The sequence below is a fragment of the Peromyscus leucopus genome, chromosome 18 (genome assembly GCF_004664715.2).
Source record: "Peromyscus leucopus breed LL Stock chromosome 18, UCI_PerLeu_2.1, whole genome shotgun sequence".
NCBI classification, from domain to species: Eukaryota; Metazoa; Chordata; class Mammalia; order Rodentia; family Cricetidae; genus Peromyscus; species Peromyscus leucopus.
In genome coordinates this window covers 1,805,730-1,873,749 of record NC_051078.1, presented here as the reverse complement: position 1 = coordinate 1,873,749, position 68,020 = coordinate 1,805,730, and the positions used below count along the sequence as shown (strand labels likewise).

Here is a 68,020-nt window from a genome sequence, read left to right as displayed (position 1 = left end):
TACACACGCGGCTTTAATAAATGATCTCACTATGTTGCCCTGGCTGGCCTGGAACTCACAGAAATCCCACTGCCTCTGCCTCCCAAATGGTGAGATTAAAGGTATACACCACCAACCCTGGTCTTTTTTTAAAAAATTATATTTTTATGTGTAATGTGTGCATGTGTAGGTCAGAGAATAACCTTGTGAAGTTGGTTCTCTTTCTCCCTTTACATGGAATAGATATATGACATAGTCTCTCTCTCTCTCACACACACACACACACAGTATATGCATGTTGAGCTTGGAGGACAGCTTTCAGGAGTTGGCCCTTCCACCCTGGGCTCCAGGGCTTGAACTCAGGTCATGGGCTTTGCAGCTTCTGCCAAGCTCGGTATAAAGAGTTGTGGGCTTTTTCATTGTTTTGCTAAAGATTTCTTTTTATTATTTCTAATCATGTGCCTGTGTGCGGATGCATGTGTGCAGGTACCTGAGGAGGCCAGAGACGTCAGAGGTCCTGGAGCTAGAGTTGTGATCTACATGACATGGGTGTTGAGAGTTGAACTCAGGACCTCTGGAAGAGCAGTGTATGTTCTTAACCACTGAGCCATCTCTCCAGGTGTCTCTCTCTCTCTCTCTCTCTCTCTCTCTCTCTCTCTCTCTCTCTCTTTGTTTTGAGACAGGTTTTCATATCTCAGACTCAAAGTAGCTATGGCTGGCCTTGAACTCCTGATCCTCCTGCCTCAGCACTTTAAGTGTTGGGATGACAGGCATGTGACGCCATGCCTGATTCCTGATATAGAAATTCTTTTTTTTTTTTTTTTTTTTCCCCGAGACAGGGTTTCTCTGTGTAGTTTTGTGCCTTTCCTGGGACTCACTTGGTAGCCCAGGCTGGCCTCGAACTCACAGAGATCCGCCTGCCTCTGCCTCCCAAGTGCTGGGATCAAAGGCGTGCGCCACCACCGCCTGGCCCTGATATAGAAATTCTAATAAAGAATGTAAATACTGTGGGCTGCAGAGATGACAGGTCAGCGGTTAAGAGCACTGGCTACTCTTGCAGAGGACCCAATGCCAGTATCGTTTTGCATGGGTCCACTGAAGAAAAGGGGTCACTCCAGAATGTAATTTCAGGCTTATCGAAAAGCATCAGAGCCAGCCAGCTTCTGATGAACTGACTGCCCGTTACTTCCCGTTACTTTGCAAAAAGCCTCTTTATCGTTACACAATTTACGCCTTTAGCAAGCAATTTCTGAGCATCAAGACCTCTTATCTGGAGTTGTCTGAAGGAGCCATTTGGTAAACAATTCTCAGCCATGAGACCTCACCGGTTTGCCAGATTCTCTCGTTACTAAGCTTTGCAAAAACTCTGGAATTCCCTCAGGAAGAACTCAGATAAGAATCACGGACTTTAAACAAAAGGTAGTTCAAAGCCTACGAATTCAAGCCAGATGCAATGGCTCTGTGGAATCTCTCGCCACAACCCAGGTTCAGTTCCTAGCTGCGGTGGTTTGAATAGGAATGGCCCGCACAGACTCATATGTGTAAGTGCATGGTCGTTAGGAGTGGTGCTACCTGAGAGGGATCAGAAGGTGTCGACTTGCTGGAGACACTCTAGGCAACACCTTCTGTGGCTGGCCTTCCTGTCCACAAGCTCTCTGCTCCTAAATCTAACCAATTAACTCTGGGATTCACCCCTCACAATCTAGTCTCACGACTCTCTATCTCTTACAGAGGACTCCAATGCCTTCTGTCATCTTGGATTCCATCCCTCCAAACTTCTATCAAAAACACATGATTCACATTCCTTACCTGTCCTCCCTCAATCCATCCACGCTTATCTATCTGCCTCAACGTTCCCCAGATCCTCTACACTCCTGTCCAAAGACTCTCGAAGACCTCCTCTCCTATTCCTCTCACATACAAGAGGGTCCTTTAGCTACTTCTCTCCTCTGCCTACACTTTTTATACAGACGGCGGCTCCTTTCTGTCAGATGGCCACTGTGTTGAAGGATACGCAGTGGTCTCAGACGATGCCAACCTCCTTACCCCCACGCACTACTAATCAACAGAATTAACAGTCCTTGCCAGAACCTTCCAATTTGCCAAAAATACATAATTTATTGACTCAAAATATGCTTTCCATATCTTGCTAACACACCCAGTCATCTGGAAGGAATGAGGATTTCTAAATACAAAAGACAACGTAAGCCGGGAAGTGGTGGTGCTCACCTTTAATCCCAGCACTGGGGAGGCAGGAGCAGCAGGTGGATCTCTATGAGTTGGAGGCCAGCCTGGTCTACAGAGCAAGTTCCAGGACAGCCAAGAAAATACACACAGAGAAACCCTGTCTTGGAAAACCAAAACAAGGGGCTGGAGAGATGGCTCAGTGGTTCAGAGCACTGGCTGCTCTTCCAGAGGTCCTGAGTTCAATTCCCAGCAACCACATGGTGGCTCACAACCATCTGTAATGAGATCTGGCGCCCTCTTCTGGCATGCAGGCAAACATGCAGCCCGAACACTGTATATAAAATAAGTAAATATTTAAAGAAAAACCAAAACAAACAACAACAAAAAGACAACATAATTACTCACTCCTCCTTTATCCATAACTCCTCAAGGCTTCTCTTTTACCCTCTCAGATTGGCTTGGTTCACTGCAAGGCACATCAGACTGACGCCCCCATTCTCACTAAAGGCAATAATGTTGGCATGTCGGCCCATCAGGCTGCCTTTTCATCCTTTAACACTCACCCCGCTCAGCTACAGGCTGCCCTTCTGTATAACCCAGATACCACCACCCCTAACCCTCCCACACAGGACATCATTGCTACTCACATCAAGTATTTCACTCTAATATTCTCTTCTATCCTTTCTCCAAACTCACCTGACTCTCGCCCCAGCAGGTAAAATAAAAATAAATTATATATTTAAAAAGTTTTATGTCCATTGGTGTCTTGCCTGCATGTATGCCTGTGTGAGGGTGTCAGCTCTTGAAGTCACAGACAGTTGTGAATCGCCATGTGGGTGCTGGGAACTGAACCCAGGTCCTCTGGAAGAACAGTCAGTGCTTTTATCTGCTGAGACATCTCCTCTCTAGCCCGCAGATAAAACTTTTTTTTTACAGAACCTAACTCAAGCCTACAATGTATGTCAGTGAACTAACCCCACCTCCATTTATGACCCCCTTACCTTTCCCTCTCACCAAGTTATAAAGGTCTGAAGTCATGACAGCCTAAGACAATGGTACAAGTTATGAAGGTTGAGGATGTAAAAGCTTTGTGAAAGTCTGTAAATGAAAGTTATAAAGGTCTAAGGTCTGAGGGTATAACAGTTTAAATAAGTTGTGAGGGTCTGAGAAAGTGATTTAAGGTACACGAAAAGTTGTTTCAGGTTTCCTTGTCTCCATGCTCTTGTTTGGATTCCCAAACGTTGACTATGACTCAAAGACACAAATCTACTGCCATTTATACAATATGGATTTCAGTATAGATTATAATAGTAATGCTAACATATCTAAAACTTTAAATATTTGTATAACCTTCAGGAAATCAACTTGAATCCATCTGTCACAAGTCAAAAGCCTCATATAAGTACTCCCATCAACCAACAGCCTAAATTTCCTCATCTGTCTATTATTAAAGGTGGGATCTCTCCCCCTTTCCCTGGTCTTGGGACTCTCCTCCCCCAACTACCAAGACCATGGGTCTAAAGGTTTCGAATGTATACCCAAGACAAAAGTCCCCCAACGCCTTAACCCTGCCTTCTGTTCCTAGCCTAGATTTCAAGTCAACTCCAAACCGCTCCAGCGACTCAGCAGCCCTAGGTGTTCCCTTGGAATCTGCACCCTAGACAGCTCCAAAGCAGCTAGCCCCAGATGGTCCAGCCTCACAGACCACTCCAATCTTGCCTGTTCCTCCCTAGCCCCAGATGGTCCAGCCTCACAGACTGCTCCAATCCTGCCTGGTCCTCCCTAGCCCCAGATGGTCCAGCCTCACAGACCGCTCCAATCCTGCCTGGTCCTCCCTAGCCCAGATGGTCCAGCCTCACAGACCGCTCCAATCCTGCCTGGTCCTCCCTAGCCCCAGATGGTCCAGCCTCACAGACCGCTCCAATCCTGCCTGGTCCTCCCTAGCCCCAGATGGTCCAGCCTCACAGACCGCTCCAATCCTGCCTGGTCCTCCCTAGCTCCAGATGGTCCTGCCGAGCCTGGACAGCAGCTGGCACAGCCTGCTCTTCCCAACCTTGACCAAAGTTCCAGCTTCCTTGGTTCCCTAACAAAGATACCCCAATATCAGCAGGAAGTGCTCATACTAACACAGGCTTCCCCCTTTTTCTCCTTAAAAACCCACTCATGGAGAAAGAAAAAAAATCTGCTGCTTGCTGTCTGCCTGTGTCCGATCCAGAGGCGGCCCCTAACCCCGCTTGCCCCTCCAGGGTAATAAATCTTTGTGCTAAGAACTTGGTGTCTTGAGTGTATTCTGAGCTGACTGGGGTGGGGGCAATCCTTATGCATAAAATGATTTTTTTGTTTTTTGAGACAGGGTTTCTCTGTGTAGTCCTGGCTGTCCTGGAACTTTCTCTGTAGGTCAGGATGACCTTGAACTCACAGAGATCCACCTGCCTCTGCCTCCCAAGTGCTGGGAATAAAGGAGTGAGCCACCACTGTGTGTGTTGGGCAGCTTGCAGGGCTTGATTCTCTTTCCACTATGTGGGTTCCTCCGGTTGTCAAGCTTGAGGACAGACACCAAACCACCTCACTGGCCCTGTCTTTTTATTTGTTTATTTATTTTGCATTTCCCCATGACTGGGTCACCAAGATGAATCACTGAGGAATTGCTTCAAGGCTGAGAGGCATGTGGGTTGGTGCTGGTTTGGCACTGCTGATCTGTCCTGGGATCAAACCCATAAAGGCTTGAGCTACCTTTTAAGGGAGAGGAGGGACCACTTGAAAATGGCTCAGTCATTAAGAGCACTTGCTGCTCTTCCAGAGGTTATGAGTTCAATCCCCAGAAACCGCATGGTGGCTCGCAACCATCCATAGTGGAATCTGATGCTCTCTTCAGGAGTGCAGGTATACACCCAAGCGGAGCACTCAGATATATAAAATACATAAATACATCTTAAAAAGAAAAAAGGCCTTAAGGTCAAAGGGGTGCGGAGGGTGGTGATCACATAGCAAAGCTTGGACATCCTTTGGCCAGAGTTTGAGAAAGTCCTCAGTGGTGGGAGACAGGTACTGGTGGCAATGGCTGCTTCCTCTAAGCTAATACCATCTCCTGGCTGTGGGCTAGCACTGGGACCCGGCAGTGGTAGCAGAATTTAAGTCTGACTGTGGGTTTGGTGAGAAACCAGCCTCCTGGTAATTTTGTCACCCGAGATGCAGTAGAAGGCCCTCCAAAGTTGGGAGTTTCAAGAACAAGGAAGGTTTGTACATGAGCTGTAGCTATTTAATTGAATGACTGTCTTTGTACAACTCTTAAGAGCTTTGGTGGCTCCCAACTAAACCAGGCCAAGATGAGATCCCAGTCGGGGCTTGGTAGAATTTTATTTTGTAACGTTACTGTTTGACTTGCATTTTCCTTGGGGGTTTAAGACCATGTAAGTGGCCAAAAAATAAACACGTGTGTTTTGTTCTTGTGACGATCAGATGAAGTCCTCAGGGGTCACTTTTAAGGATTTGGAAGGAGCCCATTGGCTGCTTCAGCTTTTCTTCTACCAGTACTGGGATCTGCTGGAACAGGTCAGGCTCTTCCTGAACATGTGGCTTCCCTGGAGGCAGGGAGGACGTTCCCTCTGTGGTGACCCCCACTCTGCAGAACATATGCTGACGGGTAAGGGTTGAGGATACGGCTCGGTTGGTTTTATGTCAACTTGACACAAGCTAGAGTGATCAGAGAGGAAGAAGCCTCAATTGAGAAAAATCCTGCATAAGATCTGACTGTAAGAGCAGGTGGTGGCGCACACCTTTAATCCCAGCACTCAGGAGGCAGAGGCAGGCGGATCTCTGTGAGTTCGAGGACAGCCTGGTCTACAGAGAGAGTTCCAGGGAAGCCAGGGCTACACAGAGAAACCCTGTCTCAAAAAACAAAAACAAAAAACAAATATCTGGCTATAAGGTTTTTTCTTAATTAGTGATTGGTGTGGGAGGGCTCAGCCCATTGTAAGTGGTGCCATCCCTGGGCTGGTGGGGAAGCAGCCCTCCTCCATGGCCTCTGCATCAGCTCCTGCCTCCAGGTTCCCGCCCTGCTTGAGTTCCTGTCCTGATTTCCTTCAGTGATGGACTGTGACATGGAAACATAAGCCAAACAAACCCTTTCCCCCCCAACTTGCTTTCGGTCATGGTGTTTCATCACAGCAACAGAAACCCAAACTACGACATCTAGCACGCGTAAAGCCCTGGGTTCCATCTCCAGCACCCTATAAAACCAAATATGGTGGCACACACCTGTAATCTCAGCACCCGAGAGGCTAGAGGCAGGAGGATTAGAAATTAAAAGTTATCCCCAGCCACAAAGTAAATTCAAGGACGGCCTAGGTTACCTGAGACCCTGTCTCAAAAAAGATGACAGGTGCCTGTGAACTGCATGACCTTTCTAGAATCATTCATCATCCCCTGGTCCTCTAGGTCCTACTAGACCCAAGACAAGAGCCCAAAGTATTGGCTGGACTGAGTGAGAGAGGATGGTCTGGAAGGGCTTAAAGGAGCTTTAATAAAACAAGCACAGCCAGAAAAAACTACCAGCTTGTGGTGGTTTGAAGAAGCATGGCCCCCATGGGCTCTTGCATTTGAATGCCTAGTCACCAAGGACTGGCACTATTTGAAAAGGATTAAGAGGTGTGGCTTTGTTGGAAGAAGTGTGTCTCTGGGGGGTGGGCTTGAAGGTTTCAAAAGCCCATGCCAAGCCTAGGCATCAGGAGGATGTAGCTCTGAGCTCCCTATCAAGATGATAATGAACTTCTAAAACTGTAAGCAAGCCCCAAGTAAAATGCTTTCTTTTTCTTCTCCTTCTTCATGTTGTTGTTTGTTTCTTTTTTTTTGAGACAGGGTTTCTCTATGTAACAGCCCTGGCTGTCCTGGAACTCACTTTGTAGCCCAGGCTGGCCTCAACCTCACAGAGAGAGATCCGCCTGGCTCTGCCTCCTGAGTGCTGGGATTAAAGGCGTGCACCACCAGACCAGACAAATGCTTTCCCTTGTAAGTGCTGCCTTGGTCATGGTGCCTCTTCACAGCAATAGGAGAGTGACTGAGACAGACAGACAGACAGACAGACACACACACACACACACACACACACACACACACCCCTACAGACCTAATCTCTCCCTAGTAACCAACCCTACTTCCCCTGCAGAAACAGGACTCAACAGCGATACTGCATCAAAGAGAAATCTTAAGCTTCACTTCCCTTTCTCTAGGCTGCCCCATCCTATCGCAGGACTTTCTGAGGCACGGTTCTCTATCTCTTACCCAGGCTCTCCACGTTCCCAGAAGTATACAAGTGGGAAAAGAAGACCCAGGTCGGAAGAGAGACAGGTGATCTGCTTGCCAGAAATACGGCTGCAAAATGAGGAACTTTCTCAGCTGGAGCTCTCTCTACCCACCAGAACTCGCAAAGCAAAGGAAAGGGCTCCTGCTGAAGAGGCAGGCTGAGCTCTGGAGGCGCATTTCTGCCTCTGCCTCTTCCTCATTCATCCACATCCTGAGACCTCTCAGGGCACCATACCACGGGCGGGCCCTTTCCTGTTCGGCTCGTGCTGTTGAGGCCCTCGGAAACCCGGGCTTTCGTCCTCATCGATCGCAGAGACACCTCTACTGCAGACGTCCCTAAAACCCGCAGGACTTTCTGTAAGAAACGTGGCAAGCACCAGCCTCACAAAGTGACCCAGCATGAGAAGGGCAAGGAGTCCCCCCCCCTGCAGGCTCAGGATCAGAGTGGCTGCCCTGGGCAGACAACGCCAGTGTTGCCAGAGAGGGCCAGAACCACAAAGCAGGCTGTGCTCGGGCTTGCATGGGTGGAGCCGGCTGCAGACCCCGGAGGAGGAGGCCGGCCGAGGAACGGGCCAAGCGATCCAGTTCTAGCACTTGTGTTTTCAGAGAGGAAAACGCTGAAGCAATACAAACTTGACCTGTTGGAAAATAGTTATTGTTGCTGGTTTTAAAGAGTTTTAAAAAAGACACCAAGGGTGTACAGACCATCTCCAGGAAGGTTGCCACAGCGGCCACCCAGGAGCCGCAGGTTTAACGGCGGCGCCGGCCTTATCAGCACGCAGGGTGGGGCTCCGTCCGTCCTCGATCTTGCGCCTCCGGCGCCACCTGGTGGCTGCACCGCGTAAGGGCAGCGTCTGATGGACACTTCCTGGACCTGAGGACGCGTGTTATCGTCACCATTGCCTCCCGCGGGAAGCGCGGGGTCCGATGCCGCATTCCATGTCAGCACACTTTGGAAGACCGAAGAGAGACAGGATTTGAGGAGACGTTCTTCTTCGCTCATCTTCAAAAGCTGCTGTCCCTCCTTGGTTGCCGTCAGAGCTTTATTATCGTCTGGAGTCAAGGCTGTCTAATTCAATGCTGGCCCCCATCCTCAGTAATCGCAGAAACCTAGCAGAATATACGTGTATCTTTTGTTTTCAGTTTCTTAAAATTTGTGTTTTTGGGCTGGAGAGATGGCTCAGAGGTTAAGAGCACCGACTGCTCTTCCAGAGGTCCTGAGTTCAATTCCCAGCACCCACATGGTGGCTCACAACCATCTGTAATGAGATCTGGCGCCCTCCTCTGTATACATAATAAATAAATAAATCTTTAAAAAAAAATTTTTTTTTTGTTTTATATAGATGGGTGTTTTACCTGCCTGTACGTCTGTGTGGCACATGAGTGCCTGGTACCTGAGGAGGCCAGGAGAGGGTACAGTTACAGAAGGTTATGAGTAGTGGGGTGGGGTGGGGTGGGGGGGGTGTGTGTGTGTTTGCGTGCTGGGAATCAAACCCAGGTTCTGTGGAAGAGCATCCAGTGCTCTTAACTCAGACTCATCTCTCCCTAGACCCAGTTTTCTTTATTTGATCTAAGGTTTCTTGTAGCCTGGGGTGACTGGGACCTGCTATGTAGTTGAGGCTGTCCTTGAATTCCTGATCCTCCTGCTTCAGCCCTTCCAAGTGCTGGAATCCCAGGTGTGAGCCACCACACTCAACTGTGTTTTCAAACGTGTGTGTGTGTGTGTGTGTGTGTGTGTGTGTGTGTGTGTGTGTAAATGATGAGTGTGGGTGCCGTATATACTATATGTAAAGTGCCTAGCATTGTGGCATTGTGCCTGGGCTCATAGTAAGTACTAAGTGAATGTCGGCTATTATTCTAGAACCCCGTTTACTTCATATTATTTCATTTGCACAACACAGGGCTTCCCTCTGTGTACAGCCAACTTCCCCCATCTTGTATTATTTATTTCAGGATAGGGTCTTACCATGTAGCCTTGGCTGACCTGGAACGCAGAGATCCACCTGCCTCTATTTCCAGGTCCAAGCATAGGACACACTGTTCCCACACTCCTTTTTATTTGACAGGTTGTCCAGGCTAGCCTCCAATTTAGCAATCCTCCTGCCTCAGTAACTAGGATTGTAGGCGTACACTACCATGATCTGCTCAGATATCTGAGACATTGCTTTTTTTTTTTTGTTTTTTTTTTGTTTTTCAAGACAGGGTTTCTCTGTGTAGTTTTGCGCCTTTCCTGGATCTCACTCAGTAGACCAGGCTGGCCTCGAACTCACAGAGATCCACCTGCCTCTGCCTCCCGAGTGCTGGGATTAAAGGCGTGTGCCACCACCGCCAGGCAAGACATTGCCTTTTTATTCACCCTTCTCTTCAGAATTATTTGCTACTTGGTTGGTTTGGCTCTTTTCACCTGCCTCTCTGGTTTGCCAACGATCTTTAAAAACCTCTAACCGGGAAAGAGCTGGCTCAGTGGCAGAGAGAGTGCTTGCTGTCCAGTCAGGAGGAACAGAGTTCCACCCAAGCACCCACCTGAGAAGCTGGGCACCTGCCCAGAGGGACAGAGACAGGAGAACCACTGGGTCTTACTGGTTTATAGCCTACCCAAGAAACACCAGCACCAGGTTCAGGAAAAACTGTCTCAAAAACATAGGCAGAGAATGGTAGAGGAGGCTGAGCAATTCTGGCCTGCGTGATAGAGGACACCGGCCAGCCTCTTCTGGTCTCCATCCTTGTGAATCAGCAAACAGGCATGCACATACACATACAAACAGATCTCTCTCTCTCTCTCTCTCTCTCTCTCTCTGTGTGTGAGTGTGTTACAGGCAGTTATGAACTGCTGATTTGGATGCTGTGTGTGTGTGTGTGTGTGTGTGATGAACTGCTGATTTGGATGGGGTGTGTGTGTGTGTGTGTGTGTTACAGGCAGTTATAAACTGCTGATTTGGATGCTGGGAACCAAACTCAGGTCCTCTGCAAGAGCAGTGTTGCTAAAACTCCTCTGGGGAGACATACACAATATTTATTCCTCATTCTAAAGTTCCAAGAACAAGCCATAATTCCACCAAAGTTCACGGGGAGGTGGGGAGGAACCAGTGAGTTAGGCTTACTTAGAGGGCAGACAGCGGGAAGCTATGAGCAGGAGCAGAGGTGACCTTAAAGCGGCCACACTGGACAGTCTGCACCCAGGAGGGATGATGGCTTCCTCACGGCTGCATAGAGAAGACCCCTTCCCCTCTGCCTCCCACCCATATCCTCTAGCCCCACCCCCACGAGCCAGGAGCCCAAGGCAGTTAGGGCAGAACTGCATACAGCTGGTTGGCAGGGTTGCCTCCCATGAGCCTCCTGCCTCCTCCTTCTAGGAGAGATGGAAACAGTCAACAGGCCCAGCTGTGATCCAGCTGTGATGAGCTTTTGTGTGTAGGCAGGCCCGGCAGAACTCCTAGGCGGCCGAATGTGTTGGAGGACGGTCCTGCACAAAATCTCTCCCTCTTCTTCCGGCGCTTATATTTCTTTCCACCTCTCTCCCACAAGGGTCCCTGAGCCTGGGAGCAGGCGACACACGTTGACGGTTCTAACCAGTGAGGTGCCCACCCGTGTGCCCTTTCTTCATCCTTCTGTCTCCAGAAGGTGGCTGATGGCAAGGCTCACGTGTATGTCCTCTACTACAAACACCTGTGAGGAAAACGGATGAAAAATAGAAATGGGAAATAGGCCGGGCGGTGGTGGCACACCCCTTTAGTCCCAGCACTCGGGAGGCAGAGCCAGGCGGATCTCTGTGAGTTCGAGGCCAGCCTGGGCTACCGAGCGAGTTCCAGGAAAGGCGCAAAGCTACACAGAGAAACCCTGTCTCAAAAAAAAAAAAAAAAAACACTATAAGAAATGGGAAATAATCTGGACGGACACGACCTGTGTTAACAAACGTGGGCAATCACCTGAGCGTCCTTTGACCTGGCGATAGCAGGGCCCCACTAGCGCCTACGGTGTCTCTGGTCAGGTACTTGTCTACTTCCCAGGTCTAGCCAGGCCTTGCCTCCTGGGAAGCGGCCTTACGTTCTGTCCACAGTCAGTGCCCGTGTCCCACTGGCTGCCACACCCACCGTAAAGCACAGGAGCCGCAGCTAGATAGGGTTTTGGACTTAGTCCTCCCCAGCATCCTTGTCGCACCTTCTGGAATTTGTAGGAGCTAGCTGGCAGGAGGGATACTTTCTGCCCGACCCCAGCTCTCGCTCTCCAAGTGACATCCTCAGCAAGAGGTTACCATTGCAACCGACCACCCGGGTCAGTAGCCTTTATGGTTTCAGGGGCCTCTAGGACCTCTGTGGCCAACCACCCAGGGAGATGACCCGCTCTGGGCACTGGGACTCGAGACTAGCAGCCTTATGTCTGCTGGAGCATCCATCTCCACTCTCCCCAGATGCCCCTGTTCAGCCGTTAGCATGTACAGGCCTCGGCTGTTGCAGACTTTTCCTCATCACCTTGGTGAGTATCACTTGGGCCTTCTACAACCATAAAGCTCCCAAGAATTCCACAGCAAACTGGCTTTTGAACGCTTTGAGAATCACTTCCCCACGCTTGACTCATTTAAGAGGCACTCACGTGTTATTGTTTAGGAGGGTTTCTCTATGTAGCCCAGGCCGGCTTCAACTTCAGAGATAAACTTTTAATACCTACTGGGATTAAAAGTGCTGAGGTTAAAAGTGTGTGTCACCAATCGGGCCCAGAAATGATTTCTTACCTGTCCCCAATAACATTCCAGCCACCTCCACAGCCACCTCCGGCCCCCGGCTTTGGTGTGTTCCTCTCAGGGCGCCTCCATACTCGTATGGACACACTCATCAAGCAGGCGTCAGTGGTACCACACAGAATGCCACCAGGGACTCCCCTACAGATGCCCCACTTTCAGGTGGTCCCACCAGTTACACGAGTCGGTTTCCTCCATACCGCCCCTGCCCCTGCCCCCACAAACCCTCTGGGGACAGGCCACCCTGTCAAAATCCCCTCTGTAACCAATCTACCTTCAGACAGCGACACTTCAGCGGTCCGGCTCATGCTTCACACCCCAGATTTTGTTATAGCCTGCCAACGATGGCAAGTGTTGGGAAAATTCCTGCCCTGTGGACATACACAGTGCCTACCCCTAATTCTAAAGTTCCAAAGACTAGGTACAGTTCCACCAAGTTCACCGGGGGAACCAGTGAGTTAGGCTTCCTTACAGAGCAGACAGCGAGAAGCTATGATCAGGAGCAGAGGTGACCTTAAAGCGGCCACACTGGACAGTCTGCACCCAGGAGGGACGATGGCTTCCTCACGGCTGCATAGAGAAGACCCCTTCCCCTCTGCCTCCCACCCATATCCTCTAGCCCCGCCCCCACGAGCCAGGAGCCCAAGGCAGTTAGGGCAGAACTGCATACAGCTGGTTGGCAGGGTTGGCTCCCATGAGCCTCCTGCCTCCTCCTTCTAGGAGAGATGGAAACAGTCAACAGGCCCAGCTGTGATCCAGCTGTGATGAGCTTTTGTGTGCAGGCAGGCCCGGCAGAACTTGCCGATGGTGGTAGTTTGGCTCCTGTACAAAGTAGCAAGCACTCTGTTAGGTCTCAAACTGGGGCAAAGGCTAATTGAGGTGCTATTGGCTTATCAGGGTGACTCCCACCACCAGGCTCCCTCAGTGCCTTCCTGTTACAGAGCCCTCCTGGCTGCCATACCCTGCCACCTGCTCCAAACTCTCCAGCCCAGGTTTGGGCTGCCCTTCTCCCAGCCTCTCTGATTCCTATATAACCAGCCAGTTTGGCTACTCGGGTCTCTGCCTTTTGCCCTCTTGGCCACTCGGTCTGAGGCTCCCGTCTTAGCCCCACTCCCCTCTCTCCTACAAAAACCCCTCAGCAAGGTCCTCAGCCTGCTGAAGCTGCCCCACAGACGGTGTAGGGTCACTACAGCCCCCCATGTGATATTCCAGCAGTCACTCCCTCCTGTACCACCCTGCCCCAGCTTCACACGGTCTCAGGAGGCGCCTGAGCATATAAAGCATGGTGGGGAGACCCCACCCATGAAGCTCTATAGAAATTATCATGCATGTTGAGGGAACACTTGGATACAGCTGTTGGGCATCGCTTCACTCATGGTCCTTAAAGTAAACCTACTGAGCCAGGCGGTGGTGGCGCACGCCTCTAATCCCAGCACTTGGGTGGCAGAGGCAGGCGGATCTCTGTGAGTTCGAGGCCAGCCTGGTCTACAGAGCGAGTTCCAGGACAGCCAGGGCTGCACAGAGAAAACCAAATAAATAAATAACAAACTCATTGGCTTATCAAGCTAGATTCAAATGGCTCATTATGGTGTTGTTTGTACCCTGAGGTGAATAGGGGATTGTTAACCTTTCCCCAGGAAAAATTCACAGTGTGGTTTCTTGTGTTTTTGTTGAGACAGGGTCTCATGTAACCCTGACTGGCTTTGAACCTGTTAAGTAGCCAAGGCTGACCTTGAATGCTTTTGTGTTATTTATTTTATGGATATTTGTGTGTGCTTGAGTACATGTCGTTTGTTTGTTTGTTTGTTTTTGGTTTTTCGAGACAGGGTTTCTTTGTGAAACAGTTCTGGCTGTCCTGGAACTCACTCTGTAGACCAGCCTGGCCTCAAACTCGCGGAGATCTGCCTGCCTCTGCCTCCCGAGTGCTAGGATTAAAGGCGTGCGCCACCACCGCCCAATGAGTATGTGTCTTAGAACCACTTGTTTGCAGAGCCCACAAAAGCCAGAAGAGGGTGTTGGATCCCCTGGAACTGGAGGTACAGACTGCCTACCCTGAGCAGCGGTGTGGGTGCTGGAAATCACACCTGGTCCCCTGGAAGAGCAGCCAGTGCACTTAACCACTGGGCCACCTCTCCAGTTTGTTTTGTTTTGTTTGGGGGGAGGGGAGTACTGGAACTAGGAATGTGAAACACACACACACACACACACACACACACACACACACACACACACAATCTCCTGATGTCTAGGAGCTGGCCTGACAGAGCCGGCCAGGTTTCATCATTGAGCTGACAGGCTCACAGTTTTGGTGTTGAACCAAATACAAAATACTAGCACCAGACTGTCATTCAATGACTGTGATGAAGATAAGAAATAAGAAATAAAACCAATTCACAATTTCACAAAAACAAGTTAGTGTGCAAGCCACAAAGAAACAAACATCTGGGCTGGAGAGACGGCTCAGAGGTTAAGAGCACTGGCTGCTCTTCCAGAGGTCCTGAGTTCAGTTCCCAGCAGCCACATGGTGGCTCACAACCATCTGTAGTGAGATCTGGTCCCCTCTTCTGGCCTGCAGGGATATGTGCAGACAGAACACTGTATACTAATTAAAAAAAAAAAAAAAAACTAGTATAAAAAAAGAAACAAACATCTGCTTCTCAGCTAGAGAGGTCGTTGGCCCACCATCGCAGCTCTTGCATCCCTGCAGCCTGCCCTCGTTTTAGATAAAAATGCCCAATTATAGGATGATCCTTGCCTCCATGATCCTTGCCTCCTTTGACCATACCCAATCCAGAACACTCACTTCCTTAAACCCCCAAACCACTCACTCAAACCCCAAATCGTTTCTCCCCTTTTAAAATTAAAATATATAAGTGTGTGTGTGTGTGGACATGTGTCTGTGTGTGGGTATGTACATGTGGCGTCATGCAGGCACCCTCAGAGTCCAAATGTCGACACTCCCTAGAGACAGGGTTACAGGTGGTTGAGAGCAGCCCAGTGTGGGTACTAGGAATCTCTTAGGTCCTCTGCAAGTCTCTTCCTTCCAAGTGCTGGGACTACAAGTTTGGGCCACCATGCGCCTCCAGTCCTACCACCTTCGTGTGGCATACTCTCATGCTCAATGGCACACTTTCTCTCCCACTGCGATGACTATTAAACCAGCTTGGCCAACTACATGTTGTGTTGCTGGTGATCTGCAGCTGGAATGCATTCACACACCTGGCATCTGCAGTTCTCACAGCACTACTTCTTAGACATCTGGCATAAAGGAAGTGAAGGCAGGATTTGGGAATTCATGACGGTATGTGTAATCATATTCCTAATCATTTATAAGCCATCTTTTCTAATAATCCAAAATTGTGTCAAAAACAAACATTAAGTTTAACAAGATATTTCTAAAATCTGTAAGTAGTATTTGCCCATAAAAAAAAAATTGTAGGTGCTAGATATGGGGGCTCACACCCTTATTTAATCTCAGCACTTGGGAGGGAGAGGCAATTGAATCTCTGAGTTCAAGGCCAGCTTGGTCTACAGGAGACCCAGGACAGCCGGGACCACACAGAGAAACCCGTCTCAACTCCTTCATGCCCCCAAAAAAGGGGTATGGGCTGGAGAGATGGCTAGGTGCTTAAGAGCACTGAGTTCAGTTCCCAGCAACCATATGAAGCCTCACAACCATCTATAATGAGATCTGGTGCCCTCTTCTGGCATGCAGGCGGAACACTGTATATGTACATAACAAATCTTTACAAAAAGGAAGTGTGTGTGTGAGAGAGAGAGAGAGCATGTACAGGCCATACAGGCCATAGTACATGTTTGGAGTTCAGGGTCACTTTATAGGAGCTGGTTCTCTTCTGTGTGGAACTCGGGGCTTGAACTCAGGTCAACGTGGTTGGCAGCAGGTGCCTTTCCCTGCCTCATCTGCCGAGGGTCTCACCATCTCAACGGACCCACATTTTGTCTTCAGTTCTCTCCTTGCCTCACTTCAGCCTCATGAGCAGCTGGGACTACGGGCATGTGCTACAGCATTTCCCAATTTTAAAACACACCTTTTCAAGGACTGGCCATGATCTAGCGCCCCATCTCCAAACCCAGGCGTGACCACTCCAGTGTACCACCAGACAGGCGAGCAATGGAGGAAACACGCACAACCACCTCTTGCTGCACCAGTTTGCTGCCCCTTAGACACCTGAGTTTTTAGCCACAGATGGAGGAGACACTAAAATTTAGGTACCGGGGCCGCTGTTCTCAACGACCCTTGAATGGCTCAAAACCTTCTGGTCTTGTGCAGAGACAGAGAAGTGAGAATCAACACCTTTTCCTGTATTACTTTTTGAGATGAGGCCTCAGGTTGACCTTGAACTCCTGATCCTCTGGCCACCTCCTTCCAAGTGCTAGAATTAGAGGTATGCTAATACCCATCTGCCTTTTCCTAGCATGTCAGAAGCCTGGAAAGCTTAAAGCTCTGGCCATGGAGAAGTGTTGGAGCAGGACAAAAACTGCCATCAACAACTCAGAGAGGCGCCACCACCTGTCCTACGTTTGAATAAGGGAAGTGTCTGTCAACTCCACACCCATATCCCCATTTCTCAGCACACACACCCTCCTTCGTACCTGCCCCCCTAAATGACCCTAAGAGCCCTGGTTACTAAGGTAACCTGGGAACAGCACATGAAGACAGAGACTAGAAACAGATGGGGCTATTTTTAAACTAGACTAGGTGGCTCCATTTCTTTTATCCCACAAAGTGCCTTCCCCAGACCAAAGTCCCATCCGGCCATTTTACATCTCTACCCGTCTCGCTGGCATCCACCCACCTTACACAAGCTACAGAGGAGGTCTTCACCTTCCCCATCTTCCCCAACAGCCATCTAAGTCAATTTTCACTTCCTTTGTTAAAAAATAATGTTCCTTTATTTCTTTGGAAAGTAGTGGGCACTGCCCTACAGATTTCCAGGCCAAGCTTGGTAAGTGAATGTTCCCCTAGTCTTTGGGTTGGAGTATTATGGTCCCAGGCTTCCCAGGGGCCCATGAGCAATACTGGGCCCCAAATCATCTGAAGGCTCATGAGGCCTTCTCTCCTGACCACCCACTTTCCCGATCTCTCCTGGCTCTCCCTCTGGGTGGGGAGTTTTTCTTTCCCATACCAGTGCTGGAACCTGTGCTGTTCACAAGTGAGGACAAGACAGGGACATCTCCAACTTCCTATGAGTGAACACGGTCCCTCAGTCCTCTCTTTCTGCTGGCTTCCAGTCTCAACTCCTATGCAAGCCTCTGTAGGAGTGAGGCCTGAAGGACAAGAGGACCCTTTCAAGAGTGGGGAGAACACACCAGCACAACCCTGCCTCAGGAGATGCTCCTACGAAGTATATTCCTTGTAGTCTCTTGTCCTAGTTTTTGAGTGGCCCCTCAGACAGGGCCGGGAAGGGCTAGGCAAGTGGGGAAGGGCCCCGTGACCCCAGCCCTCAGACGCTGTCAGTGTGGCATGGCTGTGATGCGCATGCTCTGGGAAGCGATGGGGTAAGTCACCATAGGAGTCGTCGTGTGGCTCATTGTGATTCCTGCCAAGGGCTGGGCCATGGACACAGCCACGGGAGCCACAGGAGCCACAGAGACAGCTACCGGGGCCATGGAGACAGGTGGGGGCGCCATCCCCTGGGCGATGGTTTGAGCCAAAGCGGCCGACAGTGGCGCGATCTCAGGGTTCAAGTGTGGAGGTGGGGGTGGTGGAGCAGCAGGAGGTGCAGCATTGGCTGGGGGCGCAGCTGGGGCTCCAGCAGGGGCCACGAGTTCTTGCTGGGACACAGGGCGCGGCTGCAGAGCCTGGCTGCTCAGAGTAGTGTGAGTCTGGGCAATGCCATGGTTAAAAGTGGCAACAGTACCCACAGTGGGGGCCAGGGTTTGCTCAGTCGCTGGCGCAGTGGAGCTCAGGGTCATGACCTTGGCCTGATTGCGGAATTGGGCATTTTGTTCCAGAAGTACCTCATTGGTGGCCAGCAGGTTGCTGACCTGCTTCTTTAGCTCCTCCACCCGTTTCCTGAGCATGGCATTCTCCTCCTCTAGCAGTCTGCACTCTACTCCACGGGGCGGAGCCAAGTTATATTCGTAGGACTCAAAATGGGGGCCATCAGGAGGGCAGCAGCCACCTCTCCGGCGCTTAGGGCCTGGCTCGTGGTCCTCAAAGCCCCTTTCAGGTAGGTCGTAGATATCATAGAGGTCATGGCGTCGTCCCGGGGGCACGGAACCTGTTGATCCTCCACCTCCAGCACCCCCTCCACCTCGAGCATCAAATTCAAAATCCCTCTGCAGGTGACGGAACTTGCACTTGGTTCCTCGCTGACAGTCACCTTTGAGGAAGTCTCGGCAGATAGGGACCTCCTCCTTACCGTTGGGTAGGTCAGCAGGAGAAAGACCCAGCCCAGCCGCCACTTTCTGCCTCAGCCGAGGGGGGAGCTCTCCGGTCTTCTTATATCCATCCTCGTCCTCCTTGGAGCCATGGATGAACCGGCAGTTTGGGCGGCTACACTCCTTGTTTTGGAAGTCATGGCAGAAAATAAATTCATTTTTGCTCACCCCCAAGTTGGACACCTCACTCATGTCTGGGTGGCGGTATCGACAACGCTTGCCTCGCTTGCACACATTCCTCAGGAAGTCTCTACAGATGGCATCTGAGGTGGCCCCCCCACTGCCTGTCCCTGCTCCACTGGCCTCCTCACTGCCACCACCTCCAGGGCCTCCACCGCCGTTTCCGGTGCCGTTGGCATAGTTGTCCCGGTCAGGCATCCTGGTCCCCCCCAACTCAGGGTTTTCTTCCTGTTCTTGCCACTCTTGGTGACTGTTAAAAAAGAAAATGGTGTTCAACAGGGTTCTCCAGAAGCTCCCGCTCTTCCCGACTCTGCAGAGGGCAGTCCTCTGGGGCAATGGCTCTGGAGATGGAGAATCTAAGGGAGGAGATTCTAGCTGGCCTGGCTGACTTGCCAGAAGTTCCGCCCAGGCCCTTGTGCACCTGGTCTTGGTTGGAGTGATTCACACTTGCCTGGCTAACAGAGAAGGCAGAGAGCTGGGATGAAACCACCCTTACTAACGATGATGAGCCAAGGAGGGGGCAGGGAGAGCAGTGTTAGATTTACCTCCCCTTCTTAATTTAGGGGAGGGAAATTAAAACAGGTGTTTGTTGTGTGAGCGGACTGAGACTGGAAACAGTGCTCTAAGAAGGGCTATTTAGCTTTGAGAGCTCGTGGTCGAAGGGGTGCCAGGAACAAAACATCCCTTTGCCCCTCTCCCATGTGAACTTAGGCGGTCTCCATGTATTTTAGAAATCCTGGTGACTGCTCAGGTGACTCGTGTCACCAGCTGGAGGGCAGGTTTTAAAGCTGTTACTCTCCTGGCCTGCTCTACACACAGACCCCTCCACTTCAGGCAAAGAAGTTCTAAGCTGAAGTCTCTACCTCTAGGTTCCCAGGACAAAACTGTGGCAAGGTCAAGGTGGGAAGGAGTTAATTTCATGGGAATGGTGACCTTTCTCTCACCATTCTCCACCCGCCCCTCCATGAAAAGATCCCACTAACATCAAACCATAGCACTCCTTACCCCATAAAAACCCTCTTTATTTATAGACTCTATAAAAGCTTTTCAAGTCTCCTATTTCCCGAGAGAGCTCTGGAATGTCAGTCCACTGCCCTAATTCCAGCCCTCCCTTCTCTCTGTCCCCCAGGAGGACCGGAGTCCCTGCTACCACGTGTCTGAGCTTCTAAAGGTTTCCTAAGTAGTATTCAGGCTCCCCCTGCTGTCCAAATAGTTCATATATTTCCCTTTGGGCATAAGGATACCTTTCCTCGAGTTCCCTAGCTTTGACATTTCTCACTCACACTGTTTCCTTGACTTTGATTTTAGATTTCCCTAAAATGACTAACCAGATTGGAGGCCAGAGACACAACGGGACAGTGGCTCCAGAATGATGACAACCACCTTCTAAAAGATAACGACCATGTGAAGGATGTTCTTAAAGCCTGACCTGTGCTTCAAACCCCACCAGAAGCGGATAACCGGGTATAATATCTTCCTCACCCAATGGTCCCCGAATTAATACCTGAGGTAGCTCAGGTGAAGTCCGGGGCTCCTGTGAGTCTCCACTTCCACATCACTGCTGGGTTCTGAACAAGAAACAAAAAGACCAGAGATTTGGGTGGAAGAGGGGAAAATCGTGAAGGTTAGGGGATGGTTTTCATAAATCGGAATGAATTCTGACAAGACCTCAGGAGCTTCGTGGCTCTTCAGGATTCTCTTACAAGTTCAAACTGAACGCCACCTCAGGGGCAGAAGGGCTGGGACCGACCACTGAAGTCTGGGAAGCTGGGCTCTCGGTGGAGGGTGAGGGGCGCTTTACCTCCAGATGAGAAGGGTACGGGGGTCAGAGTCGGGGCCTGAGCGCTGGGCAAGGGCCACAGCCCTGACAGCACAGGGAGAGGGCGGACTCGGCCCGGGGGCGGCGACCAGGACGGCCCCGGCTCCCCGGAGTTCGCCCAAGTCCTCGAGGTGGCCCGGGTCGGCCCGGCGGCTCCAGGCAGCGGCGCCGGCGCTCGGCAGCGGGCCAGGGGACCAGGACCCCGCGGGAGCGCCGGGCGAGCGGGAAGGGGGTGACATCAGGCCGAGGGAGGGGCAGGGCTGTGACGTCAGGGGCGGCGTGCGCCCCGGCGGCGGGGTCCGTCATCCGAGGGGCTCTGCCGGGGGCCGGGAGCCGGGCCGGCCCGGGCGGACGGGGCTCGTGCGGCGCGGCCGAGCGCGGCCCTGGGCCGGCCCCGACTCCTCCCCTCCGGGCGCGGCCTCCACCTCAGCCTCCCGCCTCCCTCACCTGCCGCCGCCGCCGTAGTTGCTGCTGCCGCCTGCCGGTCCTCTAGCTTCGACAAAGGGCCGCCCACCCTACGGCTCTTCCGCTTCCTGCGGAAGGGGCGACGCTCTAGCCGCCAGACCCGGAACCACACTCTATGGTCCACTCGGCGCGCCGCTCGCAGCAGGAAACTCCCGGCGAGCCTTGCGCGTCACCATGGCAACACGGCCCAGCCGGACCCGGAACACAAGCGGCGCCGACTCCTGCGCGGTGGCGGCGGGGGACGCGCCCACTTCATCGCACGACCCCGGGAGCGCACTGACTGCACCGCCAGCTCCCGAGAGCCCGGGCCGGGGCCCGCACGCTGCACGGCGCTGGCCACACCAACTCCCCACCCAATGGAGCCGCAAGAGACACGCGACAGCAGATTCTCCAGCCGAGAGGCGACAAAGAGGGTTTATTGTACACGAGTTACACCCGGCACGGGGCGGAGGGCGGGCGGACAGGGCTGGTGTGGACGGGGTCTCCGCGAGCCGGCGGCGATGTCCCAGGTCCGTCCGACTCCCGCGATGGTCGCGCGGCCCGGCGACTTGCAGGCACCGAGGCTGCTCCGGCCCCGCGCGCACGGGCGCCGCTCACTTGGACCTCTGCCTCATCTTCCTCCTCTTGCGCTTCAGCCTGTCACGGGAAAGACAAACCAGCCGGGTGTTTCCCCCCCTTCCAGCCGTGAAAACCCAGTCTGCGCCGGATAAAGGACTGATGAGATCGGCGAGCAGTGCGGTGGGCGCCAACCACTGTGCTGGCGCGCCCGACTCCGCCTCTATCCCCGCCAGCATGTTCACTGTGGTCCGGGGACATCCCGACCCCCCCGGGGGCGATCAGCTCCGAGTTCAGGGTCCGGGGACATCCCGACCCCCCCACCGCCGGGGCGATCAGCTCCGAGTTCAGGGTCCGGGGACATCTCGACCCCCCCCGGGGCGATCAGCTCCGGGTTCAGGGTCCGGGGACATCCCGACACCCCTCACCGCCGGGGCGATCAGCTCGGGGTTCTGGGTCCGGGGACACCGCGCCCCGCAGCCCCCGCGTACCTGCGCATTCGCTTCTTCCTCCACTGCAATCGCGGCCACGCGAGGGGGGGGGAAGAGAAGAAAGGACGTTAGCCGGGGCTCCGGCGGGGCCAGGCAGGGGGTCAGGCCCTCCCGTGGGCTCCGGACAAAGGGCCCCGGGGCCCGCAGCGACCCGGCTGCGTCCGTTCAGCGGCGCCCTCCCGGCCCCCGGCCTCCCCCGCCGCCGCGGTCCGCCCCCCTCTCCCCATCCAGCCGTCCCCCGCGGCCCTCGGGAAGCCGGGCGCGGTCCACGGCGGCGCCGCTCACCTTCGCTCTCATGGCGCACGGGACCCTAGGGCGGAGGGAGAGAAGCGACAGTCAGTATGCTGCGGCGGTGGTCGGCGCAGGGGTCGGATGCGCGCGGATGGCACCCGGGGTGCGGGCACCGGGCCACGGAGACTCACCCGGGAAGATGGCGTTAAGGCCGAGAGACCGGCGCGGCCGCCCTACTGCTATTTAATGGCGTGCTCGTGTCGTCACTTCCGGCGACGCCCCCTCTGTCCCCCCCCCAGGGGCGGAGCTGGTGGAGTGACTGACTTCCGGGTGCCTTACTGCAGGAAACAAAATGTTTGGAGTGCGAGTGGTTAGGTCCCGCCTCCCCCGGGATTTAGTTTAAGGCCCTGGTGTTATTTCAGCACGAGCACCTGTTTCCACCAGGGGACTGAAAGATGGGACAATAACTTCCGTCTTCTGCCCCGTTGCTTCTTGGGAGTTGCAGTTCTTGGGAAATGCCTCCATTTTACTATGAGTAGGTGTGGCGTGTAACAGGAATGACTGGTGTCTGCCTGGCGCTGGTGACCGCCAAGCACGCCTTTAATCCCAGCCTTTAATCCCAGCCCTCGGGAGGCAGAGCCAGGCGGATCTCTGTGAGTTCGAGGCCAGCCTGGGCTACAGAGTGAGATCCAGGACAGGCTCCAAAACTGCACCGGGAAACACTGTCTCGAAAAAACAAAAACAGACAAACAAAAAATTACTGGTTCTCGCCTGACGTGTTGGTGCACGCCTTTAATACCAACTCTTGGGACCCGTGGGAGGCAGATGCAGAGGCAGGGAGAGCTCTCTTGAGTTAGAGACCAACCTGGTCTACATAGTGGGGTCCTGCCTAAATAAATACATGGTGCCTGCCTTTAATACTAACTCTGGCCGGGCGGTGGCGGCGCACGCGTTTAATCCCAGCACTCGGGAGGCAGAGCCAGGCGGATCTCTGTGAGTTCAAGGCCAGTCTGGTCTACAGAGTGAGATCCAGGAAAGTGCAAAGCTACACAGAGAAACCAAAAAAAAAAAAAAAATACTAACTCTGCGACCCTTGGGAGGCAGATACAGAGGCAGGCAGGCGTCTGAGACCTGCCTAAAGAAACACATACAAATAATAAAGTAAATAATTAAATATGTAATTCCTAATTTCATTTTTGGTTTGACAACCCCCCACCCACCCCCACACAGAACCCTTCCCCAGTTAAACTGCTGTGGAAATAGTTGATCTCTGAAACTCTAAAGATTTAAGATTTTAGAAACAGAAATAGAGGTAGTACAGGCCTTTAATCCCAGCACTCTGGGGGCAAAGGAAGGCAGACCTCTTAGTTCAAGGCTAGCCTGGTCTACAGAGCGAATTCCAGGACAGTCATGGCTACACACACACACACACACACACACACACACAAGCCCTGTCTTGAAAAACAAAACACAAAATTTAGAAATGTGAAGGTGTAAAATGGCAAGTTGAGAAAGCTTTTCTACTACAAAGCTTTGGTACTTTGGTTTTAAGCCACTATACCTAGGAAATTTTTTTGTTATTCTATGTTTGTATATGCAGGGGCATGCAGGTGTCCGCTAAGGCTAGAGGAGGGTATTTGGATCCCTGGAAGCTGTCTCCACAAGCTGTGTGAGATGTCCAACATGGGTGCTGGGAATGAACTCAGGTTTGAGAGGGTCTCATGGGCTTAGAACTCTTGGTTTTTCCAAACAGGAATTCACTGTGTAATCCAGGCTGACCTTGAACTCACAGAGATCTGCCTCCCAAATGCTGGGATTAAAAGTGTGCGCCACCACCCCTGGCCTACAACTCTTACATTAAGTTAGGAGTCCTTTAACTCCACTTTTAGGGTTATGTATTAGGGTTCTCAAGGGTAACAATTTATACAATATCTCTCTATATAGAAAGGGAATTTATTAGAATGATTTACAGACCGCAGTCTGGCTAATCGAACTCTGGCTGGCTGTGAACAGAAAGTCAAAGAATCCAGTGGTTGCTCAGTCCACAAGGCTGGATGTGTCAGATGCTCTTCAGTTTAGGCTGGAGTCTCGAAGAAGTAGGCTCTAATGCTCGTCTAGAAATGGGCTTGCTAGCAGGCACGGACAAGCTGGCAAAGCGCAAAAGCTTCCTCCCTCCATGATTAGATCTGGAAGACACGTCTTCCCAGCTGGGCAGTGGTGGTGCACACCTTTGATCCCAGCACTCAGGAGGCAGACAGGTAGATCTCTCTGAGTTTGAGGCCAGTTTGGTCTACAGACTGAGTTCCAGAACATCCATGACTAGAGAAACCCTGTCTCAAAAAAACAAACAAAAAAACAACTTTCTAGTCTTATTGTCAAGTGATAACTACCTGAATTACTAAAAAGCAGTTCCTATGATATTTGGCTACCAGGATATGGTGGCACACACCTTTAAACTCATCACCCAGGAGAAATTGGCAAGGAGATGAATTTGAAGCCAGTGAGTTCCAGGCTTGGCTGTGCTACTTAAGACCATGTGTGTTAGCTGGGCGGTGGTGGCGCACACCTTTAATCCCAGCACTCGGGAGGCAGAGCCAGACCTCTGTGAGTTAGAGGCCAGCCTGGTTTACAGAGTAAGATCCAGGACAGGCACCAAAACTACACAGAGAAACCCTGTCTCGAAGGGGGAAAAAAAAAGCATGTAAAACCGTATCTGGCATATCGATTATAATCCTTCCTTTCCAGTGGTTTCCTTAACATTTCCTCATTTTTTTTTTTTTTTCGAGACAGGGTTTCTCTGTGTAGTTTTGCCTTTCCTGGATCTCGATCTGTAGACCAGGCTGGCCTCGAACTCAAAGAGATCCACCTGCCTCTGCCTCTCAAGTGCTGGGATTAAAGTCGTGAGCCACCACGGCCTGGCAACATTTCCTCATTGTAGCCGTGGTGGATCTCTGAGTTTGAAGCCATCTGATCTATCTACATAGTGAGTTCCATAAAGAGACCCTCTCTCTCTCTTTTATCCCCCCCTCTCCCCAGCCAAGGCCCGAACCCAGGGCCTTGTGCTTGCTAGGCAATCTCTCTACTACTGAGAGCTAAATCCCCAGCCCCTAAGAGACCCTTCCTCAAAAACAAAACAAAAAAGTCCGAAGACAAACTGCTGGGATTTAACCATTAACTGGCATTCCCATTTTTAACCCTTCCAACTTCCTTTCAACAGATAGGCCCTGTCAGTCCTGGAACTCAAGGACTCGCCTGCCTTTGCCTCCAGGGTGCTGGAATACTGGTAGGCATTAGTTTAAACCCAGTTTAGCCCTTTGCTCTGTAGCCCAGGCTGGTGAACTCAGACCCGCCTGTCTCTGCCTCCCGAGTGCTGGGACCACTATGCCGCCCAGCGCCCTTCACATTTGAGATAGGATTTGCCAGATTAACTCAGCACTACTCACTGACCTACAACTCCAGCTTGACTCAGAGTTTCAACAATCCAAATAAAACCCTGATGGAATTTGACAGCTGAGCTGTGTCTCAAAGTAAGAAAAAAGAACATCTTACAAATCTGTATTACCAGTCTATATGAACTCTGAGGTGTAGTTGACACATGCCGTAATCCCAGCATTTAGGAACTACGGCAAACTTGCCACATTGCCTTTGCAGTCTTTTTTTTTTTTGTTTTTTTTTGTTTTGTTTTGTTTTTTTGGTTTTTTTCGAGACAGGGTTTCTCTGTGTAGCTTTGCGCCTTTACTGGGACTCACTTGGTAGCCCAGGCTGGCCTCGAACTTAGAGATCCGCCTGGCTCTGCCTCCCGAGTGCTGGGATTAAAGGCGTGCGCCACCACCTCCCGGCTTGCCTTTGCAGTCTTAACATATCAAGGCTTGCATCCTTTACCAAAGTTCTAGATTAAGTAGTCATTTGGGGATCACAAAACCAGCTAGGTGGCACACGCCTTTAACCCGAGCACGTGGGAGGCAGTCAGAGGCTGAAGGATCTGAAAGTCAGCCTGGTCTATACAAGAGTTCCAGTACAGCCAGGGCTACGGAGGAAACGTGTCCTTCAGCTGATCACCACTTCCTTGAGTGAGTCTTCCAACCTCTGTGAGCAACAGGAAAAGCTTGTTAAGAGGTAGCTCAGCTGGACAGTGGTGGTGCACACATTAAGTCCTCCCAAGGGGCAGAAGCAGAAAGGCCAGCCTGGTCTGCAGTTTTCCAACAGCCAGGGCCACACAGAGAAAATGTTCCATTCCCGCCCCCCACAACGACAAAAAAAAAAAAAAAAAGAACAAATGCATAACATTATGAGCAAATCCAAATTTATTTTAATGCCATGTCATTTCAGAAACCTCTTCAGTTAGTGGGAGCCTTGGTTCCCTGGGACATCATGCCAGAGGTACAACTTGTAACCTTTCTCTACAAACCCCCAGAAAGTCATCAAGTCCACAGCTTCTGAAAGTCACTTCTCTTCAGTCTACTCCTCTGGTTCCTGGGTTTTCTTTCATGGGAAGGAACTCAAAATATTTCAAACAGGAAGCTGGGCGTGGTGGCACACGCCTTTGGTTCCAGCACTCATGAAGCAGAGGCAGGCAGGTCTCTGAGGCCAGCCTGGTCTACAGAGTGAGTTCCAGGACAGCCAGAGCTACATAGTGAGACCCTGTCTCAAAACCAAAAAAAAAAAAAAAAAAAAAAAAAAAAAAAAAATCAAATAGTGAACAACAAAAAACCCATTGGGATTTTCAGTGTAGGTTCTAAGATGGAACATGAGGAAAAACCTACTGGTTCCAGAGGTTGGGGTTGGGGGGGCACACACAAAACCAACAAAACCACCGTGGCTGGGCACGATGACTGCTGTACAATTGTGAAAACGGTCAGATGCAGGGACTCTGCGGGACAAAGATGACCTACAAAGGTTTACAAATGAGAATCCATTTGACAAGAATCTCTTATCAGAGACTTCAGCATCAAAAATGGGAAGGGCCTAACCAGACAGATACATCATGAGGAATCTGCCACAGGTGAATATAAAATACCAGTCTTCCTCCCTGAAGGCAGATTGAATACTCAGTGACAGTGGAAACAGAAAAGGACATTGGTGACATAAACTTGAGCTGAGGTTTTAGTGGTGGTGGCTAATTTAGCCCCTTGGTTCTGTTGTAGGGCCACAAACCTTGACCAAGCAGAGTAGAAAAGGCCAGAAAGAGGCGCTTGAAGACGATGGATTTGACTCCTGATTTTATTATTCAATTTCTTTTTCTACTGAAAGTAGTCTTCAGTGGCTTTCGGGAAGCCTGGCCTCCCAAGACCAGAGTCAGTTGGAGCTGGCTTTTCGTTGGAAAGAGTGGGTGAGTGAGTGGGTGGGGGGCTGGGATGAGGGCAGAAGACCCCGCTCTGCTGGCGGTCTCGGGTGGAGAAGACGACTGCACTTCAGAGCCTGGGGTGCGGTGGGAGGGGATGAGGCAGGAGTGACGAGTTGGGGTCCGGGCCACCTCAGTCCCCGGCTTCATTCTCTTCCAACGTCTCCCCGCTGGTGGCGTTTTCTGCGGTCTTGGAGGCCTACATCCCAAACAAACAACCACAAAGACAAAAAGAAAAAGACATCAATTCCTGAAGCAGAGAAGGGTGAGCTCATAGCCCACCATTATCAGAAAAGATCTCCCACCAGAAGATCATTACACACCTTCTTTTTCTTCTTTTTCTGGGTTTTTCGACTTGCAGAACTCTGGAGAAGAGCCTGCAAGACAGGAGGAAGGCAAACGCTGAGAAATGTGGGACAGACAAAACTCTCCGCCTACTCTGGCAATTCTTTTCAGGACTTGCCATAGGTACGTGCCCCATGGTCCCCATTTTCCATTCAACACTAACCTTTAGCTCTGCATCCTGGACTTCCATCTCAGACTTGTAGAGTTCAGGCTCAAAGGGACCACTGGTTATCCTCATGGGGCCATTGGGCATGAGGAGGACTGTAAATTTAAACTGGGCAACAAATTCACCTACGGGAAAACAAGAATCCCAGCTATACTTAGTTCTTTTCTGAAGGTAAAGGGAGGGAAGCGTGTAACTGGGGGCTCTAAAATGAACCCCTTCTCAGGACTCACCCTCCTTCTCATAGAGAACATTAAATGGCTGTAGTAACTCATGTTTGGCACACTCCACCACACCCATTCGAGCCTTCTTCTCATCTTCAAATGCTCTGGGAAGAGAGACAGCATTCAGGTCTCCTTGACAACCCACCAGGTCATTAACACTTGGTTTATTAGTGTGACTGCAAGGGGATGAGGGTGGGGGCAGGGCTGGGGTGCAGGCCAGAGGAGGACTTTCTCAAGCTGGTAGGTGGGTTTCAGGGGTGGAACTTAGGCTGGCAGTCTTGCACAGCTCTTGACCTGCAACTGCACAGGCAACTGGCCCTGTTGTTGAAGACAGGTTCTTGCTCAGTGCAGCTCAGGCTAACTTAAACTCTGCTTCCTGCCTCAGCCTCCAGTGCTGCGCCACGAGCATGTGCCACCATACTCAGCTACGCATGTTTAAACCACTGCTACCCTCATGCAGAAACGTGTTCGGGGTTGCTCTTCTGTACTGTATTCAACAAGGAGATGGGCAGAAGAGGACGTGCACTCAGGCAGGAGCTACAAGTCTGGGCAGGAGGGAGGGCAGGCCGAGGGAAGGGAGGGTGCTTCTGGGTGTGCACACTGAGTCAGATTGGTTCCAGTCTTGTTCTTGCTCTACGCAGTACCTTAAAGTAAACGGCATGGCATCAAAACGTCTCTCCACCTCACTGAAAAAGGCACGTGAAGTTTTCATTTTCAGGCCGTATTGTTTAGAGGGGTCTCGCTTGTAAATGGTGGTTCTCTGTCCTGCATCTTTGGCCTAAGAGAGTTGAGTCAGGTCATATATGGTCTGGTGAGCACACCTTCAAGTCACCCCTTTTGCTAATTACAGAATTTTTACCTTGCCTTCTCCTGAGCTCACGAGGACATCCACAGCATAAACTTCATGTACCTCAAATTCAGCCTTTTCATGGTCCTTCCTAAAAGGAAGAGGGATCCCTAAGAGTGAGCCAGACACAAGGGTGCAAGCCTATGCTCTCAGCATCAGGACTATATAGTAACAACTCCCCAAAAGAAAGACGGCTCATTAATTTAGAGCACATACTGCTCCTTAGAGGACCTGAGTTCGGTTCTCAGCACCCAAACCAGGTGGGCTTACCACTGCCTCCAGCTCTAGCTCCCAGGGGATTGATGCCCCTGGCTTCTAAGGGCACCTGCACTCATGTTTAGACAGACACACTTATAAGTAACCTCTAGTTGTTGGAGAAGGTAACAAAGTAGGGGCATGGACAAATAAAATCTGACAGCTAGTACAGTATGGTAAAAGGCAAAGAACAGGGGTGGCACCCACTTCTGCTGGTCTGTAGGATTCTGGATAATGGTTTTCTCTCCATCGATCACATGCTGCTTCAGTTGGTGTGAGAGCATACCTGTAGACAGGATAAAGCCATGGTACCAGCTGTACAGCCCCCTAAAAGCTTCCAGACCCACTCCCGTAAGGAGCTGACGGTGTAACTATGCCTGCCTGGCTATGGAAACGGCAGAGAAGTCTCTGCCTTAGACAAAGCTAGAGCCAGGAGGGATCCTTAATTCTACCACACCACTCGTGGTCAGACCTTAGCCCCATCATCTGAGATCTCACCTTCTATTGGCGTGCAATTAAATGAGTGAGCAACTTTGTTCCAGGCTTCTGTCACTTGTGTGTTCTAGAAGAACAAGAGCGAACAAAAGGTGAGATATCTGTATTCTCCAACTTATTCTCTAACATCCCCTCATCAAGTGCCAGCGATTCTCATTCACAATCTTACCATTCCTATAAACTAAAACATTTATTTTAAAAATGCAGCCTGGCCAGGCGGTGGTGGCGCACGCCTTTAATCCCAGCACTCGGGAGGCAGAGGCAGGTGGATTTCTGAGTTCGAGGCCAGCCTGGTCTCCAAAGCGAGTTCCAGGAAAAAGCGCAAAGCTACAGAGAAACCCTGTCTCGAAAAACCAAAAAAAAAAAAAAAAATGCAGCCTGGCTATGGTGCCACATGTCTCTCAAGCCAGCTTGGTCTACAGAGTGAATTCCAGGTCAGCCAGGGCTACACAGAGAAACCCTGTCTCAAAATAAAAACAAACAAAAAAATTGCTCTCATAAAGATGATCCAAGTTGGGGCTGGAGAGATGGCTCAGAGACTAAGAGCACTGGCTGCTCTTCCAGATGTCCCGAGTTCAATTCCCAGCACCCACATGGTGGCTCACAACCATCTGTAATGAGATCTGGTGCCCTCTTCTAGCATTCAGGAATACATGCAGACAGAATACTGTATACATAATAAATAAATCTTAAAAAAAAAAAAAAAAAAAGAAAAAGAAAAAAAGATGATCCAAGTAGACAACAGTTCTTAAAGAACAGAGCAGATCTATATCCCAATCCGGAAGACAAGGAAACATGCTCAAAAAGGTTAGATGACTTGTCCAAGGCTGACCAAGTATTCAGTGGAGAAACCTTGCCAAACCCCTATTTTCCAATGCCAAGTCTAGAGTTTATTCCTTAGCATTCTACCCAATGAAGAATAAACAACAGAAACAATAAAGCTTATTTTTAATTTTTTTAAAAAAAAGTCTGTGCTAGCTGGGCAGTGGTGGCACACGCCTTTAATCCCAGCACTTGGAGGCAGAGGCCAGCCTGGTGTACATAGATCTGTTTCAACATAGACAAAAGAAAATATACATTATTACTAAATAAATATCACTTCTAGGAGTCAGTTCTCACTTTGTCAGTAGGTCCTAGGGATCAACAGGTCAGCAGGCTTGGTGGCAAGGGTCCTTCGGGCCCCAGTATTCCCTAATATTCTTTACCCAAGACACTAATTTAGTCCACCTGCCACACAGCCACAGTTCAGTTTCACTTTTCCTATTTTACAGATGAGGAGATTTGAGCTCAAGACTTTTTTTTTTTTCAAGACAGGGTTTCTCTGTGTAGCTTTGCACCTTTCCTAGAACTCACTCTGTAGCCCAGGCTGGCCTTGAACTCACAAAGATCCGCCTGGCTCTGCCTCCCAAATGCTGGGATTAAAGGTGTGCACCGCCACCCCCAAGACTACTCTTGATCAGGTGTGGTGGCATACGCCTGTAATCTCAGGGGAGGAAGTTGGAATCAGTGACACCAGGGGGGAAAAGATGACTTTTAAAAAGTTAGTACATAGATTGAATGATTCCACAGCTACAGACTAACCATGATGCAAAAACAAAAAAACAAAAAAACAAAACAGTAAGAATAACAAGTGTATACAAGTAACAGAAAACAACTGTGAAGTCAATGTCATCTAAGGAAACAAGGGCAGAATTTTCAGGAGAAAGCATGCAAGCAGTAACCATGAGGATGAAACACAAACTGAGTACAGGTGCGAGGAACAGAAAAGGGGAAAAAGACAATGTCTTAAGTTTTGATCGGTTCTCTGAAAACTTAAAACTTCAGGGATAATGTTCACTGACAATCCAACATGCTTAATGTTAGCTCATAAGAACTCTACCGGCTCTAGACTTCCTTAGTTTGGTCTCTTAGGCATGAATTTGCCTGCACTTTTGGTATCCTTTTTATGCAGTCTCAAAAAATTTGTTTCAAAAAAACAAAACAATAACAACAACAAACACCCTGTTTCATTGTTAGTTACCTACCTCAAGTATTTTGGGGTTAAAGTGCACATACAAAATCTTAAAATGGCCTTTATGGGCCCCATAGTAAGAAATTACATTGTCCTCCTATACTTCCAATAAACTGTGGCAGATCTCAGTTAACTGCTGCTCCTAGGTGAGGCTGATTCATTTTACCTCTGCTTCTGCCAAGCTTTGCAACTGGAAGGAAGAACCTCACCTGGTTTCCAGGCTTGACCAGTCGTAAGGCGGCTTCGGCACAAAGATGAGCTGCCTTAATGACATCTGCTTTGCGACCTGTGACCTGGGTGCCCTGTGGAGAAATGTAACAGTATCATCCTGAAAGGTCACTAATGTGTGTTTCTATGCAAGGTCAGCCAGTTACATGAGGTTCTCTAGATATCCTAAAATTATGTGGTACTACACAGTGGAGATTAAAAAAAAATAATGGCAGTATATCCCCCTACCAAGACTGAACAAAGTTGAACAGCATGCTACCTACCTGAGCTACACCAATTACAAAAGTGTGAGCCACATTAGCAATGAAGCCATCCACATGGACCCCAAGGTCACTAAAAGGCAAGCACAGAATACTGCATTAGGAACCCACACTGTGTAAATGTGTAGAAAAATGACAAATACTCTAGAATGGCTTATCCTTACATTTTTACCAAGTCACCTTCCTTGAGTATATAGTCCTGGTCACTCTTCAAAGGGGAGAAGTGGCACACACAGTTATTTACCGAAATGCTGGTAGGAAAGGCAATACCTGCAAAAAGAACCATCAACCTTATTGCCTCACTGTCTCGGGAACACTTGTTGCCCTTTAGAAAAGGGAAGGGATTTTTATTTTAGGGACTTGCTTAAACTTACTCAGTTTAGATTGGGAAGGAAACTATACCCATCCCATTTGCTACTCCAGATTTCCAAACATCTTAACTAGAGATGGGTGGAGTTATAGGATGGATGGGGTCAAATGGGAGAAATTAAGAAGGGAATTCTTTCCCTTTTACCTTTCTTCATTTCCTTTTCTTTCTTGAAGATTTTCCCGGTCTCTTCCATAATCATGGCATCACCTTTCTCACACAGGCTCAGTACTGACACACCTGAGCTGGAAGCTTCCACCAAAGATCGAAGTACCCCTGGGGACAGAATCCCATCAGGTCAGTCCTGCACGCATTTAATCATCTAATTAGACCTGAAGTTGAATTCATTTTTATAACACTCCCTAGTGCCATTGTCTTAGGCGGAAACTGTCCTGGTACAAACTATCCCCTTCAATATCTACATTTGTTTGTTTGTTTGTTTTGATTTTTTTTTTTTTGGTTTTTTCGAGACAGGGTTTCTCTGTGTAGCTTTGCGCCTTTCCTGGAGCTCACTTGGTAGCCCAGGCTGGCCTCGAACTCACAGAGATCCGCCTGGCTCTGCCTCCCGAGTGCTGGGATTAAAGGCGTGCGCCACCAACGCCCGGCGTTTTGATTTTTTTTTTGATATACCCCTGGCTGTCCTGGAACTCAGAGACCAGCCTGCCTTTGTCTCCCCACAAGTGCTGGCACTAAAAGAATGCGCCACCATACCATTCTATCTTCCTTTCCTAAAATAAAAGGTTAGTGCTCACTTCTCTCCACTTGTCACCTAGATAGAAGGCCTTGCACCTTCCAAAGATGTTATGGTATACAAAATCATGAGCGTTAGGGAACTGTGCCCAAGATACCCTGTATGCACAGGCAGAGCAGAGAAATTTATAGGCGTCAGGGACAACGGCAAGGTACACGTAGAATTGCTGAGTCAAAGCTGAAGCATTGTTAAATGTTGCCTTCTTTCCTAGACACTCTAATTAGGTGTTAGTAATCACAATTTATGTAGATGCATTTCCCCATATACAAGTGTATAAGCCCAGGGGAATTAATCTAAGGCCTCAAAGATTCAGGGGACTCAAGGTTTAAACATGTGATCAGTTTCAAAACTATCATCTTAAGTCACAAATGCCTAAAGCTGTAAATTGTAGGGATGGAAAGTTTGTCTGATTTAAACCAATAACATCAAATACTAAAACATCACCCCAAATAGGAGTATTATTTTGTATATGTCCTCTTTTATGACCCATGGGAATTCTAGGTTTGATTTCTTTCAGTGTTTTGGTTATTCTTTGGAATCCTGAGAAAAACTCGGGTTTAACCAAAGGCATACCTTCTTCTATTTTGTCAAGACCATTTTAAAGCCCTAAGAGTTTCTATCTCCGGAAGTGGCTTTTAAAAATGGAAAGAAGAGCCGGGCGTGGTGACACACGCCTTTAATCCCAGCACTTGGGAAGCAGAGATAGGCGGATCTCTGAGGCCAGCCTGGTCTACAGGAGTACCAAGACAGGCAGGGAGGGAGGGCCGCACAGAAACCCCGTCTCGGGGGAAAACAAAGTTATCTGCCCTAGTGGCAGACAACTGCTGAAGAAGAGCAAGGCTTCAATAAGAAATGCGTATGATGATCCTGAAATCAGTGTTCCTCCCCGCCTCTCTCTTTCCAGCATTATCGGCAGGCTTGCCCAGCTGTGTGTCTAAGCAGAGCACTGTCAGGCCATTCCACAGGCTGGGGCAGCAGTCATTAAGCTCTTCCAGAAAACCAGGTCTCTTTCGGAGCTGTGTGAGAGGCTCCAGACGTGCCCTCCAACGGTCCCTCGAGCCAGGCCAGGGGAGAAGGGGGCCCCCGCCAGGAAGACCTCACGTACAGACTTTAGCAAAGCACGTGGTGGGGAAGCAGGGCAGTAGAGGAAGTGGGGAGCCAGCCGTCCGCACGGGGGACCTGGCAACACGTGCCAGCCTGGCTCCCACGGGTCAAGACCCGCGACTGCCAGAGGGGCGCTTGTGTCGCCAACAGCTGGGAGCTTCCTTTTCGAGGTGGCCTCGCTGCTGCCAGTCGGAGGAAGCAGGGATCCGGACAGACCGACGGGTGATGGGCAGAAGACGACGCGCCTTGCCTCCTTACCAACCGCCTAGGGTCGGAGCCCGTCCGGGCCCCTCTCTGCGCTCCTCGCGGTCGCCGGCCCGCACCTCCACACTCTCCAGCCCAGGCATGGCTGCTCAGTCCCCGAGGCGACACCAGATCTCCCCACCACGTCGCCCCCGGTCGTCGGCGCGCGCCCCTCGGTGGCTCACTCCGCAAGACCCAGCCGCTCCAGCCCCTCCGGAGACAGCCCCAAACCTCTCCCTCTCAGCCTCGAAGCCGAGACCCCCGAGGCCGCACTCACGGTTGGCGATGTCGCCCCCCATCTTATACTTGGTCACGACCAGGTCCTCGGCGATAGTTTGCTCCTGCTGCTCGTCTTCGCCCGACATCTTCCGACCACCACTACTGCAGCCTCACTTTCCCTGAGCTGCGGCCTCCGTCTCCCTTGCCAGCCACAAGCTGTAGGCAGAGTCTCTTCGATCCGCGAGGAAAGCGCGAGCAAGCAAGGGAGCAGGAGGGCGGGCGGGGAGAGCGAGAAGCTGCGAGCGCGCGGGCTGAGGCGCAGGGCACGCTGGGACAATGAGTCCGGCCGGCGGCCAGCCTCCAGTCGCCCTCGTGGGCTCGGGAACTACAATTCCCAGCCTGCTCCTCGCGCCCCTCCGCCAGGCCCTGGGGCCTTGCCCTCCCGGGTCTGCGCACGCCGGAATCGCCGGGCACGCTGGGAAGGGTTTGGCTCCGGCGGGAAGGCGGAGCCGTTGGGGAGCCTGAGGGAAAGCGTGGTCTCTCCGGGAAAAACCTCCCTCACCGGAGAGCGGAGCCAGGACTCGTAACAGAGGGGGGCGGGCTACGCGCGGCGGGGCGGAGCTACGCGGGGAACAGGGTTGGGAGGCGGCTGGGCAGGGTGGAGCGGGGTGGAGCGGGGTGGAGCGGGGTGGAGCGGGGTGGAGCCGGGGCGCCGGGTCGGTGTCGGCACACCTAGGGCGGTCATCCCGAGCGTAGCCTTGGACTCCCGGGTAGGCAGGCGGGACCGGCCCGACCAGTCCAGTCCTCCTCCCCCTCCTCCGCCGCCGGGAGGGCGGGACGGGCTGAGCGGAGGTGGACGACGTGGGCGCGGGAGCGGGCACTCAGGACAGCCTGGGAGGTTATCCATTTACCATGGCCTGCCGACTGCACTCGAGTAAAGCGGCACTGTTGTTGGTGCGTTTGCATCCGAGGAAACTGTCCGGGAGGTATTGGGTCACTCTCCAGAGAATGAGTTCTGAATCATTTCCAGCTTTGTGTATTCCACCTGTGTAGGAACACACGCACACGCACACGCACACACACGCGGCGCTGTGCTTTTTGGCGCTTTAGTTTTACACTTGCTACTTTGTAGCGATTCCCAGTAAAACCGGTTAATAAAAAGGAGGGAGGGAGGGAGGGAGTTCCCAGCACCCGTGCCAAGCAGTTTACAACCACCTGTAACTCCAGCATTCTTGACTTCCGTGGGCACTGCATTCACCATCGCCAACCCCCACTCCTTCACATACACGTAATTAAAAATACAATTTAAATAAAGGTTCGGGGACTTTAGATAAGACATAGTAAGAATGTCAGGAGCAGAGAAAGCTACCCATCGCTAAGAAGCAAAGCAAAGGGACAGTCTCGTGCACTTTTCGGTTGACAAGAATAAAACAAACAAACGAACAAACTTTGGCATTTTTATTCAGACACGTATAAAAACAAAACAAAAAACTTTAATGGTACAAGAAGACATTTTTCCCCAGTTCCCATCTAGGAAGGCTGAGGTCTGAAGATGGATCCTCTTTCTATCCCACCAGAAGTTTCTCATTACTGGTTCAGAATAGCTCTTAAAATACGAGTCTCGGAACCTTTGTGAATTGGCTTGTGAGGAGTGTATATCATCAACATATGTGGGCTATGGCTTACACAAAAACGTCCAGTTGTTTGTCCTTCCTGAGATGAGAAGCCAGGGTGCCGGAGGGAAACGTGGCCGTTGGCATTTGCTCCATTCAGTGCATAAACAAGGAGTCTGGTAGTTCACTCTTACAGCCTTTGGGAGGCTGAGACAGGATTGCAGTTCAAGGTCATCCTGGGCTACATAATTCCAGGCCAGTCTACAGAGTGAGACCCTGTTTCTGTTTCTCTCTCTCTCTCTCTCTCTCTCTCTCTCTCTCTCTCTCTCTCTCTCACACACACACACACACACACACACACACACACACACACACACACACACGCGCGCACGCGCACACACACACACACACACACACACACACACACACACACACACGCACACGCACGCGCCCCTTACCAGAGCTTGGCATGGTACTCCTTGACACCTTATAGTAAAAGTACAAGCACTGGAATTACAAGATTTTGAATCCTGGACCTGCTGCTTAATTTCTTCAAGGCTCAGTCCCCCATTATCTGAGGTTTTTCTGCCCACAGTTTTAGTAACCTGTGATCAACTACAATCTGAAAATGTTACATGACAAGTTCCTGAAATAAATAGTACCTAAAATTTAAATTGCACACCATTACAACCATCCTTTTCTGTCCCACTTGGTAGATGAATCATCTCTTTGCCTAGTGCATCCATACCTAATAACCTTAGTTATTAGTTAATAGCCCATTAGTCACTTAATAACCCACTTGTTATTAGACTGACTGACAGTGATATCATAGTACTCTATTCAAATACCCTTATTTTACCTACAGATTGGCCCAGAATGCAAGAGTAGTAATATGCTGGCAGCTCAGACATGCCAAGGAGAAGTGGTTTTCACTTGAGAAAAGGTAAAAGTTCTTGACTTCATATGAGGGAAAAATCATATGGTAAGATCTTATAATAGCAATTCCATGAAGTTATAAAAACAGACAAATTAGGATTACTTTTGCTGTGGCACTTTAAACTTCAAGAATTACAGCCATGATGTAAAAAGGCACTAAACTATAGCATTCAGTTTTGTACACCAACTAAAATATTTTTTAAAAAAGAATTTTAGGCTGGGCGATGGTGGCACACGCCTTTAATCCCAGGACTCAGGAAGCAGAGGCAGGCTGATCTCTGAACTCGAGGCCAGCCTGGTCTACAGATTGAGCTCCAGGACAGCCAGGACAACACTGAGAAACCCTGTCTCGAAAAATCAAAACCAAAACCAGACAACAAAAACTAGGATTCAGTACTATGCAGAGATTCAGGGACCTATTGGCTATTTTGGAACTCTCAAGAGGACTCACTCCTGTATTGGTAAAATGGGATCAGCTCTACCTCACAAAAATTGTAGATTGTAACTGAGATCACGCAGGCAGAGTTCAGCTGGACGATGCCTAGCTCATAGTAAACGTTCGATTCATAGTTATTGGTATCTACTCCTACCTTTGTTAAGCTTCTCAACCTTTGCATAGGATTAAGAGTCTCATGAGCCAAAATTTTACTTTCCTCTCTCAGCTCTGTTCCATCTCCTCTTCCTTAGGAGAGTCTGATGAGAAACAAAAGCAAAGTCTAGCAAGTAAGAGCCGGAGAGAAAGGGGCTTAGAGAGCAGACCTTCATATCTCCAGGGGGTCTCCCTGAGGAAGCTGAGGAATGGGCTTGGGAAAGTAGACAAACAGGAAAACCTTCTCTTCCCTGGGGCTGGGGCCGAGAAGAAAGTGCACAGCTGACTGGCTATACAGCACGGAATTGTGTAAGGATGTGTTTGCGAGTCTCCAAAGACTAGAGGGCACTGTCCAGGACTGGAGAAATGGGAGTGGGACCCTGAGGAGGAGGGGGCGAGGAAGGGGTACCCTCAAGAGGCACCAGCTGCCGTCAGATGCTCCCGGAGAGTCTCAGGAGCAGAGGTTAAGTTCTCTGGGCGTCAGCTTTGGGGAAAAGTCTGCTATGCCAGTAATCCGGGTTGTCGAAGGCAGAATCGGTGGCTTCTAAACTACGCAGCGTTTTGAGGCGGGCATAGCGAACGTGGGGGGCGTGATGGCCAGGCCCCTGGAAAGCTCGCATCTCTTCATACCCTTGTTCAGCTGCTGGGCAGGCCCCCATGGCTGCATAATCCCCCCCGGCCCCACCCACGCCCCGCCTACGGTTCATATACTCGTAGTCCTCATCTGGAGTTGTGCCCGCAGAGGGCAGGATGGCCATAGGATGGAGTGGGCAACTCTGAGTACTGCCCAGAGAGGCACTGAGGTCTGAGCCCACATCCATGTACTCATAACCCAGCTCCTCAAGGGAACCAGGCCTCGGAGGCCGAGGTGGGCTGCTCCTTCTCTTCCGGTTCATGTATTCATACTCCTCCTCTTCATCTTCTTCTTCAGTACCCAGCACAGAACTGAGACCTACTGAAGAAAGGGTACCTTCCCGGGAGGAGGGTGTACCTGTGGTTGAGAAAAATCGTAAGTATGTATGGAACTTTGGAGAAATAACCAGAAGGAATGGGGGTGAGTTAGAAAACAAATGACTTGGAGATATCAGAGAAGATGGAAGAGTCAAGAGGAGCTTGGAGAAAAAAGATTAGAAGCTTTAAGGAAAAGGCCGGAGGAAGAGCCAGGTACCTCTGAGGTGCGTGTCTGGCATGACATAACCATTGACATCCTCTTCCCCTACCCCTGGGGGGGACAGCGGGGTGACAGGCGTGAGCAGGCTGTGTCGCTGTGAGTGGTAGGCACTGTCTCCACGTGGCCGAGGGCTGCGACTGCGGCTGCGGCTTCTGCACACCGATACTTTTTCTTGGAGTTCAGCCTCAGAGCCAGTCACGTGGCCCTCTGAGGACTCGGATGCCAGGCGTCCCCGTGGGATTGGGTGCAGAGAGATGGGACGGGGGCACTGTTCACTGCCCCCCAAAACGGCAGGATCCTGAGGAGGGAAGTAACAGGAGCAAGGAGGGTTAAACAGGTCTAGAAGGAGGTGCGGTTGTTCAGGGCCTTCTCTATTGCAGGATGTTGATTAACCTTCAAGCCTTGAAGCGTCTCCCTCCACATTTCTATCAACACCTCCAAGCCCGTAAGACTCTGCCACCCCAGCTCTGGCAGCAGACCTTACCAGACAAGCCTCCCCGAGATTACTCTGGTTCATGGGCATGTATCCAGATGAGGGACTTAAAAGACTCTGGCTCTAGGATGAGAAAGGAAAGGAAAGGATTAAAATGGAGGAAGAAATCAATTATCGTGGAAGCTGATGAATGGTGATTCTGAGTGGGCTCATGAGGGTTCATGGAGCAGAAGCTCGTGCAGTTAGAAGGTATCCTACCCCACGTGGCCGGGGAAGCGTCCCCACTGGTAAGCTGAGGGCAGAACCCAGTGTGGTCGCCAGGCTGTCGTCCTCTGCCTCCAGGTCTAGGTCTAGGTCCAGTTCAGGCTCCAGCTCGACTTCCTCCAGCTCTTTGTTGGTCAGCGCGGAGGGCTCTGCCCCAGGAGGTACTCCAGGCCCGCTCTCTCTCTACAGGAGCAGACGGTCGTTAAGGGGATTCTAGTTCCAACCAGGTCTTCCTTTCTCTAAAAGACTTGACATCCTCTAGCCCCTGCCCACCTTTATGACCAGATATCGTGGTGGGTCACGGGCCATCCTGGTGAACTCATTGGCTAGTTCTTTAAAGGTCGGGCGAATATTCTCATCGATCATCCAACCTGGGGATGAGATGTAGAGGGCGGAGTCAGAAGGGGATAGAGCCGTGGAGGAGGAAGGAGGGGTCAGACCAGGGGTCAGCAGACAACTCACACTTGACCATGACCATGTAGACGTCGATGGTGCAGATCTGGGGCTGCGCTAACCGCTCGCCCTTCTCCAGCAGGTCTGGGATTTCGGCCAGTCTCAGCCCCGCATAGGGCTCTGCCCCGAAAGTCATCAACTCCCACACCGTAACCCCTGACAGAGAAAGAAATTAACTAGTAAGTATGAAAAATAGACCCAGTCCATTTAAAAGTAGTAAAGGGAAGGTAGCCTTTGCTTTAGTTAGCGAGGCGGATAGTTCCTAAGAGGAGGAAACACAAAGGACAGTGGGGGACTTGGGCTGGTGATGGCGGGGGCAGCAGGGTGTGCTCACCGTAACTCCAGACATCACTCTGGTGTGTGTATTTCCCAAAGTGGATACACTCAAGGGCCATCCACTTAATTGGAGTCTGAAGATTAAAATTGAAGGTGCTTCCAGTTAATCTTCTCAAATTCTCTTATTGTCTTAAAACCCCAGGTTTTCTGTCGTCCTTTGATTTCTGCCGTTCTCAGCTCCCACTCCCCGAGTTGACCCTGACTGGCCTACTCATCTCAGAGAGGACCCGATTACTGTACGCATGCTCACCCCGCCTGACCACCGCACCCCCCGTCCGTCACCTCACCTTGGCCTCGCTGTATAGTAACTGCTTGTCTTCCGGTGGCAACAGGTCAGCCACACCAAAATCTGCCACCTGGACCTGACTCGGAGACTTGAGCAGCACATTCCGGAGAGCGAGGTCCCTGTGCACCATACTGTGTTCCTCCAGGTAATACATACCCTAGAGGAGGAGGGGCCAGTCCTGAGCCACAGGAGCTGCCCAACCCTGAAGACCGTCCTCAGCACCTCCGGCCCGGGACCTCCCGCCTCTGCCCTGACTTTCCCCCGTCCAGCAGGTGCTGTCGTGGGCCTCCCCCAGACCCCTCACCTTGGCAATCTGTACTCCCCAGTTGAGCAGCAGCTGGGGCCCCAGCGCCCCACGATGCTGTCTCACATAGTCAAGGAGGGAGCCCAGAGGCAAGTATTGTGTGACAAGCTGCAGAGATGATCCTGGGCATAGTCCCAGAAGCCGTACAATGTGGGCATGGTCTAGGCTACCAATGGCCAGCATATGCTGCAAAACATAAGAGGTATTAGCCAGGAAGTGACGTGTTCACATACACTCCACAAAAAGCACACCCAACCCAGATTCCCTCTAACATGCCTAGCGTGGACCTAACACACTATCTGCCAACACAGGATCATATGTCTACATGCCTGGACCCAACACTGCCTCTCTTCTAGCGGCAGACGGAATTGCCTTTCACTTACATCAGTCACAGATTGAAAACTTTGGCGCCCACTCTTGTCCTCAATGACTTTAATGCAGACTGGAATCTTGATGGATTCACCCTCAGGGATCCAAACCCCCTAGAAAGGTTGGGGTGGACATGGAGTAAAAAATAATTCTTTTCCTGTCAGTCTTCTGCTGAAACTCTTCTCCCATTTTCCCCTCCATCTTTTTCCCACTTCTGCAGACTTCCTGTGAGTTCCTCACCTTGTGCACAGTTCCAAAGACACCAGAGCCCAACACTTTAAGCTTCCTCAGCTCTGTCTCTTTGAAGATTCTGGCCAAGACTTTGTTTGCTTTCTCGCTGGGGTCCAGAGGCTCGATGCTCTGAGGTTCAGACAGGAAGGAGGTGCTCAGAAAAGCCTACTCCCACCATCCCAGTCCCACCTACTCCCCATAGCTGGGTTCTGAGGGCGGCAGAGCCCAGAGCAGAGGGCAGGAAGAAACAGTCTTTAGTCCTGGGAAGCATCCTAGTCAAGGAACAGCAAGCCCGTCGGGAACACCAGGACTGATGAGAAGGACCTAGAGGGCTGGTTCTCCTCTAAGCGGCACAAGGGGAGGAGCCATGGTTGTGCTCCACCTTTCCCATGAGGTTAGAGGTCTGGCTTTCCGTCCCTGCCTCCTCTCACGAAGAGGAGGGCTTGCTGTGTAGGTCTGGCCCCGCCTCAGCCTTCTAAGGGCTGGAGTTATTGCCATGTACCAAAACGTCTGATGGAGCTTTTCAAAGCTCTTCCACAGGTCACTTTACCCATCAGCCCGGAAGTATGAATATTGTTTAGATCTAAGTTACTTAAACTGAGGTTTCTTCAGAAGCATGGCAAATGGCAAAAGCAAGATGAGGATACACGTTTCCACTTCTGGTGTGGACTCGTGTGTACATGGAATTGAACCCAGGTCCTTGCACATGTTAAGCAAGCATTCTAAGCTGTCTCCATCGCTCTACATTGTCCCCTTAAGGAAAGGGACTAAATTCCAGGGAAAGAGAAGAGGAGTAAGGGCCATCCTACTGCTTACTCAGATTGTAAGGGTGCCCCCAAAGTGAAGCTGATACTCACCTCACCCCGTTCCAGGTAGCGCCTCATAGCCCTTTTATTCTGAATCCTGCGTCCACGCCAGTAGAGAAAGGAGCCTCCCAGAATCAGGAGAGCCACAGGCAGTCCCACCATCCCAGCCATTGCCAGATGGGTTTTGCTACGGGATATAGAAAAGGCCAGCACCCTAAGTTTACAGCAGCTTCACAGACGTCATTTATATGGTGCAGATCTGAGTTAGCATTCACCTCTACTAATATCCATGAGCACCGAAGGAGCCAACCACATAGGAGACTTCCCTCTTGTAAGCTAGTGTAAGTTAATTTTAGGAAGGGGATGCCGGAAGCCACAATTCCTGAGCCGGTGATGGCGGACTGTGTATATAAAAGGGAAGAATGACCCCAGAGGACAGCTCCACACCCACATGTGCATGGCTGGCACGAAGTGGACTCGGATTATTAATAGCAGTAATGAAAAGGAGGACAGGGAGTCAGGAAGGGGACAGAGAAAGGGCCGTGGGGGAGTCTGGAGGAAGATAATGGTGATTGGTGTGACCAAAATACATTATATAAAAGCACTAAATCTCCAAAGAATGAGTGACAGATATTTAAAGGGGGCAGAGGGGGTGGAGGGATGGCTCAGTGGTTAAAGCACTGGCTGATCTTGCAGAGGACTTGAGTTCAGTTCCCAACACCCATATGGTGGCTCCCAACCACCTGTAACTCCAGATACAGGGGATCTGACGCCCTCTTCTGAGTATATTTGCACTCAACTGCACATACCCACACAAATACATGTAATTAAAAATAAAATAAGTCTTTAGCTTAAAAAAGAGGGGTGGGCTGGCCGGTGATGGCAACACACACCTTTAATCCCAGCACTCGGGAGGCAGAGGCAGGTGGATCTTTGTGAGTTCAAGACCAGCCTGGGCTACAGAGTGAGTTCCAGGAAAGGAGCAAAGCTACACAGAGAAACCTTGTCTCAGAAAACAAACAAACAAAAAACATTTTTTAAATTATAAAAAATAGGGGCTGGAGAGATGACTCAGAGGTTGAGAGCACTGGCTGTTCTTCCAGAGGCCCTGAGTTCAATTCCTAGCAACCACATGGTGGCTCACAACCATCTGTAAAGAGATCTGGTGTCCTCTTCTGGCTTGTTAGACACACACACACACACACACACACACACACACAACACTTTAAAACTTTTTTTTTTTTTTTTTTTTGGTTTTTCGAGGCAGGGTTTCTCTGTGTAGCTTTGCGCCTTTCCTGGATCTCGCTCTGTAGCCCAGGCTGGCCTTGAACTCACAGAGATCCGACTGGCTCTGCCTCCCGAGTGCTGGGATTAAAGGCGTGCGCCACCACCGCCCGGCTGGTTAGTGTTTTTTTGTGTGTGTTTTGGCGCGGTTGTTTGTTTGTTGGGTTTTGTTGTTTTGTTTTTTCCGGACAGGGTTTCTCTGTGTAACAGCTCTGGCTGGCCTCGAACTCACAGAGACCCGCCTGCCTCTGCCTCCCGAGTGCTGGGGTTAAAGGTGTGCGCCACCACCGCCCGGCCTAAAACTTTAAAAGAAGGGCAGAATGAGACACTGGAGAGAGGCTCAGTGTTTATGAGCATTGGCTGCTCTTGTAAAGGACCTGAGTTCAAGTCCCAGCAACCACATGGTGGGTCACAAGCATTCATAACTCCAGTTCCAAGACAGCCCATGCCTTCTTCTGGCCTCCAAGGAGACCAGGTAAGCAAGTCATGCAAAGACATACATGCAGACAAAACAACCATAGACATAACATATGTAACATTGTTTAAAAGGCAGAATGAGCTCGTGCAGAATGACTAGCATGTCTTCCCCAAACTTTCTCCCAAATACTCCTGGGTTCCACAGTCTCCAAGATCATCTTACCTCATTAATACCTCTGTTTGGCCCAAACAGTCCTGCGGTTCTGGTCCCTTACACCTAGGAAAGAAAACCACCCTCTTAGTAAGCAGACAGTAGAGGCTTAGGCCAGGAAGGTGGCTCAGCAGTGCAGGCCCTGGAGTCTGATCCCTGGGGAGCCACAGAGGGGAAGAGAATGAACTTCCCCATGCTGTCATTTGACCTCTGTACACCGTAGCACCCATGCACACCCTGCCCCATATATACAACAATAAACGTAATTATAAAGCAATTAAAAATACTAAAATAGAGACTCAAGTCCAAAAGCCTTCATATATAAAAGCTTGTTTCAGAACAAGCCTACTGTGGCCCCTCATCCTGCAGCCCCAAACCTAGCCCCCAAGCAGAGGGGCTCACTCCCACCCTTCCCGGCAGTCTCCTCCTCCACCCCTGGCTCACCAGTGAGCCTCTCCTGAATGAAACTCCTGAGCTGAGGTTACGCCAGCTTCCCCTAACCACGGTATACCTTCATGTCGGGAGTTTCTTTTCCTCCAGTCCTTTATAGCTGGGAGTGAGTCTCAAGTAGCCAAACTTTTCTTCATGCTTCTCTGCTCACCCAGATTCTGTGTTCTCCCCTCTCCCTGAGCCCCTCCTGCCGCACCCTGTCACTCACCCCTGGGTGCAGTTCTCATGGCAGGGCCGACATTCATTCTGAGCATCTGGGTACTTGTAGATCGGACCCTTGGCACCTAGGATTCCATGAGGACAGCTGTTCACACAGTGGGGCCCGTCTCGAAAATGGGCACATCGAGCACAAGCATCAGAGCCCTGAGCAGAAGAGGATGGTTGAGAATGAGATCTCAGTGTTAATTCCAGCCTTCCCCGTGAGGACCGGCCCATCCCTTCAGGATCCTCCATGTACAGATTCCAGGGTTCTCTGACTTCCCTGGGCTGACCTGGAAACTTGGCCAGGTCATTCCCTAGACATCCCGGTCTCCCTTACAGACCCCAGGGCTGCTACTGTACCGGGCCGTCGCAGGTGCTGGCGCCCTCCATGGGTAGGCACTCGGGGTGGCAGGAGAAACATTCACCGTCCTGAGCGAACTCACGAGGGTCCCTGCAAGGGGTGACACAAAGAGGGGTCACTTCCGCGTTCTGACCGTCAGGCCCCGATCCTGTAATGAGGACCCTCTACTTCATGCCCACCGAGGCACAGGACAGAAAGCTGTCTACAGAGCCAGGGGTGGCGGCTCACATCTGTAACCCCAGCACTTCGGAGGCTACGGCAGGGGGTTTTCCATGAGTTCAAGGCCTGCCGAGATGACAGAGTGTCTAAAAACAATAGAGGACCAGGTGTGGTAGCACACACATTTAATCTCAGTGCTCAGGAAGCAGAAGCAGAAAGATCTCTGGGTCCTGTCTGTCTGTCTGTCTGTCTGTCTCTCCACTTGCTCAACTGCTCGCTCAAGCCAGACATGGTGGCTCATAGCTGTAATCCCACCATTTGGAAGATTTAGGTAGAAGGACTTAAGGCTAGCCTGGGCTACAGAGCAAGTAGGCTACAGGGAGAATGAGGGGGGGTGGGAGGAAGAGGGAGAGGGAAAGAGAAAAAAACACAGCACCTGAGCTGACCCCCCACCCCCCACCCTCATCCCCCGGGCCTTACTCCCACCCTCTTGGCCTTCTCCACACTGTACCCCTTCAGAAAGTTGCAGTGAGTCACACAGACACCTTCTCGGCTGTAATTTCGACAAGACAAGCACTGACCAGGGCCTGGGCCCCAGCATCCCCCAGAGGAGCACAGTGGATCACACACTTTACCCTCTGCCACTGGAAAAAAAAACCAGACACTTAGTTAGGAAAAGACCCAGGACTCCCGGGAAGCCTTCTTCTGAACTCTTCCGTGTGGCCTCCGCCCTCACACCCACTTCTCACTGGTTCCATCTCTCAACCCACCCCACTCTCAGGGTCCTCTCGCCTCCCAGACCGCCCATTCTCGCCCTGAGTCCTCTCTCTCACCACAGTCTCTTCGAGGCCGATTATACTTGATGTCAAGCCTGTCGTCTGGAGGCCCCCGGAGCAGTCTGGTCCAGTTCAGAGAGTGGTGGTAGCAGAGCTGCTGATTGGCACTTATGTAGACGCGCCCGGCACTGATCTCCTTCAGGGACCGGAGGCCCAGTGACGTGACATTCAAGTTCTTCATGATCAACAAGGAGAAGCCCCGGCTGGAACAAGGAGGTAGAATTAGAGGGCGGACTACAAAGGGAAAATTAGACAGACGGGATTTATTTTCACTCATCAAATTTGCTCCAGGTTAAGTTAGAGCCGTGGCAAGGGAATCCCCTCTTTTATCAGGCCTGTTTTCTGAGACAGGTCTTACTGCATTTCTGAGGCAGGTCTGGAATTCACTGGGTAGCCCAAACTGGTCTTGAACTTGCTGTGAGCCTCCTGGGTCAGTCTCCCCAGTGTTAAGATCACAATACCACATTTGGTCTTCCCCGTCCCTTTCTGCCTTCACTCTATCATGTTAGCAGACTACTGGGGCCTCTTGGTTGAGAAATGCACTGTATTTCATAAGAAGCGCCCATCTCAGTGTCTGGAGACGGTGCCACCTCTTTACACACCCTTACTCACTTGTAGAGGCTTCTGCCCCCGATGGTTGTCAGGTTGGAAAAAACACTGAAGTTGTGCATGTGAGGAGGCCAGGACTGGATGTTTAGGTACCCTGAAGGGTGGGAGAGAGGCATATAAGCGGAGAGTCTTCTCCTCTCCGTCAGATTCTCCGTCACCTGCCTCACTGTGCTTTGGAGTGTGACTTTTCCTGAGTGGTTTAACAGTAATGCACACCAGTGGATCATCTGCTCCTTCTAGCCAGGGAAGCCATTCTTGCTCCTCACCTGTGATCTCCCGTACTGTCCTGAAAACGTTGAGCTTCTCTGGGTCCAGTGCAGGGATCTTGTGCCAGGGGTCTCTGGGGGGTGGGGGGAACAGTAAAAACTTCTCAACAGCGGGGCACAGTGGCGCAAGCCTTTAATCCCAGCACTGGGGAGGCAGAGCCAAGCAGATCTCTGTGAGTTTGAGCCCAGCCTGATCTACGGAGTGAGATCCAGGACAGGAACCAAAACTACACAGAGAAACCTTGTCTGGAAAAACCAAAAAACAAACAAACAAAAACCCAAAATTCTCAACAAAGTAGAGGTATGGCACTCAGTGGTAATAAACACACCATACTTCAACACGTGGTTTCTAGATGTCATTTCCCCCCAGTGCTGGGATCAAACCCAGGGCTTTAAATACGCTGTTGTACTGTAACCAGCCTCTTGGCTCCTAAATCAGAGTCTTCATCTAAAGGAAACAGAACTCCTTGGAGAGATGCTGGTGGTGGGGGAAATATAATGCATGTGCCTGGAGCATCTCACGTTCACAACTGTCTATAACTCCAGCTCCAGAGAGTCAGATGCCCTCTTCTGGTCTCCTCAGGCACTGCATGCACACAGTGCACAGACATACGTGCAGGCAAAACACCCACACACATAAAAAAATACAAACTAGGACAGAGGTGACAGCACACACCTAAAACCTCAACACTAATTCTTGAGAGGCTGAACAAGGCTGACAAGATCAAGGCCAAACTGGGCTACAAATGGAGACCTTATCTCATTGGAAACAAAAGAACAAAACTGAGGTATGAAGTGTGTCTACCTGTGTGTACAGGGAGGAAAAGAGAGAAATGATTTTTTAAAAATGTTCAAAAAACAAAAATGTAGCTGGGCATGATGGTGCACACCTTGAATCTCAGCATTTGAGAGGCAGAGGCAGGTGATCTCTGTGAGTTTGAGGCCAGCCTGGTCTACAGAGTGAGTTCCAGGACAGCCAGGGCTACACAGAGAGACCCTGGCTCGAAAAAACAAACAAACAACACTAGCTGCTCTTGCAGAAGGCCTGGGTTTGATCCTTAGCAACCATCTACTACTCTAGTTCCAGGGGATTCAACACCCTCTTCAGAGCTCTGTGAGCACCAGGTGCATGCATTGGTGCAGAGACATCTATGCAGGTTAAATACTCATAAAATAAAATAATAATGATTTCATTATTTTTAGCCGTGTGTGTGTGTGTGTGTGTGTCTGTGTGTGTGTGTGTGTGTGTGTGTGTGTGTGTGTCACTGAGGCTGGGGCATCAGATCCTCCAGGAGCTGGTGTCACCGACAGCTTTGAACCTGTGGAGGAGCAGTGAGTGATCCTAACCACTATGCGTCTCTCCAGCTTCCTTTTATTTAAATTTAAGGAAGAACTTCTAGAAAACTTGAGCTGGTCTACACACTGGTCTACACTGTCCCTGTACCATATCATTCCTCAGGGTTATACTCTGTTGCTTAGGGATGCCCTTGAGGGACGCAAGCTCCAGGTAGAAGGTGGAGTTATGCATTCTCTCACGTCCTTTGTAGCTCCTGAGATTTCATGCTTACATTTCTAGTCAGATACATGGAAGGATTTAAGCCATTGAAACGAGTTGTGTGGTGGATGGGGCTGGCGGGCGGGGTGGGAAAGCAGTCTCTTACCCGTTGAGGCCAGTGATAAGGAAGTCCAGGTTGCCCAGGATCTTGGTGCAGTTCACGAATCCATCAATGTTGCTGGAGTCCACAGTCTGGAAGCGGCTTCCAGAGCCTGTCCCCTCACAGGCTGCAAACACGGAACATTCTCAGGGCTGGGTTCTGGGTCACCTCAGAAAAGGCTGGGTATAATTTCTCACTGAGTCCTGCTCACCTTTAGGGCACAACCCTCCACAAGGCTCACAAATCTTGAGTCCATTTTTATCTACTTCCATCTTGTCGGGAGGGCAAGCCCTGACACAAGATGTCTGATCCACCACAAAGTTATCTAGGAAAGAGGAGGTCACCATCAGAAAAGAATAACACTGCCAGCTGCGAAGACTCTTCACCTGTTTCCTCCTCTTCACTCCTACCCGCTCCTCTGCACTAGACTGCCCCAGCCACAGCCTAGGGTCCCTCAGGTCTGTCTTCTAGATTTGCCATCTCCTTGTTCTTAAGATGGCCTCAAGGTGCTGGAGAGATGGCTCAGCGGTTAATAGCACTGGCTGCTCTTCCAGAGGTCCTGAGTTCAATGAGTTCAATTCCCAGAACCCACACGGTGGTTCACAACCATCTTTAACAGAGTCTCATGAGATCCAATGCCCTCCTCTGCTGTGGAAATATGCATACAGACAAAACACCCACATACATAAAGTACATAATAAATCTTAAAAAAAAGATGGATTCAAACCCTTTTTTAGAAAAAGATTGGGCTGGAGAGATGGCTCAGCGGTTAAGAGCACCGACTGCTCTTCCAGAGGTCCTGAGTTCAATTCCTAGCACCCACATGGTGGCTCACAACCATCTGTAATGAGATCTGGTGCCCTCTTCTGTATACATAATAAATAAATCCTTAAAAAAAAAAGAAAAAGATTTATATATATACATGTGTATACACACACACACACACACACACACACACACACACACATATTGGTTTTTTTGAGACAGGGTTTCTCTATGTAGCTTTGGCACCTTTCCTGGAACTCACTCTGTAGCCCAGGCTGACTTCGAACTCACAGTGATCCGCCTGCCTCTGCCTCCTGAGTGCTGGGATCAAAGGCGTGCGCCACCACCGCCCGGCTAATTATATGTTTTTAAGATTTATTTTTGTTATGTTTAATTACATGTATGTGCATCTGTCTGTGTGTGTACAGGTGCCCTTGAAGGTCAGAGGCATCAGATACCCCTGTGTGGTGCTGGGAATCAAACTCGGGTCTTTAGGAAGAACCACTGAGCCATCTCTCCAGCCTCCCATTTATTTTAGGTGTATATATAAGTGCCTGTATGTGTGTATGTGAACCACATTTGTGCCTGGCACCCAAGGAGTCCAGGAGAGGATGTCAGATCCCCTAAACTAGAATTGTAGGGTACTCTGGGCTGCCTGATATGGGTATTAAGAACTGAGTCCTTTGTTCTCAGCTGCCGAGCCATGTTTCTAGCCCTGGCATCAAATTCCTCATGTAGCCGAGGATGGCCACGAGCTTCTGATGCTCCTGTCTCTGTCTCAGGGCGCTGGGATTACCAGTTTATGTGGTATTGGAGCTTTCAAACCCAGGGCTTTGTGCACACTAGGCAAGCACTCCGTCAGCTCAGCTGCGTTCACAGCCCCCTTTGTTCTTAGTGGTTCCGAGTGGCCCCAGCCAGCCTGGAGGAAGCAGTCGGGGCACTGACATGGACTGTCACTCACTCGGTGAGGTCACGTGATCACATCAAGTTAGCTAACATCTAACTTGATCCCTTTCGCATCCCAAACTTTTGTGGAGAATCTGGGGTCCCCGATCACTGTCCCTTCCCCCCACACTTACGAGGACAGCTGGCAACACAGACCCCTCCATACTGATACTTGGTGTGGGGGTTGGGTTCCAGCTGGAACGTCAGCTTGTTGTACACAAGAGGCTGCGGACACCGGGGCACACAAGCTCCGCTGTCATTGAAGTGTCGGCAGGCCTGGGCATGAAAACGGTTCCTGAAATTCGTGTCTTCTAAGTACCCCCACTCCTCCCCAAAGCCTGTACCCCTACTTCAGAGCACAGGTGGACGGCACCACTACGTACAAAGCAATCTGTGTCCTGGGGTCCGGAGCAGCCGCCTGCACACTCATCATGGCAGCATTGGTTGGGGTTGGGCCCAAAGCAATGGCCGTTACACTGAGGCGCACAGATGGTCTTGGTCACTATGAAAAGAGGATGACAGGCAGGCTAAATTCAGAGGCCGCCGCCGCCGCTCATTTTGACTGTTAGGTTTGACACAGGCAGGGTTTCACGGGGAGGGGTACGAGAGGGCTTTAACTCTGTAGAAGGAAACTCAAACCCACATGTCTGGCAGTCTTGTGGTCCAGGCCCCCAGCATCGCCCCTTGCAGGCCTCATGACAGGGTGGACCTAGAAGGGAAGCAGGGCCATCAGGGCTGAGAAAGGCTTGCTTGAATCAACAGAGTATGATGTCAGCACACAAGCACCTCAATCCCAGGAAGCAAGAGCCCTGGGCAGTGTCCCTCCCTGCCCTTGGTGAGCAGGGCTGGGCTCCAGCGAACCTGTCAACAAGGGGCGGAGCCAACTCCCCCACACCACCCACTGGGCAGCTGAAGGGGAGGGCCTGGGCAGGTGCCATCCCGGGAACTCGGTTCCTCCCAGACAAACAGATTCTGTGCCTGGGTACAGGAGCAGTAGACTAGGTCAGGGCAGCAGGGAGATGTCCTATTGGCAAGAGCAGTCGGGGTTAGTCCAGATCTGTCTCCCTGCTCAGCATCCAGACAGCTTTGGCCTCTTTTCCAGACACACTGGTTTGGATTCTAAGAGACTGACCTAGTCCTTCCTGGCAGGCAGGCTCTTGGGTCAAGGGCCTAGGGTAACTGTCTGGGGAAGGTGGGTTCAGATAAAGGATCTAGTAGGGATGGGAAAGGAGTCACTCTGGTTTGCTGGGGCAACGGGAACCAGCGTGATCACCACCACTTACAGTTTCTACCATTGTTCTTCACCACGATGTCAGCCCCTTGGACCCTCACGATGTCCTTCCAGTCAATTGTGTCCATATGGCAAAGTCTGTCATTCTTCTCAATATAAACACCCCCTGACAGAATCTCTGCAGTGGGAAGAAAAGCGACCAGCTGAAGACCACAGCACAGCTCCTCTCCTGTACTTTCCTACCCATCCCAAGGACGCTCAGACCCCGGGGATGGGGAGTGTGTGGGGGAGTCATGGTCCTGACCCACAGGTGGTCCAGTCAGACTCAGGCTTCAGGAAAAGCTGGCCCTGGGAGAGGAGGAGTCAGAAACTCCTGCCTCTCCAGACAGACACCTGTCTAGATCTGGTTTAGCCGGTGGGGGAGGGGCAGAGAGAGAAGGACAGGACATCCTGAGTCAATCCCCTAGGCTCCCCTGAGTGTTTTCCAAGCAGCTGGGACAGGGAGAGCAGAGGGTTCCCAGGTGGTGTGTAACCCCCTGCTCTCTTCCAGCTGGTCGGGGCAAAGGGAAGAAGACTCCAGGGAAAGAGGGGTATCAAGCGACGCTGGTACTTCAAAGTTGGAGGAATGGGCAACAGGTCCAGTTCCCAGTCCCGCCCCACAGACGCCCCCAGCTCCCTCCTGGGGCCCTCTACTGCTTAAAGGGTGGTGGACTTGGAGACCACCAAGGTAGTAGGCAGCTAAAATGAGCTTAGAGTGAGCCATCCTGGGTCATCCTCCAGGGTCTGCCTGTCAGCAGGGAGGCTCGGAGGGCAAGATCAGAAGGAATCCTCCGACACTAACCAGTCAGCTGGGTGAGGTGGAGCTGGCGCAGAGCGTGGCTGGAGTTGGTGTTATAATTCAACATGACAAAGAGGGCAAACTTCCCGTCGTAGACCTGGGTTCCCCGTACCACGCGGAGGTTCGGCAAAGGTAGCGTGGAGAATTCGTTCATGGCCACGAGGACGTAGCCCGTCACCTCTCGGATCCACTGTGATAGAACAGGTCACGTCAGTGAACGGACAACGAGGTGAGGCCTCAGGCTCCTCTCTCCTTGAAGACACTGAGGCAAGTGCTCTACCACTGAGCCACAGTGGCTCTTGTTTTGTTTTGTTTTGGTTTTTGGTTTTTTGAGACAGGGTTTCTTGGTGTAGCTTTGTGCCTTTCCTGGAACTCGCTTTGGAGACCAGGCTGGCCTCACAGTGGCCCTCTAACCCCAGTCCTGAACTCATTGGTCTTGAACTCCTGGGCTCCATCAAGCATTGTCCACCCCAGCTTCCTCAGTAGAGTTTCCTCAGGTGCATGCCACTGGACCCAACCTCCCTAAGGACTGACCCCAAGGTCTCATGCATGTTCTGACAGCACCCTGCCACTGAGCTATAACCCCAGCTCTGGATTCTCTCTAATTCCTGATTTGTAGGGAATATGATGTCACGCTACTGTGCCACCTTTGTGAACAAACAGCCACAGAAATGACTACGGACCTCATTTCCTACCTATACTTCTTCTCAGAGTCACTCATAACAGGAAGGCTCTGGTTAGTCCCTCCCTCATCTCTCCAGGTGCCTCTGGGTCCTTGGGTGGCTTACTGTTGTAGAATACTATTTTCAGATGTGTTCCTTTTGTTTATGTTGCGTTTGTTTAACTCTGTGAAGCTGTGTTCCTGTGCCTGTCTAAAATACCTGATGGTCTAATAAAGAGCTGAATGGCCAATATCGAGACAGGAGAAAGGACAGGCAGGCTGGCAGGCAGAGAGAATATGTAAAGGGAGAAATCTGGGAAGAGAGATCTAGAAACAAGAGAGGAAGAAGGAAGACATCAGGGGCCAGCCACCCAGCTACACAGCCAGCCACAGAGTAAGAGTAAGATTTACAGAAGTAAGAGAACGGGAAGAGCCGAGAGACAAAAGGTAGATGGGATAATTTAAGTTAAGGAAAGCTGGCCAGAAACTAAGCCAAGCTAAGGCTGGGCATTCATAATTAAGCGTGAGCCTCTGTGTGTGGATTTATTTGGGAGCTGGGTGGTGGGCATCCCCTAAAGAGCCAAAGACAAACTAACAACAGCTTACTATACAGTTCTGCTTACCCGAACACCACCTGTTCTGTCCCTTTCTTGTGGCCAGCATCTACATATCCCTGGTTATAGGACCAGAACATCCATCCCACCCCCCCATCATAGTCAATGTCCGCCTAAGCACACAGGTGCTCCTGAGCCTTAGGAGCTACTGAGTCTTAGGAACGAACTCTGAATGCAGCAGAGGGTGGTCCTGAGAGAGGGAGAGGTAAGAGGAACCGAGAGGGGAGAGGCTGAGGGATGGGCTGTGCATGCTCACCCGCAGGAAGGAAAGGTCGGCGTTGTGTCCCGTGAGCACAATCTCAAGGTTGCCCATCACCACCTCGCACCTCTCATACAGCTTGTACAGGGTCTGGTACTGATTCTCAGCATCGCCAGTCACACTCAGCCCATTCAGAGTCCCAGGACACACTGTAAAAATGGAGGTAGGGTAGGTAAGCTAAACATCCCCTCGGTGAAAGCCCCTCAGTTGCCCTCAGTTACATTCAGTTGCCTCTAACCCTGCCCACTAGGCCTCCGGGGCTGGGGCCTCCTCACTTCTCTGGCTCTCCTCACCAGAGTCCCCACTGTGCTAATTTGGGCAACGAGGGGTTAATACAGAAGACATGAGGGGACTTTTCCTCTCCTAGAAAGGGCTCGTGAGGCAGGAATCAAACTTTGATTACCCACTCCTCCTCCACTAAGGCACTCACTTCTCTGCCCCCACGCTGCCTCTCTCCAGGCCCTGGAATAAACATCTCTTTGGGGCTAGCACACAGTCCCTATTGTGTCTACGGAGGGTGGGATGGGGGCAGAGGGTGGGGGCAGAGCCTGGGGCCACAGTTCAGCCCACAATGAGGCGATTCTATCCAGGAGGAGGGGGCTGCCCCACCCCATCCCAGACACCCCATCCTTAGCGGCACCCCCCTCTTACCCCGGAGCTTTGGGCTCAGACAAGTGACCTCACTGGAGGGAGAAGCCCTGGTACTAGGATGGGGGTCAATGGGAGCTTTGTCTCCAAAGCTGGATAAGGAGCTGGCGGCCTCCCCCTTCCTGAACTCTGGTTTCCCTTCCCCTAAGCCAACATGCTCCAGCTCCCCCAGCATCCCTGTGCAGCCCTGGAGAGAAGCAGAACAGACTCAACACTACAAAGCCTTCTTCCCAAACTCACTGTCAGCGGGATTCATTAAAAAGACTTCTAACTGTGGGCAATGCTCTCCAGCAGCAGGCACTCCAGGGGGGGACCCAGAAGAGTGGCCAGCACACTTCAGTCTTGGGCTTCCACTTTGTAAAAGGGGAGGGCAACGGGCCATAGGAAGTCTTGGCCCTTGGAGTTCTAAGTCTCTTCCCTCCGACACAGCGGAAGAGCACATGGAGAAGGTGAGGGTGAGGGGTACAAACCAGAACCAACGAACCACCTGTTCTAACCTCCCTTCCCTGAGGCGGGGCAGGAGCGCAGCATGGGGGGGTCAGAGGCCCCAGCTTCCCCCCACACCCCTCTAGTCTGACCCCTTCTCCAGACCCTCTTCCCTATCTCCAGGATGGAAGGAGAGGGTCAATCCCCGCAAGCAAGGAGGCATAAACAGGCTAGGAGCTCCCAGGGGCACCCCGGAACCCCAGGGTCCTTGGGCTGAAGTGGAAGACTAGGAAGGTTAGTCATTTCTGAAACAGCCCCACCCATGTCCCCTTCCCGGCAGGACACCCCTCTTCCACGTTAAGGTGCCAACCCTTCTTCCCCAGAGAAGGGAGGAGGAGCTAGGATCTCCGTACAGGGAAGCGATGTGTAGGTGCACATGAGCACGATCACACCGCGGCGCCCGCGGGATGGCACACAGACTTGTACACGGTTGGTTCCCCTGCCTCAGAAACATCCATTGGTTTTCCCCTGGGCTCCGCCCTGGGAAGTGTTACAAGTGGCCAGTCCACCCCACCTGCTCACAGTACCGTGTACACTTTGTGTCTTAACGCTTTGCAAGGCCTCGCAGGTCTCGGTTACCTGCCACCCTGAGGGTAAAGTCCACATTTCACAAACAGGGGCAAAGGGCCGGGGCAGGACAGGAGTATAAACAACCACAGGAGGAACCAGGCAACTCGGGGCCCGGGGCAAGGCAGCAGGGGGAGCTGCTGTCTGTGCGCGGGACCTGAACCCAAAGGGGGGCGGTTCAGAGCCCTTCTTATGTAGAGAGCACAGACTAGGTTTGGACAGAGCAAGCACGTATCCAGCCCCTCAGGAGCCTCCCCTCCACTTTGCCCCAGCCACACACAAAGTGGACAAAGGGGCTATACACGGCTTGAGACAGGGCCGGATGCCCAGAGGCTGCAGGATAGAGATAAAGGGGAGAGACAGACCCGACCACGCCTGCTCTCTGCCTCTTAGGGAGGGTAGTGGGGACCCCGGACTCCCGGGTTCCTGGCTAAGGGGGGGGGGCGGGGGGCACAGTGAGATGGAAGAGTGATCCGGGCACTCCCCGGCCCCTCCCACTCCAGTCTCCAGACCACCCCCTCCACCAGCTGGGAGTGTTCACATCTCAAGATCCCAGGGGCTAAATTTAGGCCCAGCAACTGTGGGATAAGCACAGGTGGTTTCTCCCACTCCCACTCTGGGGAAGGGGCCCTGGCTGCGCCCTAAGCTGAGACCTGGGGGCGGGGGACTCTAATTACACCAACTCCAGAACTCTTCAGGTGTCCACGGTCCCAGAGACGCCCACAGGAATGGGCTCGGAGGGCGCGGAATAGGAGGCATAGAGGAGCACAGTCTGGGCTCTGCCTGAAGTTAGACAAAAAAATTGAATGGGGGAAGGGCCGAAGTCGGGTCTAGGAGCGAGTTCACGGAATAGAATGTTCAGAAGGAGGGAGAGGTGACCTCAGACGGGAGAGAGAAACAGGTCTAATTGTCCTTCCCCCGACACCTCCAGCTCAGGGTATATGTCCCGGGAATAGTGTAGTATATAGCAGATGCTCGGCATGTTAATTGAATCGACCTGGGTATTGGTAAAGAGAAGTTGGTTAACTTGGGGACCAGCTTATCTTGTGGGAAGGCAGGCGGGCAGCCTCCGTGAGGCCTCTCTGATGTCACCTGGACTTGGCCCTCAGGTTAATCTCAACCTTCTCAGGACAGCCCCGCTCACGGAAGAGGAGGTGCCATTCTTGTTTTTCCAACATCAGAAAACAACAACTTCCAACCCTCGCCTAGCTCCGCCCTGTCGGCAAAACAACGAAACTGGGGGTTTGCTGAAACCCGGGGTGGGGTGGGGGGCCAGGGAACCCGAGAGCAAACGGAGACCCTTCGAGCCGAGGCTCCTCAGGTTTACAGAAAGGTCCCTGCGCGCCCTCTCGGCAAGGCTCTCAAAACTACTGTTCACATCAACCTGATCAGAAATAAAGACCCCTCAGAGGGTCAGCGACGCCCCGGGGAGAAGGGTAGGCATCCAGGAATGCAGTCCCTGCCCAGCCCACTCCGAGAACCGAGCCACGGGGTCCCCTTTCGGGCGGCTCCTGTAAACTCGGGGTCGCGCACACACGCCCCCCCAGTTCAGCGCGTCAGAACCCGAACCCCTGGCCCGGGGAGGGTCTGCGCGCGCTCCGGTCGCGCGCTCCGCTTCCAGCCAGCCGGCCGGGGCGCCCCGCGCCGCTTACCTGCCTGGGAGCTGCCCATCTCGGAACCCCGGGCCAGGCTGAGAAGGAAGCCCAGCACCTGCAGCGTCCCAATCGCCCTCATGACTCCAGCGGAGGGTGAAGGGAGTCCCAGCCGAGTCTGGCCCGGGGGGGCCCTCCCTGGATATTAGGAGGACATCGAAGCGACAGCCACCTGAGCGGCGCGCGAATCGGAGGGGCGGCGGCGGCGGCCGCGGAGGTTGCACTCTGCAACTGGAGCCGGAGTCGGAGTCCGGAGCGGGACGGCAGGGGAGGGTGTCTGTCTGGGAGGGAGGGACGGAGGGAGGGAGGGACCGAGGGAGGGAATGAGGGGGAAGGGGGTGTGAGTCACGGCCGCGCCCCCTCCCGTGCGAGGCTGGAGTCGCGGAGGTTGTGAGCCTGGGACACCCGCCCGGAGCTCGCCCGCCCCGCCAGCCCGCGGCTCGCTTGGCCCGGAGGGTCAAGGAGGGGGTCTCTCTCTCTCTCACTCCAGCAATTTCCCCCGGAGATGGCTAAGAGGATAGATCAAGAATCCCAATGTCCCCAGGCCGGGGGAAAGGTAGTGAGTGCGGGTGGGGAGCGCGCCCAAGCCCAGCCCCCTGGAAGCCGGCCTCGCCCACTAACCAAATGTCTCAACTCCCCGAGCCGGTTGGATCACTTGAGGGATTTTGTGTTTTTTTTCCTTTGCGAGTGTGAATATTTCTATTTTTTTTTTTTTTTGGAGTGGGAGGTTGTTTTTGAGCCGAGGCCGTTCAGGCCACCTCGGTTTCCCCGGGACGTAAAGCCCCCCCCCCCCCATGACATAACTCATGTATCCGGCGCTGGAACCCGAGCCCCGGAGACCGCGTGAAATCGCGCTGTCTCCGGCCGCCGCTTCCTCCCGCAGACCCGGCGCCGGCCCGGCCTCTCGGGGGGATTTGCCCAGGGGGGCGGGGGTGGTTTCCAGCCTGGGAACAGACCTTCCCCGTCTGCCCGGGGAGGGGCTCCCGCACCTGTCGCCGTCCCCGCTGCTGCCCCCCACGGCCGCCGCGGAGAACAGCTGTCTGCGGGCCACCGCGGACCCGGAGGGGACGGTGAAGAGGGAGGGGCGCGGAGAGGTCCCCGCGGACGGCGCCCACGAGCCGCACGGCTCCCGGGACCCCCCCGGCACGCGCGGAGGAGGTGCGGCGGACCCCGGGTTGCAGGGTCCCGGCCGGGTCCGGCCGGCGCCCCCTGGTGCCCACCCGTGGCAGTTCACATCTCTTCATTAGTCGGCATTCCAGATTTTGCCTGGAGAACTTTCCCTCGGGGAAGACTACTTAGCTCAACTCCTTTCTTTTCTGTTGTTTATTTATTTATTGCTTTGGTTTGGTTTGGTTTGGTTTTAGAGACAGGGTCTCCTATAGCTCAGGCTGGCCTCGAATATATTATGAGGCTGGCTGAGACCGGTGTCGATCGGAGACTCGGAAGGATCCTTCTGCTTCCACCTTCCAAATACAGATGTGCACCACCGTGTCCGGCTCTCCCGCTGCAACTGTTTTAAAAAATTGTTTGTTATTCTTACCGTGTGTACGTTGGGGCGCGCGTGCGTGCTACCATGTGCGCGTGTGCGTGGAAGCCGGGAGATAACTTCATGGAGTCAGTTATCTCTTTTCCATTTTTACATGTGGTTGGGGGGATGGCACTCAGATCAAGATTTCTCCGCAAACGCATTTAGGTACCAGAAGAAAAGCCGTCGGATGCCCTGGAACTGGGGTTACAAACTGCTGTGAGCTGCCCTGTGGGTCTGGGGACTCGAACCTTGGTTCTCTGGAAGAGCAAGTGCTCTTCACCACTGAGCCACCCCCTCCCGCCCCCCCTCCATCCCTCGCCCTCTTGCAACATTTCTTTAAACTTGCTCCTGAACGGATGTGCAACCTAAGGGCTTATCTACTCCTGGCCTCTCGTGGACCTCTTACATAAGGGTCACACTAGTATAAGAAAGAGCACAACCATTGATGGAGGCCGGGTTGAGGCAGGAGGCCAGCAAGTTTAAGGTCAGTCAGAACAACTTAGGGAAACACTGTCACAAAATAGAAGTGTGTGTGTGTGTGTGTGTGTGTGTGTGTGTGTATGGTGTTTGCCTAGTATTCTTGAAGCTGTAGCTTCGATTTCCGGTACCCAGACCCAAACCCACAAAATGCATGTGATCCAGGGATGTCACCTCAGCTTTTCAGAACTGGGAACTTCTAAATTTTTCTCCAAATCTATCTCCTGGTGACAGAAGGGGAGGGGCTCAGAATCTGACCCAGGATTTCTTATGATAGTATACCTGGACTTCATCTGGTCAGATTCAAACTCTTTTCAGGGCTAGGGTGTAGCTCAGTGTTCAAATGTTGCTTGGCTACAGACACTGACTCGGCCTTGATGGACAGCCAGCACAACAATGGAGGCCCGCCTCCGTCTGGTGCCGATGGTTATTTAAGGGTCTCCTCTTCCACCTTCATACCTGTGGGAGCCCACAGAGTTCTCCTAGTGAGAGCTGAGCTTGCCTTACCAGCGGGACTGCATAAGCGGATGACTGGACCACGGGCCTGGGTCCCAGGTGTTTGGAAGACTCTACACTTGACTGTATCTAGCAAGGGGGAGGTCTTTGCCTCGCCCCCTTGGCATTGTTATAAAAAGCCATTTTGACCCAGGTCCCTCCAGAAGCTATCCTGTGTTTCTGTCTTTCTCCTTCTCACTATCAATGATAATGCCTATCATTCTATCTACAAGTTCCTTATTCCTCTCTCCTCATAGGAACCCTGTAAAAGCTGGGGGCTGGTCACCCACACATACCCCCTAATCAAAGAGCCTTTCAGTGTGGTTAGTGTGCTGGATAGTTTTTGTTTGGTTGGTTTTTTGTTTGTTTGTTTGTTTGGTTTGTTTTGTTTTTTTGTTTTGGTTTTTCGAGACAGGGTTTTTCTGTGTAGCTTTGCGCCTTTCCTGGATCTCGCTCTGTAGAACAGGCTGGCTTCAAACTCACAAAGGTCCACCTGCCTCTGCCTCCCGAGTGCTGGGATTAAAGGCCTGCGCCACCACCGCCCAGCAGTGTGCTGGATAGTTGTATGTCAATTTGACACAAGCTAAAGTCATCTGAGAGGAGAGAATCTTAATTAAGAAAATGCCAGCCAGGCAGTGGTGGCTTATGTCTTTAATCCCAGCACTAAGGAGGCAGAGGCAGGTGGATCTTTGTGAGTTCAAGGCCAGCCTGGTCTATACAAAGTGAGTTCCAGGACAGCCAAGGCTACACAGAGAAATCCTGTCTCAAAAAAAAAAAAAAAAACAAAAAAAAAAAAACCTCCATAATACCCAGCTGTAGGGCATTTTCTTAATTATTGATGTAGGCAGACCCAGCCATCCCTAGGTACCACCCCTAGGCTGGTGGCCCTGGGTTCTATAGGAAAATAGGCTGAGCAAGCCATGGGGAGCAAGCCAGTAAGCAGCTCCCCTCCATGGCCTCTGCATCAGCTCCTGCCTCCAGGGTCCTGCCCTGCTTGAGTTCCTGCCCTGACTTCCTTCCGTGATGGACTATGATGTGGAAGTGTGAGCCTAATAAACCCTTTCCTCCCCAACTTGCCTTAGGTCATGGTGTTTCGTCACAGCAGCAGAAACCCTAAGACATTACTCAAGGCCCTGTTCTCCCAAAGAAGTTTCCTTGCTCAAAATCGGCTGTGGGGTTGGCGTGTGCAGTGGTTGCCTGGTGTCTACAGGGCCCTGAGTTCATTGCCCAGCAAGAGAGAAATAGCACTGTGCTGTCTACTCATACGGTCGTTGGGACTTAAGAGGAAGAGGCAGACATGGGTGTCATGGCTCATCCTTGTCGTCTCCAGCCACTGGAGAGGCTGGGGCGGGAAGATTGCCAGGAGTTTGCCTGGGTCACACAGCTAGTTCCAGGCTGCTCAAGACTGCACACAGGGAAATCAAGTCTCTAAATAAAGAAATAAATAAGGAAGAGGCAGGCCGAGAGCCCTCAGTAACTACGCTGTTCTCGGCCTTGGTGAAGCGTTCAGTGAATGCCAGCTGTGTTATCCTCGACCCCACCACTCCCGGCAAGGTCCAAGATCTATGTGCTCTGGGCACTCAATTCATTCTTCTCCACTAAGCGAGGCCACATCCACAGCATCCGGGATATAAACAGTGCACAAAACGGCTGCATTGCTGACCAGCTCTGTAAAGGCTTCCATGAATATATTCATCGCTGCCACGAATAAATTAATTGAAAGAAGGGATGCTTTGTGAACTCTGTTTACCCTGCATCCTGTTATCTTTCTTCATTCTTGCTCCCCGACTTTTGTGGTTGCGTGTGTGTGTGTGTGTGTGTGCGCGCGCACGCACACATGTATGTACAAGTTCACATGTATGTGTCAAGATCAGAAGACAACTTGGGTGGGTGGGTTGGGGAGTTAGTTCCCTCTGTCCACCATGTGGACACTGGGGACCAAACTCAGGCTGTCAGGTTTGGTAGCAGGTACCTTTTTTTTTTCCCCCGTTCGTTTGGTTTTTTTGAGACAGGGTTTCTCTGTGTAGTCCTGGCTTTCCCGGAACTCACTCTGTAGACCAGGCTGGCCTCAAACTCACAAAGATCTTCTGCTTCCCGAGTGCTGGAATTAAAGGCGTGCACCACCACTACCTGGCTCTTAATAATTTTTAAATTACATTTATTTATCTATTTGTGCGTGAGAGCCTTCTCATTGGCCTCCTTTCTGCTTTTGAGACCTCAAGCCTAGAGCAATCCCACTGTCTCAGTTCTTGGTTTGAGGTAGTGCCACTGTTTCCAACGGTCGGTGTCTGGATAAGGTGCTTCCGGGTTCTTGGTGTCTTACTCAGAGAGTTGAGAAAGAGGTACACACAGATTGGAAGATATCAACTGGAGCCCAGTCCCAGTGGACACATCTACAAAACAACTCCGGAACCGAAGTCTGGGGAACATTCCAGAAGAGCAGATGGAAAGACTGTAAGAGCCGGAGGATCGGGGAGTTTGCTGCGAGATCGTTTCTCCTAGTAATGTCATAAAGTCTCACCAAAATGAGTGCCCAAACCTGAGCTGAACAAAGAGCAACAATAGACAGAGAAGTGGATGGGGAGAGACAGGGGACCTCAACAGTCTTAGAGAAGAGAACAGCAATTGGTTACCTAGTACCAAATGGTCAGTCCTGAGGACATGCACACAAATAACATTGTGCAGACCGAGCAGGTTATATTTAGGAATATGTATGTATGTATATGCAGGTAACAACCAACCATTAATGAAAAAAGAGAGGCCATGAATTGGAAAGAGAGCAAGGAGTAGTGTGTGGGAAAGGGAAGGGGAGTTGATGTAATTATATTATTTCAAAAATAAAAGAAATAATAATCATAACAGAGAGGAAGCTTTCGTCAAAGGCAAGGTCACGGCTCAGGTCGGAAATGCCGCCAGAGACATCGAGGGAGCTTCTCTGGGTGAAAGAAGTGAAAGAAAGGATCCAGGTTATTGCCTGAACCTTCTTTTATGGATCTAAAGAAAAGAGGTGCTAGATGGTAAGGGGTGTCATTTAAGTGGTTTTCTATTTAATGGATAATTAACATAAGCTTTACTCTGTTGCCCATGTCTCTTCCCGTGACGTGTCTGAGTTGAATCATAGACACACCCAGTTATTTGTAGGCATAAGATGATAAATTAGAGTTTTCTCCCAAAGTCCACTCAGAGGACTGTGCATGCCTTTCATATCCAAGTATGTTCTGAATATGTTCGGATAGAACCTGAGTCTCTACCACTTTTCCCTTTCCCCTGCGTACTCTGTTTTTCTCTAGATAGGATAGTTTCCGTGACGGCACACACATATTGTTATATCCTTTCTCTCCTCTCTGGGTTTTTGTTTGTTTGTTTGTGGTGGTGGTGGTGGAACACCTTTAATGCCAGCACTCAGGTGGGAGAGACAAGCGGATCTCTGAGTTCCAGGAAAGACTAAAAACAAACAAATGAAATTATAGTGTGTGTGTGTGTGTGTGTGTGTGTCCGCGCATGTGGAGGTCAGCGTCCAGGAGTTGGTTTTTCCTTCCACCAGGTCTCAGGAACCAAACTCAGGTCGTCTGGTTTGATGGCAAACCTCTTTACCAGTGAGCGTCTCCTGCCCCTATTCTGCCATTTCTGTTTGTTTGCTTTGTTTTGTTTTTCAAGACAGGGTTTCTCGCTGGACAATGGTGGCGCACGCCTTTGATCCCAGCACTCAGGAGGCAGAGCCAAGCGGATCTCTGTGAGCTCAAGGCCAGCTTGGGCTACAGAGTGAGTTTCAGGACAGGCTCCAAAGCTACACAGAGAAACCCTGTCTTGGGGAAAACAAAACAAACAAACAAACAAGGTTTCTCTGTGTGGCCCTGGCTGTCCTGGGATTTGCAGTGTAGACCAGGCTGGCCTCAAACTCACCGGTCCCTGCCTCCTGAGTTCTGGGATTAAAGGCATGCTTGGGCCACCGCTGTCTGGCCCATATATATATATATATATATATATATATATATATATATATATATATATATTTTAACTTTAATTTTCTCAACATGTTAAAGTCCCAATTTTCTTTTGGGTTCCTTTTGGCTGGTTGGTGCTCTCTGTTGGACATCGCAGGAGTTTCCTGGAGGCCAGCCCCGGGGGAAAGTCAGGCTACAATGCATTCGTGGACAAGAGCTCTTGGAATCTTACAGTAAGAAGGGAAGAAAAGAGGACAGAGGCCGTTCAACTGCAGGGCCTCTTCAGTTAATTCTGAGAAGACCTTTAAAATAAAGGTAGCGTGCCTTACCGAGTTATGTGAGGAGCCTGACATTCCTGGCTTGACCAGTCCTCGGCGGCGTGATGTTATCGCTGTCATGAGATTCTGGGAGAAGCCCCTCTGGTTACCTGCCTCCTCATTATTTTACGGTAGAGGACAGGAGAGCTCACTGAGCCCTGGGGCAAGAAGACACAAGTAGGCTGTTGTCTCTTCCAAGTGGGATGTGAACTGTGGCTTCTCTCTGCAGAACAGGGGAGAGCATGGCTTCCCATCAGCTTTCTGTGTTATTTGGCTGAGGCGAGAATTAAATGGACATAAAATTGGAGAGTCAAAGGTGGTGTCTCTTAAGTGTAATGTGGGCCATCCTGAGCTACGTGGCAAATTCAAAGCTAGCTTGGAATAAAGAAGATAACAAAGAGCAGGAACTAATAAAACACAGCTGGCCTTGGAAGCCCGCGTCCGTGGCCCCGGCATTTAAAAGGCAGAATCAGGAAAATGGGTGCAAATTCAAGACCGATCTGGTCCTTATATCGAGCGCCAGGCTGGCCATTTTGTCAGGAGGAGGAGGAGGAAGAAACTAAGGAAATACAAAATAACTGTGTAATACTGAAGATGGACAAAGCTGTTTGTTCTGATATCAAAGATTCTGAAAAATCTTTTTTTAAATCCTGTAATCCTAGCTATTTGGGAGGCTGAGGCAGGAGGACCACAAGTTCAAGGCCCGACCAGTCAATTTAGTGAGAATCTATCAAAGAGAAAGAAAGGATACAGCTCAATAGGAGAACTAATTGCTTAGCATGTGTGAGGCCTAACATTAATCTTCAGTATCCCCAGAGAAGTCATATATGAGCCTTTAATCCCAGCACTCGGGAGGCAGAGGCAGGCAGATCTCTGAGTTCGAGGCCAGCCTGGGCTACAGAGCGAGATCCAGGACAGCCAGGGCTACACAGAGAAACCCTGTCTCAAAAAACCAAAAAAGAAAAGAAAAAAGTAGAAAGAAAGGAGGAGGAGAAGGAAGAAAAAGAAAGAAGAGGCCGTCACGTATGCCTATGTGTATGGGGGTGGGGGATCTACTATCTTGCCCAGGCTACTCTGGAATTTACGGGTTCTACAGAATATCAGATTACAGATGTGCGGTGCCACACCTGATAAGAAGCAGGCTTTTGTGGGCCAATGAGATGACTGTACCAAGCCTCAAAACCTGAGTTCTGTTCCTGGACCTGCGTGGTGGAAGGAGAGAACCGATTCCTGCAAGTTTCTCTCTGATCTCTAAGCCGTGTGGTGAGTGTATGCACACACAAATAAATGATTAAACAAATTTAATACGTGTGTTTATTTACTTATTTGAGGCAGGGTCTCACTTTGTAGGCTTGCTGCCATGGAACTCGATGTATGAACTAGGCTGGCCTAGCATTCTGTCTTTTTTCTCCTCAGTGCTGAAATTAAAAGCATGTACCACCATACCTGGCTAAAAACGTTTTTTAAAATGGAGATTTTGCGTGTTTGTTTTTAAGATTGAGTTAGTTAATTTTGAGACAGCAGGCCTTGTAACTCAGGCTGGCCTCAAACTAGCTACATAGCCAAGGATGGCCTTGAGCTTCTGACTCTCCTGCCTCGATTCCTAGAGTGCTGGGGTTACAGGCCTTTGAGACCAGGTCCAGTGTTTGTTAAGGTTGTTGTTGTTGTTGTTTTTTTCCGAGACAGGGTTTCTCTGTGTAGTTTTGCGCCTTTCCTGGAACTCGCTTTGTAGACCAGGCTGGCCTCGAAACTCACAGAGATCCGCCTGCCACCACTGCCAGCGTTTAGGTGGTTGTTTTGATCAACGTTGTGTAGAGGAAGCAGAGTGTCGGTGGTATAGGGTGGGCATAGCTGTCTTCTAACTCTGTATGAGAAGTAATAATAAAAGCCCAATCCAGAAAATATTTAATGTAGTCTTATACTAGAAGACATCAAAGGGTACATATTATATGTGTACATATCTTTTGTACAAAAAGTATATCAACAAAAACCTTTTATGATGGGCAGTGGTGACTTACACCTTTAATCCCAGCACTCGGGAGGCAGAGGCAGGAGGATCTCTGTGAGTTTGAGGCCAGCCTGGTCTACAGAGTGAGATCCAGGACAGCTGGGGCTGCACGGAGAAACCCTGTCTTGAAAAACAAAATAAAACAAAAGCTTTTATTGTTTTATGTTTGTTTGTTTCCAGGGTCTCATGTAGCCCAGGCTGTAGCAGAGGCTGGCCTTGAACACAGGGTCTCATGTAGCCCAGGCTGTAGCAGAGGCAGGTCTTGAACCCAGGGTCTCATGTAGCCCAGGCTGTAGCAGAGGCTGGCCTTGAACGCCTGATTCTCCTGCTTCTGCTTCCTGCCTGCTGCGACTACAGCTGAGCACCGCCATGCCAGGCAACCAAACTCTTTTTTATTGAAATCAAATGTATTAATATTTGAATAACATTTTTTGGAGGAAGAGAACTTGTAATACAAATTCAGGGCCGGAGAGACGGCTCAGCAGGAAATCCACATCAGCCCAATGATTTGAGTTCAAGTCCCCAAACCCAGTACAGAAGGAAAGAACATACTCCCAAAAGTTGTCCTCTGACCTCCACGCACAGGGCACACTGTAGCACAAGCAGGCTTACACTCACACACATACTTCATACTTTGAGCTTTGGTTTTGAGCTTCTGGTCTTGCTGACTCCAACACATAAGTACTAGGATTACAAGCATGTGTCACCATGCCTGGTTTTAGTCCATGCCAGGATCTAGCCTAGGGCTTTGTGTGTGCTAACCAGGTACTCTACCATCTGAGCTGCATCCCAACCCTCTATCTCTACTTTTTATCACACATAATCACTTCAAGAAATCTTAAAGCTCAGGTATTGCAAAACAAAGAATGAACTTTGTGCAGAACGCAGATACTTTACAAGAAATGAACGTCTAGAACCATGGCTAGAATCTAAAAGCCTCTTCTGTATGTGAAGACACAAAGCTCCTGCCCTAACAGGGCGGTGGTGGTGCACACCTTTGAGCCCAGCACTCGAGAGGCAGAGGCTGGTGGATCTCTGAGTTCAAGGCCAGCCTGGGCTACAGAGCGAGATCCAGGACAGCCAGGGCTACACAGAAGAACCCTGCCTGGAAAAACACAACAAAAGAAAAGAAAACAAAAGCTTG

The 68,020-nt window shown here is 51.1% G+C and overlaps 4 protein-coding genes and 2 long non-coding RNA genes across 8 annotated transcripts; 3 read left to right on the top strand and 3 right to left on the bottom strand.

The window, feature by feature from the left end:
- Positions 1-17,089: 17,089 nt before the first annotated feature.
- On the bottom strand, positions 17,090-21,129 carry Zc3h10 (zinc finger CCCH-type containing 10). Of its 3 annotated transcripts, none has more exons than XM_028855456.2 (3): positions 21,054-21,129; positions 20,292-20,355; positions 17,090-19,037 (listed from the first exon to the last, which is right to left on the bottom strand). In XM_028855456.2, exon 3 carries the CDS (start codon positions 18,983-18,985, stop codon positions 17,678-17,680), a length of 1,308 nt encoding a protein of 435 aa, XP_028711289.1. In that variant the 5' UTR covers positions 18,986-19,037; positions 20,292-20,355; positions 21,054-21,129; the 3' UTR covers positions 17,090-17,677. The 3 variants fall into 3 exon arrangements, with proteins under 3 accessions (XP_028711289.1, XP_028711290.1, XP_037052559.1); XM_028855457.2 differs by lacking the exon at positions 21,054-21,129 and adding an exon at positions 20,589-20,729; XM_037196664.1 differs by lacking the exon at positions 21,054-21,129 and adding an exon at positions 20,456-20,556.
- LOC119086214 (translation initiation factor IF-2-like) lies at positions 20,595-22,787 on the top strand. Its single transcript, XM_037196909.1, has 4 exons — positions 20,595-20,838; positions 20,940-21,706; positions 22,117-22,140; positions 22,403-22,787. The coding sequence occupies exons 1-4, from the start codon at positions 20,595-20,597 to the stop codon at positions 22,721-22,723; spliced, it is 1,356 nt and encodes a 451-aa protein (XP_037052804.1). The 3' UTR covers positions 22,724-22,787.
- Positions 22,788-27,545: 4,758 nt separating this feature from the next.
- On the bottom strand, positions 27,546-35,523 carry Pa2g4 (proliferation-associated 2G4). The gene is made up of 13 exons (XM_028855450.2): positions 35,260-35,523; positions 33,032-33,160; positions 32,682-32,787; positions 32,521-32,590; positions 32,239-32,331; positions 30,022-30,085; positions 29,731-29,809; positions 29,281-29,359; positions 29,066-29,199; positions 28,431-28,525; positions 28,198-28,325; positions 28,013-28,066; positions 27,546-27,888 (listed from the first exon to the last, which is right to left on the bottom strand). Exons 1-13 carry the CDS (start codon positions 35,345-35,347, stop codon positions 27,823-27,825), a joined length of 1,185 nt encoding a protein of 394 aa, XP_028711283.1. The 5' UTR covers positions 35,348-35,523; the 3' UTR covers positions 27,546-27,822.
- A 2,974-nt stretch (positions 35,524-38,497) lies between these two features.
- Positions 38,498-58,372, bottom strand: Erbb3 (erb-b2 receptor tyrosine kinase 3). The gene is made up of 28 exons (XM_028855446.2): positions 58,108-58,372; positions 54,752-54,903; positions 53,224-53,410; positions 52,435-52,560; positions 51,795-51,860; positions 51,535-51,653; positions 51,286-51,427; positions 49,653-49,766; positions 49,448-49,568; positions 47,787-47,860; positions 47,524-47,614; positions 46,909-47,114; positions 46,587-46,719; positions 45,916-46,006; positions 45,563-45,717; positions 44,917-44,970; positions 43,044-43,179; positions 42,196-42,315; positions 41,970-42,068; positions 41,587-41,772; positions 41,284-41,439; positions 40,995-41,070; positions 40,670-40,816; positions 40,481-40,578; positions 40,202-40,390; positions 39,995-40,066; positions 39,508-39,808; positions 38,498-39,330 (listed from the first exon to the last, which is right to left on the bottom strand). The coding sequence occupies exons 1-28, from the start codon at positions 58,187-58,189 to the stop codon at positions 38,804-38,806; spliced, it is 4,020 nt and encodes a 1,339-aa protein (XP_028711279.1). The 5' UTR covers positions 58,190-58,372; the 3' UTR covers positions 38,498-38,803.
- Positions 39,269-42,261, top strand: LOC114681755. Its single transcript, XR_005089397.1, has 5 exons — positions 39,269-39,348; positions 40,743-40,839; positions 41,139-41,232; positions 41,329-41,427; positions 42,176-42,261. It is a non-coding gene; the product is annotated as an uncharacterized LOC114681755 (long non-coding RNA).
- A 96-nt stretch (positions 58,373-58,468) lies between the features above and the next one.
- Positions 58,469-62,334, top strand: LOC119086177. Its single transcript, XR_005089398.1, has 2 exons — positions 58,469-58,663; positions 61,690-62,334. It is a non-coding gene; the product is annotated as an uncharacterized LOC119086177 (long non-coding RNA).
- Positions 62,335-68,020: the final 5,686 nt, after the last annotated feature.

Excerpts from the sequence above, each read along its gene's own strand:
- Zc3h10 (XM_028855456.2), bottom strand. The coding sequence starts at position 18,985 with ATGCCTGACCGGGACAACTATGCCAACGGCACCGGAAACGGCGGTGGA.
- LOC119086214 (XM_037196909.1), top strand. The coding sequence starts at position 20,595 with ATGAGAAGGGTACGGGGGTCAGAGTCGGGGCCTGAGCGCTGGGCAAGG. Across the intron at positions 21,707-22,116 it reads TTCCTCCTCTTGCGCTTCAG|CCTGCGCATTCGCTTCTTCC; the intron begins CCTGTCACGGGA and ends AGCCCCCGCGTA. Across the intron at positions 22,141-22,402 it reads CGCATTCGCTTCTTCCTCCA|CTTCGCTCTCATGGCGCACG; the intron begins CTGCAATCGCGG and ends GGCGCCGCTCAC.
- Pa2g4 (XM_028855450.2), bottom strand. The coding sequence starts at position 35,347 with ATGTCGGGCGAAGACGAGCAGCAGGAGCAAACTATCGCCGAGGACCTG. Across the intron at positions 29,200-29,280 it reads TGAGCTCAGGAGAAGGCAAG|GCCAAAGATGCAGGACAGAG; the intron begins GTAAAAATTCTG and ends CAACTCTCTTAG. Across the intron at positions 28,067-28,197 it reads TCCAGGATGCAGAGCTAAAG|GCTCTTCTCCAGAGTTCTGC; the intron begins GTTAGTGTTGAA and ends CCTGTCTTGCAG.
- Erbb3 (XM_028855446.2), bottom strand. The coding sequence starts at position 58,189 with ATGAGGGCGATTGGGACGCTGCAGGTGCTGGGCTTCCTTCTCAGCCTG. Across the intron at positions 47,861-49,447 it reads CTTATCACTGGCCTCAACGG|AGACCCCTGGCACAAGATCC; the intron begins GTAAGAGACTGC and ends CCCACCCCCCAG. Across the intron at positions 40,579-40,669 it reads CTACATGGTCATGGTCAAGT|GTTGGATGATCGATGAGAAT; the intron begins GTGAGTTGTCTG and ends TCTCATCCCCAG.